The sequence below is a fragment of the Equus przewalskii genome, chromosome 1 (genome assembly GCF_037783145.1).
Source record: "Equus przewalskii isolate Varuska chromosome 1, EquPr2, whole genome shotgun sequence".
In the NCBI taxonomy this organism is placed as follows: Eukaryota; Metazoa; Chordata; class Mammalia; order Perissodactyla; family Equidae; genus Equus; species Equus przewalskii.
Genome location: NC_091831.1, coordinates 174,571,167 through 174,643,255, shown reverse-complemented (window position 1 = coordinate 174,643,255; position 72,089 = coordinate 174,571,167). Strand labels below are relative to the sequence as shown.

The following is a 72,089-nucleotide window of genomic DNA, read 5'->3' as shown; positions in this document are numbered from 1 at the left end:
TCTACAGAAGCCAGGTGCTATTATTCTTCAAGACAGGGCAAGAATAACACCACCACCACCACTAGCCCACTGCCAAGGTAATTCAGAGATCAAGGCTGCCATTGTCACCACAGGCACAGAGTGCAAGAGCCTGGGGAGGGGGTGGGCAGAATGGTTTCAAAGGATGAGGCCGCCTCTCTGGTTCAGGTGGGACAGGATGCCCTTGCGCAGTGCCTCAGTGGCAGGGCCCTGACAGAGAGCCGCAGCATGGGCAGGGCCACTACATGGAGCCAAGATGTGGGCAGCACACCACTGAGCCATGGGGATGATGTTACCACCCCAGTGGGTCTGGAAGGCAAAGCATCAGACCAAAGATGATTCTTCTCAAGGCTTATGGTCTGATGGAATTTGCCCTGTTAGGTATTAGACTTACTTGGAAACCGTCAATCCCCTCTTCTTTCCTACTTCTCCCTTTTGGAATGGGAATGTCTATACTTTGCCTGGCCCACCGTTGTATTGTGGAAGCACATAACTTGTTTGGTCTCACAGGTTCACAGCTGGAGATGAATTTTGCCCCTGGATAAATCATACCTCAAGTCTTATTCAAACCTAATTTAGATGATATTTACAGAGGCTCTGGACTTTACACTTTAGAGGTGATGCTGAAACAAGCTCAGACTTTCGGAGCTGTTGGAGTGGATGAATGTATTTTGCATGTGAGAAGAATATGAATTTTGAGGGTTCAGGGGCAGAATGTTATGGACTGAATGTTTGTGTCCCTCCAAAATTCAATATGCTGAAATCCTAATCCCCAATGTGATGTTATTAAGAGGTGGGGCCTTTGGGAGGTGATTAGGTCATGAGGGTGGAGCCCTAAAGAATGAGATTAGTGGGGGCCGCTCCGTGGCCAAGTGGTTAAGTTCGCACGCTCCGCTGCAGCAGCCCGGGGTTCAGATCCTGGGCGCGGACATGGTACCGCTCATCAGGCCACGTTGAGGCGGCGTCCCATATCCCACAACTACAAGAACCTGCAACTAGGATATACAACTATGTACAGGGGGAGTTTGGGGAGATAAAGCCGGGAAAAAAAAGATTAGCTACAGTTGTTAGCCCAGGTGCCAATCTTTAAAAAAAAAAAAAAAAAAGAATGGGATTAGTGCCCTTATAAAAGAAACCCCAGAGAGCTCTCTTGCGTCTTCCACCATGTGAGGATACAACGAGAAGACAGCCTTCTATGAACCCGGAAGTGGGCTCTCAACAGACACAGAATCTGCAGGTGCCTTGATCTCAGACTTCTTAGCTTCCAAAACTGTGAGAAACAAATTTTTGTTGTTTAAGCTCCCCACTCAGTCTACGATATTTTTGTTATAGTAACCTGACCTAAGACAGTATGAAATCTTACTTCACTAAATGAGAAATTTTACATATTAATATACTCATGGTTTTACAGACATTTCCACAAAGCAAACTATAACAAATATTTCAAAGTAATTATATTACAGGCCACAGTCACTGATCATAGTTCAATAATATTAGAAATAATTTTTAATGTTTGAGACATCTTAATGACAAAAATTGTTGATCTAAGAGAAAAATCACAAACTCTCTAGAAATTAATGAAAGATAAATACATAAAAATTTACAGAAGACAGCAAAAGCTATATTTTCAAAAAAAATAAAAATTGATGTGCCTAAATCCTTTCATTATGAAGACAAACTACTAAAACTGTGGGAATATTCCGTTTATCTTAAGGGATTTTTTTTAAAAAAAAAAGCACAAAATTATCCAAAAGAAAATTCGAAGAGCAAATGAAGATAAGAGATATAATTGGTAATATAGAAAAATAGTAGTAGAATTGATAAAGACTTCCAAAAGATGTTTTTTTAAAAATTAACAAGATACACACAATTAAGAATGTAAGACAAAACAAATATTAGCAAGACTAGGAATAGGAGAAATGTATGATTTCCTAGAAAATATATATAACCCAAATTATACCAAGTAGAAAACCCAAATTGGCTAATTATCAAAAAAGAGATTGGAAAGGTGACTATTATTTTAAATAATAATACACAAAAAGAACCTTTAAATCTGAGTTCTACCTAACTTTTAAACAACAAATAATTACTTAAGTTATTCCATACCAAATAAAAAGATGAAATGTTTTGCAATTCATTTCATGAAGCCAGCATAACTTTATTACCAAAACTTAATTTAAAAAAAAAAAAACAAAAATTATAAACCTAATTATTTCAGTTACTATGGCTACACTGAAAAAAATTACCCTAATACTTAGTGACCTAAAACAATATTTAGTTTGCTCATGAATCTGCAATTTGGACAGGTCTCAGAGGGGATAGATCATCTCTGCCCCACTCAGCATCTGGTGGGGTGGCTTGAAGGCTGGGGACTAAAATTATAAAACGACTCATTCACTAACATATCTGGTGGTTGATGCTGTCAGATGAAACCTTGGTTGGTGCCAGAATACCTACACATGGCTTCTGTATGTGGCCCAGGCTTCCTCATACCAGCGTGGCTAGGTTCGAAAGGTAAGCATCCTGAAAGCCAAGCAGAAGCAGTACCACCTTTTATGACCCATCCTTGGAAGTCATACAGTATCACTTCCTCCACATTCTATTAATCAATGTAAAGTCCAGCCCAGTTTCAAGGGGTGGGCGAGAATAAATTCAGTCTCTTGACGGGAAGTGGTAAGGTTCTAGAAGAGCATGTGGGACCAGAAATATTGTTGAGACCAGTTTTTGAAAATACAACATACCACAGTGTACCTTCTAGCCACAGCAGTTCATATCTCTCCCACATGCAAAATATACTCATTCCTCAATACCCACAATGTCGGGCTGAGGCTTCAGGACCAGGTACAAATGAACTTCTTAGGTACAGTTCCTTAAATACAGCCCCTTGAGTACAGTTCCTCTTGATCTGAAGAGCTGTAAACAAAAAAGATAAGTTGTCTGCCTCCACAAACACAAGTATACAACGGTGGAACAGGCATAGGATAACTGCTATAGATACTCCCACCCAAAAAGGCAGAGAGGAGACAGCAGTCTTTGATCCATTAAAATTCTGAAACCCAGCCGGGCATATGCTGCTAGTTCCAAGATTAAGGCTCAGCTGTACTGCTTGGGAATGAGTCACTGTGGCTCACAGCTTGCTACTCTGGGCTGTTGGGTCCATGCTAAGAAGGCATGCTGTTAGTATCCTTCCTGTCTATAGAAGTTTGGGGTCCAAAGGCCTATTTTCATTTTGTACTCTCTGTGCCTTTCAGTCCAAGCTGAAATAATCCTCTTAAAAACTATGGGGATCAGGAAAATGAGGAGACAAGCCAAACTGGGAGAAAACATTTGCAAAAAAACATATAAAAGATTGTTATCTAAAATATACAAAGAATTCTTAAAATTCAACAGTAAGAAAATGAACAACACAACTGAAAAATGGGCAAAAGATCTGAACAGACACCTACCAAAGAAGATGGCAAATAAGTATATGAAAAGATGTTCAACATCATATGTTATTTAGGGAAATGCAAATTAAAACAAGATACCACTCCACACTTAGTAGAATGGCCAAAATCCAGAAAACCACCACCACCAGATGCTGGTGAAGATGTGGGGTAACAGAAGCTCTCATTCATTGCCGGTGGGAATGCAAAATGGTGCAGACACTTTGGAAGGCAACTAGGCATTTGCTTACAAACCAAACATGCTCATACAATATGACCCAAACATCACACTCCTTAGTATTTACCCAAAGGAGCTGAAAACTTATGTCTGCACAAAGAGCTGCAAAAAGATGTTTACGGCAGCTTTATTCACAATTGCCAAACCTTAGGAACAACCAAGATGTCCTTCAGTAAGTGAATGGATAAATAAACCATCCAGACAATGGAATATTATTCAGCACTAGAAAGAAATGAGCTATGGAGGCTTGAAAAGGCATGGAGGAAGCTCAAATGCACATTACTAAGTGAAAGAAGCCAATCTGAAAAGGCTACATACTGTATGACTCCAACTGCATGATATTCTGAAAAGGCAAAACTACAGAGAGCGTAAAAAGATTAGTGGTTGCCAGGGTTGGGGGGAGGGATGGATGAATAGGCAGATTATAGAAGATTTTTAGGGCATTTTTAGGACTAGTCTGTATAATGGTGGATACATGTCATTACACATTTGTCCAAACCCATAGAATATACAGCAAGAGTGAACCCTAATGTAAACTATAGACTAGGAGTAATAATGATGTGTCAATGTAGGTTCATCAATTTTAACAAATGTACCATTCTGGTGTACAAGAGGGACAGGGAGTATATGGGAACTCTCTGTGCTTTCTGCTCAATTTTGGCGTGAACCTAAAACTACTCTAAAAAATAAAGTCTATTTTTTTTAAACTATGGAATTCTTGTGAATCAATTTATAATCCACACCATTAGACAAAAGCCATACCCATAAATTTCAAGATAAGTCTTTGAGCTTCCTGTAAGGATCCTGAGGGGCAGTGCTCTGAAAATTCTTAGCGGAGGGTCCAGCCCCGTGGCCGAGTGGTTAAGTCTGCATGCTCCGCTGCAGCGGCCCAGGGTTTCCCAGTTTGAATCCTGGGCTCGGACATGGCACCACTCATCGGGCCATGCTGAGGCGGCATCCCATGTGCCACAGCTAGAAAGACCCACGACTAAGAATATGCAACTATGTACCAGGGAGCTTTGGAGAGAAAAAGGAAAAAGATGAAATTTACAAAAAAAAAAAAAGAAATCCTTAGAGGACCTTTTGTTTAATAAAGATCTGTGAGGCATGGCATGCCTTCAAGATCCTTAGAGGGACTATTGTCTTTGTGAAGCATAATATTAAATTTCCTGAGGGTTTAACTAAAGAGTTTTATAATCACTCCCTTGGCTTCATAGTTAAACCATGTTTTCTGACAATACCTAGATTTGATCTCTTTCCATAAGACTTTTCTTAATTTGAGAATTGTCTGCCATCTGAAGAAACTGGAAAAGACAGTTTTATTTTCAAACTTAGTAAGTCCTGGTTCCTTTATATTGAATTCTTTCCTTAGCTTCTCTCTCTCAGCCCAATCTGACTGCTATAACAAAATGCCAGAGACTGGGTGGCTTATAAATGACAAAAATTTACTTCTCACAGTTCTGGAGGCTGGAAATCCAACATCAGGATGCCAGCATGGCTGGATTCTGGTGAAGATCCTCTTCTGGGTTGTAGACTGCCAACTTCTTGCTGTGTTCTCTTATTGTGGAAGGGGTAAGAAACTCTGTGGGGGTCTCTTTTATAAAGGCACTAATCTCATTCATGAGGGCTCCACCCTCATGACCTAATAAGCACCTCCCTAAGGCTTGATCTCCTAATACCATTACACTGGACAGTAGGATTTAACATATGAAGTTTAGAAGCCACAAACATTCATACCATAGCACTCTCTCCTATCACATTTTACTATAAGCAGCAAGAAATAGTCAGATGACACCTTCAAATATCCCTGGAAATATCTTTATCATCCAATTCATCATAACCATTTTCTATTTTCCACATTACCATAGTGACAATATTGTTAAACTTTCTGCTGTTACATAGCAAGGATCTTTTCTCCAGCTCCCAATGATATTTTTTCACTTTCCTTTAAACCTTTGCCGACATCCTCCTTGAGGGCCATCAGACTTCCACTAACAATCTGATTAAAAAGTGGGCAGAGGACTTGAATATACAAAGAAGACATACAGATGGCCAACAGGAACATGAAAAGAGGCTCAACATCACTAATCATCAGGGAAATGAAAATCAAAGCCACAATGAGATATCACCTCACACCTGTTAGAATGGCTGTTATCAAAAAGAGATAGCAAGTGCTGGCAAGGATGTGGAAAAGAGGGTACCCTTGTGCACGCTGATGGGAACGTAAACTGGTGGAAAACAGTATGGAGGTTCCTCAAAAAGTCAAAATAGACAAGCAATGATCCAGCAATACCACTTCCAGGTATACATCCAAAGGAAATAAAATCAAGAACTCAAAGAGATACCTGCACTCTCAAGTTCACTGCAGCATTATTCATAATTAGCCAAGATATGGAGACAACCAAAGTGTCCACTGCCAGATGAACAGATAATGAAAATATGAAATCCTGCCATTTGCAACAACATGGATGGACCTTGAGGGCATTATGCTAAGTGATATAAGTCAGAGAGAGAAAGACAAATACTGTATGATCTCACTTACATGGAGAATCTTTTAAAAAAGCCAAACTAGTAGAAACAGAATAGAATGGTGGTTGTCAGGGGCTGCGAGGTGGGGGAAATGGGAAGACAGTCAAAAAGTACAAACTTCCAGTTGTAAGATGAATAAGTTTGGGGATCTAATGTACCGCATAGTGACTATAGTTAACAATACTGTATTATGTATTTGAAAGTTGCTAAAAGAGTAGATCTTAAATGTTTTCACCACAAAAAAATAATAATTCACAATACATGAGTGTATCAGATAATCACGTTGTACACCTTTACCTTTCACAATGTTATATGTCAACTGTATCTCAATAAACCTGGAAAAAAAGGGAAGGAACATTAAAAAAAGGTGTCTATAACACACAAATAATGAGGAATTAAAAATGTCTACTAACTTTACAAATTTATAAATCTGTGTTAAAGCTGCTTGCCTATATTGACTAAATATCAATTTAGGAGAATATCATCTTGACTGTAGGTCTTTAAATGTATAAATTCAAAAACATGCCATATTAAAAAGTGCCTGGCTATCCCCTACGTTTATACATTTCTGAAGTGTCAACACCATCTAATAGCATTTCCTTGTAGGCTATGGTTAAGAATTGTGATCTTCATCTTAAGAGCCACACAAAGTTACTGACGCTTTTTAAGCAGAAGAGGATGTGATCAGATTTGCATTATAAAAGGAAGATTCCAGTTGTAGTACAGAGAATGAATTTCTGGTTGGGGGGAGGGGAGAGTTTGAAGTGGTGGATGGATGATGCTATTTTAAAAGACTGGATAAAATATTATTGCAGCGGCACATACGAATAGAATCTTAGATAATAATCTATACCCATTTTATGGACTAGTGTGGTAGCAGCAGAAAGAAGAAAGGATGAATTGCAGGGATATCTAGGAAGTAAAATGGACAGGACTCGGCTTTGCACAGCACATGGGGAGTGAGAGTGAGGGACCTCTCAAAGATAGGTAGTTGGTTTCTGGTTAGAAAAATAAAATGGATGGTGATTCCATTTATTAAGAAAAGGGACACTAGAACAGAATTGGGTTTTAGGAGCATAGACATGAAGCTGATTTGAGGTATACTGAGTTTGAGATGGAGCTCAAAGGAGTTTTGGGCACATATTAAAGTAGCAGATATTATCATTATTTGAACCACCCTCAATCTCCCACTTTTTGTCACATGTAGGGTCCTCTCATATCCAAGTACTCTCTTGCCACAGATCCAGCTGATGGAGATGCAGTGTGTCTACTCATCAAGTATGGGTCAGATACGGGGATCCCTGAATTTCCCGCCCTGGAGTGAGCTGAAGGAGTAGGGCTGTATCTCAAAGCATCACCTACCCAATGTTGGATATAACAGAATCCAAAACCCCTAGATGAGCACTTGGAATTTTTATAACAGTGCTCGCCACTCCACAGCTCCGAGACTTCAAAGTATAGCCTGCTTCTCACGGACTGTCCTTCCCAAAGTTGTTGCATCAAAAGTAGAGGATTATCTTTTATTTGCCAGTTCCTTCCCAAAACCCAGCCAGACAAGTAGAGAATCTGGTTACTATTCAACCTTACTAAGGGAGGAAAAGATGTTGGCAATATTTGAGAAATCAAAATGTTCTTCCAGGTAGGCCTCACTCAACATTTAGCAGATTATAGAAGATTAAATAAATTACAGAAGATTAAATAAATATTCTGAAACAAAAACATATTCACTATCTAAATTCTAAATATGATCTTTTTCTTCCCTTTTCCTGAAGGAAGACTATCATAATATTCGTAGGAAATTTTCTAACACATATGCTGTACACGTATTTTTCATTCCCTCATCAAATTGAAATCTTCAAAATCAGAATTTTAAGGAACTTCAAATATTGAGGAACTAACACAGTATTTTCAGTGTATACGTACCTACATATGTGGACAAAGACTCTCTCCTTGACCAAACTTTAGTCAACGTCCTCTGAACCCTCTTCTCAATTAGGCCTCGACCTTTGGGCTTCCATGTTCATCTCTGCATGACCCAATTTTAGCAAGAATCCTGCTAAGTCAGTTTAGCAAGAATCTCCCACCCTCGACATCTAACCACTCTGGCCTGCATTCAGCAGGAATCCTGTCAACTTGGTTTAACTAGACTTCCCCTACCCCTGATGTTTCCTCTTAGTATACTATTTTCCATCCACTGTCCCCCATTCTGCTCTTTAGCTATAAATCCCCCCCGTCCATGCTGTATTCAGAATTGAGCATAGTTCCTTACTGAGGCATCTTTTCCCCTATTGCAACAGTTCCCAAATAAAATCCATTTTTACCACTTTAACAACTGTCCAGCTCTGGTTTCTTTGACAATATGAAGCTATACAGTTTATATAGATACACACACACACAAATATAAAGAAAACTATAAAATTTTATTTTTAAAAGTAAAAGGATATTTAAATTAGTAGTGTAATATATCAATTCCCTAGAGAGGATTGCTAAACATAATTCTCTACCTCTCTTTGAATTAACACCCTTTGCAACATGACTTTGTAACTCTTCCCATCAAAAGGTGTAGTTTATTCCCCTATTCCTTGAATCTGGACTGGCTTTATGACTTGTTTTGGCCAAAAGTCCAACAGAAGTAACACTGTTAAGTTCTAAGTCAGTTCTAAGTCTGTACCTCAAAAGTCCTTGCAATTCTGCTGCCTCGTGCAGATCCCTCAACTGCCACGTGAACAAGTCTAGGTTAGCCTGCTACAGGATGAGCGACACAAGGCCCACTTGCCCCCACTGCCTCAGCCAAGAGTTCGTGACCCTCATAAACACAGCCATCAAGTTAACTTGAAGCTGATCACAAATACATGAGGGAGCTGAGCTGAGACCAGAAGCACCCAGTTTACCCCAGCCTAAACTGCTGCTGATCCACAAGATTGTGAGTTAAATCAATGTGTGTTGTTTCAAGCCACTAAGCTTGGCCAAACTTTAGGGAAAGTTTGCTATACAACAAAAGACAACCAATAAATCTCCCTAAGCTGCTTTAGAAACAAACTAGCTAGCTAGCTTGACTGACTGATTAAGTGTGTGATAACAACCAGAATGAAGTCAAACGGCAATGAGGAAACACCAGCTTATACATCCTAAACTAAACTACCAGTTGATATAACCTACTTACATCAACTGGGGCTCTCAGTCAGGCTCCCACTCGGAAAAGAAACCCATCAGAAGTAGACCTATTTATTCAATAACAGAGGAAACTCATGTCGGCTCTCAATAATCATCAATATATCCTTTATTCTTAAATAGAAAGCTTGAAGAATTTCCAAACATATGAGGAAAACTGGGAGCAGGGAAGAAAAAAAAAAACCAAGAAAAATAAACAAAACTAATTCTAGAGCTTATGCTACAGATTATCAGTCCCAAAGACTATTCAGGGAAAAGGCAATGTAAAAAAAAAAATTCTAACTAGTATCTCTACATAATTTGAAGATAATGTATCCATAAAACAAGAGCAGGATGCCACGGGAACAGAGAGTGCTAAAGGAACAATCAGAGTTCTTCAAAAATAAATAAGACTGCTGAAAGCGCTTTTCAAAAAAAGGACTGGAAAACAAAGAGGACAGTTCCCAGAACAAAAGGAAAAAAAGAGAAAAAAATACAGGAAAACAAAAGATGTAAGAAATGGAGAACAAAACTAAGAGATTTAACATCAGACTAACAGAAGTTCCAAAGAGAGAAAATATAGGGGAGGAAATAAATAATAGAAGAAAATTTCAAAAACTGAAGAAAAATATGTCTTCATATTGAAAGGCTATACCAAGCAGCGATCAGATGAACTAATATAAAATCCATATCTAGACACACTCTTGAGATTTTTGAGCATGAGCTGTATATGGAAAACATTTTAAAAGATCCAGAAAGGCAAGAAATAAGCAGGCATCAGACTTCTCAGTAACAACGCAAAATACTAGAAGGCAATGTGCCACGTCTTCAAAGTGCTGAGGTTTTTCCCTGTCTTGAATTGAACTTAGAATTCTATACCCATAGGTCCATGAACTATAAGAGTCAAACAAAAACATTTTGAGACACCTAAGAACCCTAAAATTTGTTATTAAGCAATATGCTGAAGACATTGAGGATGTTATTCAGCAAAATGAAGTGAGAGACAAAGAAAACACTGGATTTAAGAAACAGAAGCTCCATCCCAGGAACATAGTGAAGGAAAGATCCAGAATGACAACTATGCTGCAGACCTAGTAACAAACCCCAAGTGGATCAGAAAGACAAACGGCTCTAAAAGGACTGTCTTCAAGAACGTAGATTCTTATAACCCAGTGTAACAAACAAGCCAGATAACTGAGACTATAATGAAGGTATCTTCCCCCCACCGCGCCGCCCCGAGGAAAATTAGCCCTGAGCTAACATCTGCTGCCAATCCTCCTTTTTGTTGAGGAAGACTGGCCCTGAGCTAACTAACATCCGTGCCCATCTTCCTCTACTTTATATGCGGGACACCTGCAAAAGCATGGCTTACCAAGTGATGCCATGTCTGCACCCAGGATCCGAACCAGCGAACCTCGGGCCACAGAAGCGGAACATGCAAACTTAACTGCTGTGCCACCAGGCTGGCCCCCTAATAAAGGTATCTTATTCTTTTGTCAGTCAGAAGAAAAAACAGTAATTCAAAACTCTAGAGGGAAGAAAGCAATAAAAGAAAATCAAGGTTCAATTACAAAGAAAATTAAACTATTACATAATTTTGAGAAATTTATGTAGTAGAAGAAAAAAATAATCCATTTGACCTTGATCCTAGAAATGTTCTCCTTAGGGTGATGACTTTGAATGCAGACAGAGAAATGTAATCATAGTATATACTATTTGGTTCTGTATTATAGAATCATAATAAGTTAGTTAAATGTTGTTTATTGGGGTTTTTTATTTAAATGAACTTTTTTAGAATAGTCCAGATTTATAAAACAGTTGCCAAGATAATACAGAGAGTTCCTGTATCTCATCCAGTTTCCCCTATTATTAACATCCTACATTATATAGAACATTTGTCACAACTAGGGAATGAACGCTAGTACTTTACTATTAACTAAACCACACACTTTACTTGGATTTCACTAGTTTTCCCTCATGTCCTTTTGCTGTTCCAGGATCCCTTCAAGATTCCACATCGCATTTAGTCATGTTTTCTGATCCTCTTCTGGTGACAGTTTCTCAGACCTTATTTTTGATGACCTTAACAGTTCTCAGGAGTACTGGTCAGTTATTTTGTACATTCTAGCCCTCCCCCACCCCGTGCTTATCTCCAACCTCCCTTTCCCAAAGTGAGAAACCTGGCCGCTAGCAGCCTGCACACATTCACATACTTGTTCATTCCCTGTATACATGTACAGCAGTCTCAGAGTGGCTAACCTACACCCGGTGAGAAACAACTTCATCAATTAGAGTACAGTGTTCACGTACACTACTGTCTTTAGCCTTACAGTTTCCAGTCAAAACACTCTTTTCCAAAGTTATTTAGGGCAAGCACCTTTCTCCCCATCCTTCAGCGAGGTTATGTCACATTTTAATACATTTGTTGGGTTCTTCGGTCACAGTTTGCATTCCTCAAATTCCTGGTTGATTTTTTTTTTTTAATTTGTGTTCATTAACCTTTTTATGTTGTAAAATATTACGGATTTTGACAAATCTATAGCATCACTTGTCCACCACAACAGTTTAATTCATCACCCTAAAAACTCCCACGTGCTTCCCCTAGTCACACACTCCCCGTTCCTCAAATCCCTGGCAACCACTGACTTGCTTTCCATTCCTACAGTTTGGCCCTTTCTGGAATGCCAGACGAATGGAGTCATTCAGTATGAAGCCTTTTCAGTCAGGTTTCTTTAACTTAGCAAAATGCATTTAAGATGAAGCCATGCTGTGTCATTAACAGCTCATTCCTGCTTTTCCCACTGTATGGCTGTACAATAGTTTGTTTATCCATTCATCTATTGAAGGACTTCTTGCTTGCTTCCAGTTTTTGATGATTATGAAAAAAGCTGGCGAATGTGACTAAAGCATATGTAGGTTTTTGTGTGAACATTTCAAATCAATTTGGTAAATACCTAGGAGAGCAACTACTGGATCATGTTTATGACCATGTAAAGTCTGTGTTTAAAAGAAAACTGCTAAACTGTCTTAAAAAGTGGCTACGCCATCTTGCATTCCCACCAGCAAGTATGAGCTCACTAGCTTTGGGAATTGTCAGTTTTTTTAATCTTAACCATTCCAAAAGGTGTATAGTCGCTTCTCACTGTTTTAATTTTCATTTCCCTAATAACAAACAATACTGAGTATCCTTTCATATGGTTATTTGCCATCTGTAAATTTTCTTTGAAGTGTCTATTCAGATCTTTCATCCATTTTTTTAAATTGGTTGGTTGTTTTCTTCTTGTTGAGCTCTAAAAATTCATTATATATTCTGAACAGACATTATCAGAGATGTGATTTGCAGACATTTCTCCCAGGTATAAACTGTCTTTTCATTGTCTTAACAGTATCTTTTGTAGAGTAAAAGTTTTTGATTTTGATAAAGTCCAACTTATTTTTCTTTCATAGATTGTAAAAGGACTGTCTCCAAGAAGAAAGTGAGTTCTTATAACCAAGTATAACAGAGAAGCCAGATAATTTTGAGAATATAATGAAAGTATCTTATTTTTGTCAATAAGAAAAAAAGTAATTCCAAACTCGGGGGCGGGGGGGTGGTTACAAGAAAGTCATTGTTCAATTATAAATCAAATTAAAACATACAATTTTGAAAAAATATGGAATAGAAGGAAAGATAACCCATTTGACCTTGACCTTAAAAACCTTACTGCTAAGGTCACGACTTTGGACCCAGAGACAAAGAAATGTAATCACAGCGTACTATTTGGTTCAGCATTGTGTTGTTTATTGGTTTTAACTTTCAGAATAAATTGAAAGCATAGAAGAATTAATTATGATTACAGAATAATTATGACAACACTAACAGCAACCATTCATGTACTGCATATTATACACCAGGCCCTGTTTTAAACGCTTTACATATATTGAGTTACTTAATCATCATTATAATCCTGTGGAGTAAGTACCATTATTATCCTCATTTTACAGTTGAAGAAAGTGAGGCACAGAGAGATTAAGTAACTTGCCAAGTACACAGCACTAGGATGTGGTAGAGTGTAGATTTGAACCCAGGCAGCCTGGTTCCAATGTCTGCATTCTTAACCACAATGTGATACTGCTTTCTTTCAATAGAACACAAATATTATCAACTTTGATAATTTTAAAGTAAATAGATATTTGACAGAAGTTAAAAAGCAGAAAGGAGGTAAAAGAGTTGAAGTAAAGGGCATGCGTGATAACATCCTCACTTTATAAAAGATAAGATACCGGCGAAAAGTGAAAAGAACACGAAACTGAGGTTTAGGTGTATTGGAGTTGCAAAGACAGGGTATATAACTTCAATAATATACAACTATATAAAATGTGAAGGAAGGTAGAGTAGCACAAGAGTAGCGTAAATGAACTAAATCCTCCTCTTTAATAGAAAGTCATCAATAGCTATTGCCTTAGTTAATGAATCAAATAAGTACATTATTTAAAATTATAAAGGTACCCATTAGAAGACAAAGAAATAATTAAAATTGGCTTGCAGCATTTCAGATAGACTAGTATAGTACAGCAATTAAAAATATAAGCTCCAGGGGCTGGCCCAGTCAAAAAGTGGTGAAGTTTGTGCGTTCCACTTCAGCAGCCTGGGGTTCACAGATTCAGATGCCAGGCACAGACCTAGCACTGATTGTCAAGCCACGCTGTGGCAGCATCCCACATAAAATAGAGGAAGATCAGCACAGATGTTAGCTCTGCAACAATCTTCCTTAAGCAAAAAGAGGAAGATTGGGGGCCAACCTGGTGGCATAGTGGTTAAGTTCCCATGCTCCACTTTGGTGGCCCGGATTCACAGGTTTGGATCCCAGTCACGGACCTAGCACCGCTTGTCAAGCCATGCTGCGGCAGCATCCCACATAAAATAGAGGAAGACTGGTAACATGTTAGTTCAGCGACAATCTTGCTCAAGCAAAAAGAGGATGCTTGGCAACAGATGTTAGCTCAGAGCCAATCTTCCTCACACAAAAAACAGAGGAAGAGTGGCAACAGATATTTGCTCAGGGCCAATCTTCCTCACCAAAAAAAAAAATCACTCTGAATCACAACTTCCTGGGATCAAACCCCATTCCTCCATTTAGTATTAATAGCACTATTAAAGAAAGTTACTTGATCTTCTCTTCCTCAATCTCCTTATCTGAAAATGGCTATTTGCTTAAAATGGCTAATTCACATGGGTGTTATGAGGATTAAGAGTTAACACATGTGGAACATTAGAACTGGTCCATAGTAAGCCCTAAATAAACATTAGCTATCAGCTATGAATTAGAAGGAAGAAAACACACACACACACACAGAGTTTACATTTAGTTCCTGACTTACTTAGCCAAGGATCCAAAATCTTACCAGCAGTGAGGCAGTCACTCAGGGCAGGAACAGATGCAGTATATCTCAGCAGCTTCCATTCGCCTCTAGAGTCATGCAATATCAGCAAGAGGACAACGTAGGGTCTTGCAATATCTGACAAGCTCAATTGTGATGGTTCCACTTCTCTGTTACGCTCAGGGCTTACATCACCACTTTGGGAAGAACAAGCCCTAACAAGCTATGCCCTTTAATGGGGAGAAATTAAAAACATCTGGGTTCCTGCTGGTTCTTGAGACAAACCCAGTGCCAATAAGGCCACAGCTTTATCTAAGGAGAGAAGGCAGAATCAAAGCCCAGATGTTCCTGAACAGCCTTGCTTCCTCCAGGTGTCTAGTGTTTAGAAAGACTGTTTCTCCAGAGATCGCCTGTGAGGAATAGAATTGGGCTTCTAAGCACTGTGGAAAACATTAAAAACCATGGCCCCTTTTGGGGCTGGCCTGGTGGTCAAGTTGTTAAGTTCGCCTGCCTGGCTTCAGTGGCCTGGGGTTCGCAGGTTCAGATCCGGAGCGCAGACGCAGCACCACTCGTCAAGCCACACTGTGGTGGCATCCCACATAAAATAGAGGAGGACTGCCACTGATGTCAGCTCAGCAATAATCTTCCTCGAGCAAAAAGAGGAGGACTGGCCATGGATGTTAGCTCAGGGCCAATCTTCCTCAACAAAGACAAAAAAGAAGAATACTTCTCCCACCCTCCCAAGGGATGTGGGAATGGGGAACAACAACAACAAAAATCATGGTCTCTGCCACAGATCTCATTAGCTCATTAGGAAAAAGGACAAATATAAAAACAAGATGAACTTTACAATACAGGCAAGGTAAGAGGGAGTGTAGAATAAAGACGAAGCATTTTGCAAAATGAAATAGAACAACTGGTGTTTGAAAAAGAAACAGATCATTCTGCGGTAACAAGATAAAGATGCTTAGAGAAAACTGGATTTAAGGTGGGTAGAAAGAGTGAAACAGCATTCTAAGTAAAAGGAATAGAATGGGCAAAAAGAGGAAGGCAGCAATACAAAGGAGAGCTTAAGCAACAGAAGAACTCCAGTTTGACTGAGTGAGGGATGTCTATGAAACCACACTGTGAAAGGCCTAGAGAACCCGGGGCCTTTAGGGGTGTGCACTAAGCAGAGAGATGAAGGAGTAAGTACCTCAAAAAGTTTACTCTCTTCTCTTTCTACACTTATTCTCTAGATGACTCAATCGGTCTCACAGTTTCAAACATTCTCTCCACACTGAGGACGCCCAGACGTCCTTCCTGAACTTCAGTCTAGAACACCCACGTGAACCTAGACAGCCTCGCGCCGCCTGCATGTCAAGCAGGCATCACAAACAGCACGTCCAAAGCTTCACTCCTGAAAAGCCCCCGCCAGGCCTGCTCCTCTCAGAGCCACCCGCCACCCCCATGTCAGTTAACGGCACTCCATCCCTCAGCCGCTCAGGCCGAACCTTCAAATAATCGCTGCCTCCTCTTCTCCCCTCACAGCTCACATCCAATCCATGAGAAAATGCTGTTGGCTCTACATCAAATATATCCCAAACCAGAATACCTCCTACTACTCCACTACTATTGCTGACGTCACAGCCACCATTACCTCTGACCCAGACTTGTGTCAAGCCTCCTAACTGATCTCCCTGCCTCCCCCATCTTAACATAGCTGCCAGAATGATGCTGCTAACATGTAGGTCACATCACGACACTTGGATGTTCAAACCCTCCGAAGGCTAGACATTTCATTCAGGGTAAAACCACACTCCTAATTGTGACCTCAAGGCCCTGCTTAGTCTGTATCTTCCCATTCAATACCTCTCCCCCCAACACACACCCGACCCTTCTTACTACTACTCATCTTCCAACTCACTCTGCTGCTCCCCAATATCCAAACATGACAGGCACACTGGCACCTGAGGTTCTTTGAACCTGCTGTTCCCTTTGCCTGGAATCTTCTTCCTCCAGATATTCACTGCCTTCCCTACTCACTTCCTCCAATCTTTACTCAAATGCCACCTTTACAGAAGGGCCTTTCTGGCCACCCTATCCAAAATGTCAGCCTTTTACTCTTGACACTCCCTGTCTCCCTTTTTTTTTTTTTTTTTTTTGCCGAGGAAGATTGGCCCTGAGCTAACATCTGTGCCAATCTTCCTCTACTTTGTGTGTGAGTTGCCACCAGAGCATGCCTTTGAGGAGTGGCGTAGGTCCACACCTGGGATCTGAACCCGTGAACCCCAGGCTGCTGAAGCAGAGTGTGCTGGACTTAACCTCTATGCCACCAGGCCGGCCTCCATTTATTTTTTCTCCTTTCAGTTATCACCATCTAACACTATATATTTTGCTAATTTGTCATTCCTCTACCTCACTAGGATATAAACCACCAGAAGCCCTAAGGTTTTGTTTGTTGATTACTATAGCGTTAGCACCTAAAAGAGTCCTTGGCACATAATAAGCATTCAATAAGTATTTGTTAAATGAATGAAAAAACATGGCAGTGCTGTATAAAATGCATTAGCAAAAGAAGAAATTATAGTTAGAATACCATGTTCTCAAAAACATTTGTGGAGTACCAACTATGATGCAAGGTTTCTGGGGGATACAAAGATGAAAAAGACAATGGTGAGAGAGAGACACAATTAACTATAATCCAAAATAGATGTTCACAACTTTCATGGGAGAGTTACAAAGAAAGTGGTATAAGGACTCGAGAAAAGATCCTATTGGTAGGGGACTACTGCAGTAACCTAGGCGTCAGGTGATTGGGTGCTGTACTGGATAGACTGCAATAAAAGTGGAAAGAGTCAGATGTCATGATGATCATAATAATGGACAGAAATAGCTAGTAGGATCTGATGACTAGTTGAACAGGGAAGGAAAGACCAAAGACCACTAAGTGTCAAGCTTAGGTAATGACGAGAATGGTAGTGCCATCTAAAAAACAAGAAAAAAAAAAGAGGAGGAGGTTTAAAGTGGATGGAAAAATAAGTCCAACAATAGACATGTCTTGTTTGCGGTACTAACAGATCATAGAAGAAAATTTCTGGACACAGTTCTAGATTCAGAACTGTGACTCGAGGTTAAGAAATATAGACTTAGCAGTTATTTTCCCATAGAGAGATAAGTGAACTGAAAAAGGTGAGATTTCTAAGCAAAAGACTAAAGGCAAAAGCCATGGGAAATAGGTAAATGTCCAGGGCAGAGGAAGGAAGAGGTTCAAGAGAACATGACAGAAAAAGAAGTCAGAGAGGAAGAAATATCTATATATCTATAATAGAATTATCCAGGCTTTAAAAAAGTAACCAAGCTACCATCCACTTTCATATTTAATAATTTTGCAAATATGTTCATTTAGGTACTCAAAATCTCAGATGAAATCAAAGCAGTATTTCAGTTCAATCCTGAATTAGAATTGTCAGACTGGTGTAATTAGACACTTTCCTGGTAACCTCTGAAACAAAAATACAGCTTGTGTACTTTTGCACATTTAACGGATTGGAGTGTGGATCTAAGAGAAAGAATATGATACAAGACTCTGTCACCCAGGAAACCACCTAATATCAAGGCAAATTGCTCAGCCTTCTTAATAAAGGTAATTCAACCCTGCTCAGCATTTGGCCTGGTTCCATACATATAAGGAGTAGTCAATATATATTCTTATATAATGATAGCAAATAGGACCAGTAAGAAAACACAAAGCAGGTAAATTTAAAATAATTAGTTCAGGAGAGAGAGGGGAAATGGGGAGTTATTGTTTAACAGGTATAAAGTTTCCGTTTGGAAAGATGAAAAAGTTCTGGAGACAGATAGTGGTGACAGTTGCACAACAATGTGAACGTAGTGAATGCCACTGAACTGTAAGCTTAAAATGGTAAATTTTATGTTAATGTTTATTTTACCACAATAAAAAAATAGTTCAGCTCATATTTCGTGCTATAAGCTAAATGTTAATTCTCTAGATGTAATGGTTATATCAATAGTCTTTTTAATCCCAGGTCCCTGAATTTATATGATGGTAATTCAGTAATGAGGAGGAAAAACTGATTCAAGATGAAACTGATAAAGGAAAATAGAGGATATGATGAAAGCAAGTTTTTAATTTGAAATAATTTTTATCAATTATTCTTTATCATAGTTTACTTATTTAACTTTATATTAAAGCTAGAATAAATTTAGCAACAACCTATCAATAAGCCAACCACCTAATTTTTTAAAGACTAAATTAAAAAGAAGTGTTTCAAATAGACAAAATTTAAAATGTACTCATTACTACTAGTCTCATGGAAAACCAGCAACAGACATATGGGAATGCAAGGTCTTCATCATGCAATAGCTCAAGCAGCAACCAAATAAACAGGAAATGCTCCTGTTATCTCATATCTGGTCAGCCCTCTCTGGATTGGTATTTAACTCTATCAGGACTCCTCTCCCTGGTCACCAGAGAACATATTACCACACCTCTCCTCCATTTGTAGTCCAAAACCTAGTTATCCCTGCTGGAAACATTCCAGAGCTTTACAACCATCCAAATCCTGTTCACCCTTCAAGAAGAGGTCTCATCTCTTTCATGCAATCTTCTACTAGTGCAAAAGACACCGACCTCTTCATCACTAAATTCTCATATTCTTTGTAGTCTAAACTAGTGCTTCTTGAACTGTCTGTGGTGGGATGCCATTTTTAAAATTTTCTAATCCATTGTGGACTGATACTTTTATGAAATTAAATTTAAATGAATTATCAGAATGTTTTTTAAACACCCAAAATAGAAATCAAATTTTTTTATTATAAATTCAACAGACATAAAATTACTGTCAAATTTCTATAAAAATTTCTAAAGCTTACTCTCAATTTCTGTATTTACATTCCAGCACAATAGTAACAGTTTGCACCCTGGCATCAGTCTGCAGACTGCACTTTGAGCAGCACAGATCTACAGAATTCAGGGCTTCGGTCAATGAATATTTATTACATACTTAGCATGAACTCTGCACTCTACTAGACACTGCAGGGTAAACAAAGAGGTACACAGTAGAGGCTTCTCTTTTTAAGGAGTCTATATTTTGCAGGAAAGAACACTAAAAAGTGTGAATCAACAATAAATAATATGGATAAAGAAGCTTTATTGTTGATCAGAGGAAAACGATCACTGAAGTGTGGAGTAGTGAGGACAGGCCACTTGAAAAGAAAAGTGAAATCTGAATTTAGTACTTGTATTTAAGAAGGACTCAGACATGAAAGGATAACAACTCCAGAGAGTAGCGACCACACATACAAATGCACAAAGATGAGAACGAACATGGCATGTTGATGACACAATCAACCAAACAGCTCTCACCAAAGGGGCAAGTACTGATGGGCAGGGAACTGAAAGCCAGGCAGAGTTTACACAGAGAAAGATGAGCAAAGAAAAAGGATCAGAAGTTTCTAAGGAACCATGACAGAATCAGTGTTCTAGAAAGGTAAGCCAATAGTGGTATCAAGCTGGAACAGAGTGGGTGGGGCTTCTTCACTTGCAGGGATTACATAGTACACCTGTTTACATATCCTTCAGAACCGAGAGAAGTGCTCCGCCCACGACAGAGAGTAAATGCATCTTCCTTAAGTGTTGGGAAAACCGGATAGCCACATGCAAAAGAACGAAAGTAGACCTCTATCTTATACCATACACAAAAATTAACTCCAAATGGATTAAAGACTTGAATGCAAGACCTGAAACCATACAACTCCTAGAAGAAAACATAGGCAGTACACTCTTTGACATAGGTCTTAGCAGTACCTTTTGGAATATCATGTTTCCTCAGGCAAGAAAAACTAAAGAAAAAATAAACAAATAGGACCACATCAAACTGAAAAAGCCTCTGCAAGGCAAAGGAAAACATCAACAAAACAAAAAGACAACCCATCAACTGGGGGAAAATATTTGCAAATCATACATCCAATAAGGGGTTAATATCCAAAATATTTAAAGAACTCATACAACTCAACAACAAAAAATGAACAACCCGATGAAAAAATGGGCAGAGAACATGAACAGACATTTTTGCAAAGAAGATACACAGATGGCCAATGGCACATGAAAAGATGTTCTACATCATTAATTATTAGCGAAATGCAAATCAAAGCTACAATGAGATATCACCTCTCACTCGTCAGAATGGCTATTATTAAAAGGACAAGAAATAATAAGTGTTGGAGAAGACATGGAGAAAAGGGAACCCTCATACACTGCTGGTGGGAATTCAAACTGGTGCAGCCACTACGGAAAACAGTATGGAGATTCCTCAGAAAATTAAGAATAGATCTACTATATGATACAGCTATTCCACTGCTGGGTATTTATCCAAAGAACATGAAAAACACTAATTTGTAAAGATATATGCACCCCTATGTTCACTGCAGCAATATTCACAATAGCCAAGACTTGGAAGCAACCGAAGTGCCCATCAACAGATGAATGGATAAAGAGGATGTGGTATATACATATATACAATAGAATACTACTCAACCATAAGAAAGATAAAACCGTGCCATTTGCAACAGCATGGATGGACCTTGAGGGTATCATGCTAAGCAAAATAAGTCAGATGGAGAAAGACAATTACACTAAGACTTCACTCATATGTAGAAGATAAACAAACAAATAGATATGGAGAACAGATATGAGGAAGGTGGTAGTGGGAAGGTGAAAGGGGTAAAGAGGCACATATGTATGGTGACGGGGGGCAACTAGACTTTTGATGAGGAACACGACATAGTCTCTACAGAAGTCGAATTATAATGTACACTTGAAATTTACATAATGTTACAAACCAATGTGACCTCAATAAAATAAAAAAAACAAGAAACAAAGAAAGAATTTCAACAGGAAACAAAGAACAAATTTGCAGATGAAAGTGGATATTTGAGCTAGAAGATCATGTAGACAAGCAAGGGCCAGCAGTATGAGGCCCTACTCAAAACGAAAAAGCAGAGGAAGCCCTCTGAGAAAACTCTGAGAGATGAAGAGAGTAACCTTAGTTCCTATTTTTAGTTCCCCATTCCAGTCCCTGTGAGGGTCAGGTATGCTCTGATGCACATGTATGAATGTCCTCAAAACTCCCTATAGCAGCTATAAAAAAAGAAAAAGAAAAAAAGATCCCCTCATTACTCAAGTTAGTTGAGCAACCAAAGGAACCCAATTAAAATGATTACTTTGAGATAGTGCCCCTTGAGTAATAATTCTGTCAGCCCCATTGTGGGATACTGCCTATAATGTAAGCTGTGCAACTCCAAGATAATTAAAATCAGCCAATTACTGACTTTAACTAGAATTCAAGGAATCCTATTGGTTGACTCAAGTGCACTAAAAATAGCAATACGTACTTTTTAATATATTTTTAGCAACAAAAGGTACCTCTAAAAACATCCATCCTCTTGAATAAAAGGCAAGAAATCAGTAATGCTATAAATAGACATTCAAGGTAAACCTTTTTTTCCTCTTTCTTTTTTCTTTCAACTCTTGAAAGAGATGGATGAAAAAAATAGCTCTGGGAGTGGACTTGAAATGGAATTAGCTAGCAGGCCTCCCTACCAGAACACAAAGAAGCTCCAGCCCAGACGTAGGAGATCTCTTTGTAAAGAAGTTGTAACCCGGTGTCCTGCAGACAAAATCTGGCTTCATTTAGCCCACAGAAAATTTCTAATGCGAATGAGCCGGTAATCAGGATATTTCATCTTGAAAAAAATTAGTATTTTAGTTTCTCTTGAAAAACTATGAAATCTGGAAACACAGAGCCCACTTTCCCATTAAGGAAAGCATCCTCTGATAAGCCACAGTCCTCCCACTCCCTACCACACTGCTTAGGACCCAATTCTTCTCTCATCGCTCCTGTATCCTTTAGGATATAAGCTATCAATCCCTGCTTTACTGATAAAGATCTTCCGATACACACACTTGCGCAACTAACTTGTGAGTGGCTTGGTTAGGATCAGTTCTGGTATCAGCAATATGGTGCACCTAGAAGAAACCATGACTTGGTCTTTTGCCCTGCATCCAGCTCACCAGTGCAGACTCTCCCTACCCTAAAGACAAATTCCCTTCAATCCTTCATTTCTCTTTCTGTAATACGACTTCGACTTCACTAGGAACTATTCCAATCCATCAGACAAGGATGGACAGAAGGGAAGCAGGTTCCCAGTTCTCTTCTCCCAGGAGATTCCTGTGCCTCTAGGTAAATTTATGGATGCATGCTAACAGATAACTGGAAGGAAGTTATGTCATCTCTACCTGCCAACAGTGTCTGAAACCCACATCTTGCTCAGAGAAAAAATATTTGCTCAAGAAATGTCTGAAGTTAGGCAATGTGCTTGTTTACTCGTAGCCTTGAACATCTTTTCAGGATGTAGCTAACATTAAACTCATCATGGGTTTTTTTCCTGTTATAAAATTCTAAGTGATTCAGCATAATAAAAGTTTTATTTTTATAACTGAACTTGCCAAACAATAATGAAGAGAAACCTACAATAAAAATACATTTAATATCCTAATAACCTAACTGGAAAAAGCATTGAGCTTAGTACATTAGAAAAGGAAGAATATAAGAACACTGAATGTTTAATTTCTCTCCAGAAAAATACATTAACAAGAATTAAAACATACCTATAAAAGAATCAGTCACAATACATAACAAGGAAAACGAAACAAACCCTTGGCCATGAATAGGCACACATACCAACCCACCAGAGCACAAGTCTAATGTTATAGGCTTATCCACCATTCGTTGCCTGGGTTTCAAATCCAAATAAGCATGGGTAGTTGCTATAGTGACAATACGCCACTTTTGGAATAAGGAGCTTAGTACTACTGAGTACTTATGAGCTTCATAACGTCAGTACTTCCTCCCACACTTTGACTCATAGTTCAGACATTATAACTTTATAAAGAGTAATTTCATTCTGTCCCTTAGAAGTCTATTTTATTTTCTCAAAAATAGTTTATACTTTATCGAGTATAATACATAAATGTCAAGAGAAACAATCTAACTCATTAACAATATACATATTCAATAAATATTTAATTGATTAATATTAAAGATGTTGGCTTAATAAAATAAATTGTATGCCATCATTGGAAATTGTTTTATTATTGTAACCGGGCAAGATCATATCTTATTATTTCATGTCTTAGCTCATTGTCATTAATAACAGTATTCCTACCATCCTTCATTTAATATAAAAGTGAAAAGTTCAAAAACAACACTAAGAAGCTGAGTTTTGTTTCAGAGCAGATTGATATATTTTATTTCCTTCATAATTAAATTAATTACAGAATTAAATTAATAAAGAACTAAACTAATAACAAGACTATTAATGCCATCTAAGGAGAAGAGAGTTTGCTGCTAGTAAAACACTAAGAATAAGAAAAACTATTAATCTCAAATCAATCAGAGAAAATCTTCAGATTATCAAAAAGTCAGACACCTGAGAACCTTCTTACATTGCTGGTGGGAATGGAAAATATATAACCACTTTGGAAAACATTTTGGCAGTTCTCAAAAAGTTACACATAAATGGGGCTGGCCCCGTGGCCGAGTGGTTAAGTTCGCGCGCTCCGCTGCAGGCGGCCCAGTGTTTCGTCGGTTCGAATCCTGGGCGCGGACATGGCACTGCTCGTCAGACCACGCTGAGGCAGCGTCCCACATGCCACAACTAGAGGAACCCACAACGAAGAATACACAACTATGTACCGGGGGGCTTTGGGGAGAAAAAGGAAAAAATAAAATCTTTAAAAAAAAAAAAAAAAAAAAAAAAAAGTTACACATAAAACTACCATACAATCAATCACTTTCATGCTTAGGTATCTACCTAAGTGAAATGAAAACATATGTCCACAAAAGACTTACTCATGAATGTTCAGAGAAACATTCTTCATTATAGCCAAAAACTGGAAAACTAGCTGCCCATCAACAGGTGAACTACAACAACAAAAACCCACAAAATGGAGTACTATTCAGCAATAAAAAAGGAATGGATTAATGACACTTGCTACATCATGGATGAACCTCAAAAACATTATGCTAAGTGAAAGAAGCCAGCCACAAGAGACAACATATGGTATGACTCCATTTATATGAAATGTTCAGAAAAGACTATTTTTTTTTTTAGTAAGATTAGCCCTGAGCTAACATCTGCTGCCAATCTTCCTCTTTTTGCTGAGGAAGACTGGCCCTGAGCTAACATCCAGGCCCATCTTCCTCCACTTTATACGTGGGATGCCTACCACAGCATGGCTTGTCAAGCGGTATCTCGTCTGCACCCGGGATCAGGGCCGGTGAACCCGGGGCCCCTGAGAAGCAGAATGTGCGGACTTCACTGCGCCACCCGGCCGGCCCCATGAAAAAGACAAATTTTATAGAGACAGAGAGTACATTTGTGATTGCCGAAGGGCAGGAGTGAGGATTAGCTGTAAAAGGGTATGTGGAATCTTATTAAAGAGATGAAAATATTCTAAAACTGATATACAGTGATGGCTATACCATTTGGTAAAATTACTGAAAATCATTGACTTGTATACTTGAAATGGGTGAATTTTATGATATTCAAAATATATCTCAATAAAACGTTTTAAGTCAGAGAACCTTAGAGCTGCAGGGAACCTTGCCAAAACTGTGTACTTTTATAGATGAAGAAAGTGAGGCTCAGAAAGGTTAAGCAGCTTGTTTAAAAGTCGCCCAGCTAGATCATGGCAAAAACAAAAAAGATCAAAATCCAGTCTCAATGTTACATCTACAAAAATGCTCAAGGAATTTTTTAAAATTATAATAATAATTACATAGAATCCTTTGAGAGGTGTTCTAGAAGCAACAAAATTTGAGAATCAAAAAGAACGATTAAAAAGTACCAAAAATCCATGAGTACATAAGGATATCCAGAAAAAATAAAAGCTAGAAAAACTCAGGTGTCACTCTTTGAGGCCATATAACTTACTTCCAAAATAGCTAATAAAAGAAAAAGAACTAAGCACTTTTTTCTGCCTTTCCATTATGAGCTGTATTTCGGGTTAATAAATGTCACGAGTTTATGAAAGGAAGCTTCCACTCTACAGAAGAATGCAAATTAATAAATGTAGACGGAATGAAAGAGTTAGAAATTATTTTGCAACCCCTAATAAAATTATGATTCAAGCAAGGCTCATCAACTATGGTTAAGGCCATTAAGTGAATGGAGGAGTTGGACATTTGTAGGAAACCAAAATAACACCTCACAGATGACTTTGTTTTTAAGGAGAAAAACAACAAAACACACAAGTTTACGCGGACGAAAATCAAGATGTCATCAACCTAACCAACCTTTAGCGTTATCGTTCAGGGTTATTAGAAACCCAGGGACTAGAGGAGTAAGCTAAACACCAAGAGAAAATAAACAACTACAGAAGGGAAGACATTCTACAGGACAACAAGCGTCCTCTCTTTAATCAGAGAGGAAAAAAACGTGACTATTTTAGGGGGTGACGCTTCTAGATTGAGAGAGACTTGAAATACATAAAAACAAGCGTGGTCCCCAATTGGATCCTGGTTTGGACAAAACAGCTGTAAGGGACATTCGGGAGATATGTAACTGGATAAATTTGAAGACAGAATATTCGATAGCATCAAAAAGTTACTTAAGCGCGATAGTACTATTTTTTAATATAATAATATGCTTTCATACAGACGCATCCTGGGAAACTTAGAAGCGGAAGATCTAGATGTCGATGGTTCACGTCAAAACGTTTCAATGAGTTTCAGATGCAAAGAATTAACATCCAAAGCCCAACTTCCCAATTCACTGCCGTTTCCATAAACGCTAATTTATTCATAAGATAAAATAACCATTAAACACAGACGAAGTCTTGCAGGCAGGGGTGCAGAGGCGGGACCTACGATGGAGGCTGGCTTTCTTCTCCCAGGCCCTGCGCTGGACACCGCCGCGGGGGCCCCCAGCCGCCAGCCGCCCGCCGCCCGGGACCGCGCAGGCCGAGCTCCGGCCTCGGGGAGGACGGCTCCCGGCGTGCACCGCGGGGACCGGGGCGCCCAGGAGCGCTGCGCGGGCTCCCAAGCGGCGGCCTCACCACAGCGGTCCTCGATTATTACATAAAACCTCCTCTTTTCTGACTTCACCGCCCCTTGCAACCACCTAATTACTTCCCAGGCTGGGATCCAGCTGGGGGACACGGTCTCGAAATCCCCTCTCTCAAGTCACGACGCCAAGCTAAAGGAAGCCACACCGCGGCCACCAGGTCCTCAACCAGGGCCTGAGCCTCCGCGCCCAGAGAGAGGCGGCGCGCCGGCCGGCAGGGCGCACGCGATCGCCTTCCTGCCCCTCTCCCTCTCCTCCAGGGGGTGGCGCTGTCCTCCCAATGTCCCACACCACGGGTGCGCCGAGGTCCATCCGCGTGTTCCGACGGGGGAGCTCCCCTCGCCGCCCCTGTAGCTTCTCGCCTGCCCCGCCCCGCCCCGCAGTCCGGGCCGCCCTCTCAGAAACGCTTAGCAACCCCCGGGGCAGCTGGGCCACCGAGAGGGACCCTGTGTGCGGGCACTCGGCCCCGAGTCCTCAGACGACACCTGAGAGACGCCCGAGGACCAGCGTCACGATCCTCGCACTACCCCGAGTCCCGCCACCTCCGCCGCCTGAGCGCCCGACTTAACCGACTTCAGACCTGGAGGCCCGGCGGCCGCGGGGAGACGGGAGGGGCCGCCCTGCGCGGAAACCCCGCGCGCCCCGCCCCGCCGGCCTCCCGACCTGCGTCACGGGTCACGTGCCGCGGCGCCCTTCCCTACCGGCAACCGGGCGCTCCCCTCTTCCGGAAGTCGCGCCCGTCGCGCCGGGCTCCTCCCACCGCCGGCGACGTCAAGCTCAGCTCCTACCACTGCCCTGCCTCCGCCTCCAGGCGCGGGGAGGGCTGCGGGCTCCGGACAGTCCGTCCGGCCGCTTCCGGGCCCCTCGACGGCACCGACGAGACTGTCGGAGTTCCTGGGCGTGCGGGCCTCGGCCGCGCCCGAGCCGAGCTGGGGAGGCCAGAGGCCGGCTCTCCGGAGGCCGCCCCCACAGAGGCCTTTCCCCCTCTCCGCACCTCGGGCGGCACTTGGTTCCGCCGAGACCCACGACGGTTCCGCCCCCGTCTTCCTTGTCATTGATGTTGTTGTTCTTGTCAGCGCCGCAGCCCCGACCGCCGGGAGCTCGAAGCCGAGCCGGGGCCGCCCGGGTGGCGCGGTGGCGGCGGCAGCGGCTCCGGCTGCAGCAGCTGCGACGGCTGCGGGGGCTGCTCCGGGGGCTGCGGGGGCGGCCGGGGGCCGGCGGCCGGCGACGGGGCCGGATGGCTCTGTGCGGGCAGGCGGCGGGCGCCGCGTCGCTGCCCAGCGAGCTGATCGTGCACATCTTCTCCTTCCTGCCCGCGCCCGACCGCCTGCGGGCCTCGGCCTCCTGCTCGCACTGGCGCGAGTGCCTCTTCTACCCGGCGCTGTGGCCCCAGCTGCGCATCTGCCTGCGCGTCTCGCCCGCCGAGCAGCCCCGGCTCGAGTTCCTCATGCGCAAGTGCGGCTGGTTCGTGCGGGAGCTGCGCGTTGAGTTCGCCGCCGAGAACTACCTGAGCGGCGGCGGCGGCCCCGGCGACGCCGGCGACGCGGACGGTGGCCCCGGCGGGGAGGACGTCGAGGCCCTGCAGCTGTCGACCCGGTGGCTGGAAGTGCTGCGCACCTACTTGGAGCTGGTGCTGTGCGTGCTGGTCAGCATCCGGAACAACAGGTAGGCTCGCCCGGGACCCCCAGTGCCTCCCCGCGCCCTCCCCCAGAGATAGCTCCCGTGCGGGCGCACCCGGCCGCGTCGGCGTCGCTGTCTTCGAGGGCTGGCGGTGTCGCTTCTAAGCTGGCGATTTCCTGGAGGCCGGGAGGGCATAGCGGGACTCGTCATCATACTTTATGAACAGTGAGGTACTTGGTGTTGGTGGGACGCCGCGCCTGCTCCTTGCAGGCACCGCTCAGTCGTGCTCTCGGTGGCCGTGGGATGGAGCTGACAGGCGCCGTCGCTCTGCATTTTGCAGATGGGAGAGCTGAAGCTTGCAGGAGGAGGCCTGCGAGGGCGTCTTGGGAGAAACAAAACTTAACCAGATTTTTCTGACTCGGCACCTGTCCATTCAAAATAGATCGTTCGTGGTGGGGGAAGGAGTCGGTCTGCCCCTGCTGTCTCGTAGTTACAAGACTGCCCCTAAAAGAAATCTTTGACAGCCATTTTCTTACCGGGAAGAGTTTTGGTTAACTGGGCCAGGCACAATGAGTAGGAGGAGGGTTTCTGAAAAGGACTGGGGATGAGCCTGACCGTCAGGGTTGGAAGTCCCTCTCCTTGCCCCACCAGGCTCAGCTCGTCCCCACTGATTCACCTAGAGGTAGCACGGTGCAGCTTGGTGTGTGTGTGTGTTGGGGGAACTGGCCGTTGTCTGCAGAGGGCAAGCAGGTAACTGTCCTGGTTTTGCGTCAGGACTTTATTGTAATTCTCGGGCTAACTTCCTATGTTCTGATTCCTTATGCTGATCAGTATCTTCCTCTATTTTTCTATCACTGTCTTCATAATCCTTTTAATTTAGATTTTCTGTGTCTGGATATTCTAACTAACCTTAAAAATTGAACTATGAGTTGGAAGAAAGTTCAAAAAAGGAACAACTTATATAGTAATAATCATTTAGCTGTTTACAGGTACTTTCACGTTCACTATCTTGTTTGATCCTTTCAATGATCCTGTGAGTTAGGCAAGACAGCTATTATTAGCCCTATTTTATAGAAAGGAAACAAATGCTTAACAGGGTCAAATGATGCGCACATTGTCATACAGCACCTTTTTTTTCCTAACAACAGTGTTCCCCTTTTGCAGTAAATATATCACGTTGAACATCATGCATTATGTAGAACAGGGTTGAAAAAAGGTCCTGGTTTAATGCCAGGCCATATATATATATCCTTAATTCTATGTCTGAATCAAAAGGGCAGGAGATAAGCATATAGCTCCAAGTAGTATCTGGCCTGTATATTTCCCCAGCTTTTCAGACCAAGCCAGTCCATTTCTGTACTTTGATTTTATGTGGTAACAGAGGCTGTTTGAGGCTATAAATTGGTCTTGATCAGGTTGGAGACTCTGTCAGGGTTGAATATATGGCTAGAGGACCAGCTGACCCAGAAGTTGAAAAGACTCAGTGTCAGTGAGCACGTACTGCTGATGAGACCAAGAGTGAGGGTGAATTCAGAGAGTACCAATTAGGTTTGTCTGTTCCAAGATCAGATGGCACTTCTGAGCAACCATACAAAAAACATGTGCCTTTGGTCCAAGTAGGAACAAGCCTTGCACAGTGCCTAATTCCTTTCAAGTGATTTAATAACTGGTTGGTTGGATGGATGATGTTACATAGACAAAATAGTGGTATAGCACATCTTTGTTGTTGTTTGATTCTTTTCTCCCTCCCTTCCTCACCCCTACCACTGTTTTTTTTTTTTTTTCAGGTTTTTTGAGGTAAAAATGACAAATAAAGTGGATCTCCTACTTTTATTAGCATCCCAGTTACCTTTCTGTAAGGCCACCCTGTGCCTGCCCTTCTGGGTCAGCTATCACTTCTCTCCAAATACATCACAGTCGTCCCTGATTTTAAGATTTCCTTGTCGTTTCCTGTAGGGGTGGTGCTGCATGTTGTGCTGCTTCGGTGGCTTAGTCATAGTGTGTGTCTGAAATTAAAGTGTGGTGTCTTTACATGTATTATTTGTACTAATGACGTTTCAAAGGGTTTTTTAAAATACATGTTTGGAAATAAATTAATCTCACTCTTATTTTTTAAAACATCTTGAGATGCTCTAGTAATATTAGAAGCAGTAATGTGAATGTTAAAAACGTAAACGGGACTAGTTTTCTTTAAATCATAACAAATTTGAAAGTGTTTTAAGCCAAGTTGTTTACCCGGCAAAGCCTATTCTTATTTCCTTCCGTAATCGCTTAAACTACCGACTCAGGTTCAATGAGGACCCCAAACAACTTCATTTAGTGGGGGTTTTTTTGTTTTCTAAAACCGTAAAATTTAACAACTAATGAGAAGAATGAATATTTGACATTGTTCTTTACATTTCCAAGTTAAATTTACAGTGGTTGTGCTTTATGATTTCTGCCGTTTCATGAGTAGAAAAGGAAGGCTATAAGACCTAGTAGGTCACAAGCTCTATGCTTCCAGGCTTTATGCTGAAATCCTTTATGTAATTTATGCAATTCAGGCTGTTATTTTGTTATGTTCCAGTTATTTTCGTGTTCCTAAGGGAAGGAACTAAAACTATAACCCTGAATAGTGGGAACTTTTCTAGGTTACTCTTCTGAGAGGATAATTGGCATTTTGTTTTGCCTGTTTCCTGGGTTTCACAGAGTACTCTCAGAGTGACTTTAGCCCCCTCACTGCGATCTTAGGTGTTAGGAACAACTGATGGGAATCGAGGAGGTGCGGAAACGCCTCACACAGTCCTCCAGGTTTCAGAGTTCCCTTCTCTCAGGCGGCCAGCACACCTGCCTTCTTGCTGAACAGTAAGAACAGAAATACAGTAAGTGCTCAGTCAGCTGTATTAGAGGTTAAACAGGCTGAATTTCTTCTGCAGTTGTTCTTCAAGAAATTGTACTAGAAATTCAAAATAAAAATTTAGATATGCTTTTTTTAAGATTTAATCTGGTAGTCAGGTCTAATACTGCCTATTGAAACGTTGTATTTTAGATCCTTAGGAAAAATGAGAGTTTATGGACAATAAGATTCATAAAAGCTAATAGAATCAGTTACTAAAAATATTTATTTTTAAACAGGAGGCGTACTTACATTGTCTTCATCTGGTTGTATACTTTTCTAGACGATATAAATATTTTCTGTAAGCTTTGTTTGGATGAAATGCTAAATTGGGGGCCGTGCTCTTTTAAAAGATGAATATTGCAACAGGCCAGGGAGATTTTGTGTGCGTGATTTTCTTGTTAAAATTCTGAGTTACAGCTCTAACTACATGTATGTAGATTGACCATTTCATGGCTGTGCCTGCTTATATGCCCTGTTAGTAGTAGAAGTTGTATTAATAATTCTTAGAGTTGGTCTTGCTGATTTGGCATGCACAGTGAAGGAGAGTCTTATCTTTGTGTTGTTCTCTCAACATCAGTCTGCCAAGACCCAATAACTGATAAGGCTATTTAAAAATACATTTTAATAGGTTAAAAATTCTTTGAACATTTTCATATTACTAAGATGGTAGGAAATGCCTTGAAGGTGTTATCTCCAACAACTCTCAGCCTTATTTTCCTTGAAACGTTTTTCCCCATTATACTGTTATAAATACATGTCATAACAGCATGTCACTTTTGAGAGCTTACTTACTTTTCTTATTTGCTTGAAGAAGCTCATTTACAGAATAAATATATTAAAATACATTGGAACTCTGACCAGTCTACAGGACCCAAGAGGTAGTTGCCCATAGAGATGAGGAGTGAAAGACGCATACCCAGCAGACTCCTTACCTTAAACTGACAAATTTAAGTGGTTCCGTGAGGATATCCTCAGGGTCAGTGAGAGGGAGGAGAGTGGAACCTGCTAAAGAAACTAACGTCCGGGAGGGCTGCTGAGAGGAATCAGGGCCACCGGCATGTTCTTACAGTGATTGAGAACTGGTAGGTGGAGGATAGGACGGAAAACTCAACAAAAGATTGTCGAAGTAAAATATTATTTTTTCTGTGTTAAATGAAGTTATCAGGCAGCTTTTGAATGAGGTAATTAAATTATTTCTGTTTTAATGTGTTATCTCTGAGGCAGCCTTGGAAGAGTTCACCCAGCTTGATGAATTTATATAGGACGTAAGATGATAGTTATTAAAAATCTAGTTTTTTCCCTCCAAATATTGAGAGCCTGCTATGTGCCCAGCAGTGAAGACAAGCTCGTTCCCATGGAATCAGCATTCTAGAGGGGAAAGGCTGACAGAAACAAGTAAACAAGTGAAAGAAAGATTATTTCAGTTGTGAAAATAAAAGAAGACTATGTAACAGTGGCTAGGTGACAACATTAGGTAGAATAGTGAGGGAAAACCTTCTGAAAAGGACAGTGAGCTGCAACATGAATGACAAGAGTGACCCTTCTGAAGATCTGAGCAAATAGGATAACAAGCAGAAAAAACAGTAAGCACGAAGGCCTCAGGCCAGACAAATTTGGGGCCTTTTGGAGCAGTAGGAAGGAAAGTATGGCAGGACCATGCGATTGAGAGTGAGAGTGGTGTCATGATAAGCTCTGAGATGCAAAGGGAGGAAGGAAAGGGGTTGGTTCTGTGGGCTTGTGGAATGCGGTTTGGACTATATGCTTTTGTTTTTTTTTCCTCCCCGAAGCCCCCCGTACATAGTTGTACTTTCTTAGTTGTGGGTCCTTCCAGTTGTGGCATGTGGGACGCTGCCTCAGCATGGTTTGATGAGCAGTGCCATGTCCACGCCCAGGATCCAAACCAACGAAACACTGGGCCGCCTGCAGCGGAGCACGCAAACTTAACCACTCGGCCACGGGGCCAGCCCCATGGACTATATTCTAAGAGTAAAAGAAGTCATTGAAAAATTATTAAGGACAATAGTAATGTGATCTAATTTACATTTTAAGACAATCTCTCTGGTTGTTGTGTAGTGAATGAATTATGAGAAGGAGCAAGAGAGGAAGCAGGGAGACTGCTTGGGAAGCTGTTGGCAATAACCTAGGCAAGAGATGATGGTATCTTGGAGTATAGTGGAGACAGCAGAGATGAAGAAAAGTAGATAGATTTGCAATGCATTTTGGAAGTAGAGCCAAGAGAACTTGCTGCTTGGATGTAGATAGAGAAAAGGAATAATCAAATGTTTTTCATCATTTTTCTATAGGACTCACTCAGTTTTCTTGTTCTTAATAGTGTTAAAATTATCTTTTAAGAGCATGTTAAATAGCAATTTTAAATATCAATCTTATGTAAATAAGACTTTTTTGTGTAACCTCTGTGTAATTAAGTGAATTTGTAAAGCAAATTCTGGGAAATTGCTTTTAGTTAAAGGATCCTAATAAAGCTAATAAGGAATACTATTATAGGACTGTGACTTACTTCTGGTCTCTAACGCTGTGCTGTCCAGCATGGCAGCCACTAGCCACATATAGCTGTATAAATTTTAATTAAATAAAATTAAAGATTCAGTTAGTCGCACTAGCCGTATTTCAGGTGCTCCATAGCCGTATGTGGCTGGGACTCCCATATTGTGCAGCATAGAACAGAGCATTTCCATCATGGCAGAAACTTCTATTGGACAACATTTCTCTAAAGTGTGTGTTTGTTTGATTTGCTGTGGTCGTTCATTAGCATTTGTGAGAGTAAGAAACATGTTATCAAAAAGTGTTATGTGGATGTAAACACACTTGATACTGAACATAGACTAAAAAGAATAGAATTGACCTCAAAGAATTTCATGCAATGACATAGATTATTTTAGCTGTTATCAGTTTAGAAAAGGAAAAAGTTGCTTTTTGTGAGCTCCTTTACAGCATTAGGAAAGGCTTTAACCTTTCTAAGAGCATCTTTTTAAAGTACCAAGTTCTTATGTATTCCCTTTTTCTGTAGTTAATTAAACTTAACTGTATTTAATTTAAGGTGGCTGCGTTTTGCATTTTTCCACTGATACTACTTAGTACATTAAAGAATAACTTAGGATCCTCTGAAATGAAACATACTGAAGTTACTGCTGCAAAGTTCCCCAATTCTGAACCATGGAAGAGAAAACAAGGTCATCATGACCAAGAGATCAGAAGCCTTGGGTCTTAGTTGTTCTGGATAGTCCAACAAAAATCCCAGCAAAGTGGGAGGGGTTTTCAGCCTTCTGCAGGTAGACTTGAGGAATATGTCTTAGGCTCATAGGTGGTTGATGTTGTTTTCAAAGAATTGCCCAAACCCACTGAATCAGTGTGTGTAGGTATTTTTAAAAGGCTATCAAAAATTGTGATGTTTAGTTCATAGGGCAATTTTTATGCTAAGCAGAAAACAAGATATCTTTTTTCAGTGCAACTTTAATTATATGTATTTAAGATGTATGTTTTTCATACAACGTAAATGTGTGTATTGAAACCATGGGTGAAAAGATAAGTGCAAATCACAGGTTGTTAGAAAAGAATTTGCACTTTTCTGAGCAAAAATGTTATTTTGGAGGTATTCCTAGTGTATAATATACCAGAAAACTGATCTACACCCTAAATTTGTGATGTGTGAAATGTAGCGAAATAGACTGTACAGTTTTTGCCGTGAACTAAGGTAAATATACTATTCAACAAATATTTATTGAATGCCAGGCCCTGTTCTAGTGACTGGGAATAGAGTAGTAATCAGAAAGCCCTGCCAGGGAATACTACTCAGCCATAAAAAATGACAAAATCGTCCCATTCACAACAACATGGATGGACCTTGAGGGTATTATGTTAAGCGAAATAAGCCAGATAGAGAAAGACAAACACTGTATGGTATTGCTCATATGTAGAAAATAAAATAAACACTTGGACAAAGAAAACTATTTAGTGATTACTAGGGGAAAGGGAGGTGGGGTGTGGGCACAGAGGGTGAAGGGGTGCACCTATAAGATGACTGACAAATAATAATGTACAACTGAAATTTCGCAGTGTTGTAAAGTATCATAACCTCAATAAAAAAAAATTTTTTTAAAAAAGAAAAGCCCTGGGGCTGGCCCTGTGGCCGAGTGGTTAAGTTTGCGCGCTCCGCTGCAGGCGGCCCAGTGTTTCGTTGGTTCGAATCCTGGGCGCGGACATGGCACTGCTCATCAAACCACGCTGAGGCAGCGTCCCACATGCCACAACTAGAAGGACCCACAACTAAGAAGATACAACTATGTACTGGGGGGCTTTGGGGAGAAAAAGGAAAATAAAATAAAATCTTTAAAAAAAAAAAAAAGAAAAGCCCTGCCAGGGGCCGGCATGGTGGTTAAGTTAGCATGCTCCACTTTGGTGCCCCAGGGTTTGCAGGTTCAGGTCCCAGATGCAGACCTACACACCACTCATCAAATCATGCTGTGGCGGCCTCCTACATATAAAATAGAGGAAGATTGGCACAGATGTTAGCTCAGGGACAATCTTCCTCACCGGAAAAAAAAAAAAAACCTGCTCTTCCGTATTGTTTTGCAAATGGCACAGTTTTGAGGGTATTAGCTACATGAAAGAAGTCAGACAGAGAAAGATAAATACCGTATGATTTCACTCATATGAAGAAGATAATAAACACATGGATAAGGAGAACGGATTGGTGGTTACCAGAGGGGAAGGGGACTGGGAGAAATGCAGGAGGGGTACAGGGGCACACGTGTATGGTGATGGACAAAAACTAGACTACTAGTGGTGAACATGATGCAGTCTCCACAGAAACTGAAATATAATGATGTACACCTGAAATTTGCACAGTTGTTATAAGCCAATATTACCTCAATAAAATAATTTTAAAAAACAGTAGCCCTGCCATCATAGAGCTTATTCTAGTGGGACAAGAAAACCAAAAAGAAGTAAAATATGTAGTGTCACAGTGTGTGATGCATGCATGAAGCAAAATGAAGCAGTGAAGAGAGCTGGGAATGGTGGAGGTGAAAAGGAGTGTTGCTGTGGAGAACAGGGAATTTAAGAAGGTCTCAAGTGCTGCAGTAGTATGTGAAGGCAGGGAGGGAGCAAGCCCTGTGGTTCTCTCTGGGAAGTGATTGCTGGGGGAAGTAGGAGTAAGTAGACGAGTCGCTCTGCAGTGGGACTCTGACTGGCGAGCTTAAGACAGACAGCACAGGAAAGCAGTGAGATGTAGAAGAGGTCAGCCAGGTAAGGGGGAAGCTGACGTGGGCTCAGTAGGCCCTTCCTAGGCTCTTGTAAGGACCTTGACTTTCACTGTGAATGACATGCGGAGCCATGAAAGGATTTTGAGCTGAGGAGTGACATGATCTAATATTTCAAAAGGAACATTCTAGCTGCTGTGTTGGGGATAGTTTGTGACAGGACAAAGGTAGAAGCAACGGGCTGGGTTAGGAGGCTGTTGCAGTAGTCTAGGCAAGAGATGATGGTGGCGTGGACCAGGGTGGGAGCAGTGGAAGTGATGAGTAGTCTCAGTCTATTTATTTTTATCTGGAGACCTTCTAGAAGTGAAATGTAAGTATAAAAATTTACATATAATTGTTCAGCTCACCTTGCAATGCCCTTTTAATTACTACTCCCTAAATATGTCTAAAAATATTTTTCCTTTGGCTGTTTTTATTCATTTTGTTTTCCTTTTGTGTTAATAATTTGCACTCTCTTTAAAAAAAAAAAAGTACCTGGGGTTTGGACACAGTTTATTTTCTTATAATATCACTTATCTTTGGTATTCAGTTCCTGTACCAGCAAGTCCTTTCAAGCAGTGCCCTGTTCGTTTAGGCCTTACGTAAATCTGAATCAGTCTGCTGGACTGCCCCAGGAGCGTCCTGGTCTGTCTGATTGCAGTCCCTTGGAATTTTCCTTTCCCTCTTCTCTCCTCCCTCACCTTCCTGCTTCGTGTAAACCCGTTGCCCCTTGGAATTTGCCTAAGTCTGGTCCTCATGAGCTCTAAGTTCAAGGTGGTAGGACTAAGTGGAAAGGAAGAAGCAGGTGCTACTCTGCGTAAGGAGTCTTTCTTCCCTGAGCCCCCGAATCACTCGTCTCACCCCCTGTAACACTAGGTCCAGATAAATCTGTTTTTCTACCCACTCTTCACATGTACTCTTCTTCTGTTACATCTCTTAAGTGGACAGGGAAAAGGGAGGAAATGGGGGCCAGAGTCAAGCTGACTTTTAACCTGGTTTGTTATTCAGGAGGTTACTACGAACTTTAAAAAAGAATCTCACTCTTAGACTAAACCTCAAAAGGACAGTTTTGCTTCAAGGCAAAGAAGAAAGGTAGTCACCTGAGGCAAGAGACTGTGATGTCTGTATCTTAGACCTACCTTCTCAAGCCACACCCCTCTCCATGTAAAAGCTCTGTTAGAGTCACCGCCAGGGTCCTGGGGCTGGGTAAGGCCCAGTCGTACTGCCAGCACTGCAGAGAGCAGAGGAGACATGTTTTCTCGAAAGCCCTTAATATCCTAAACTAGTTTTCCCAGAGAGACAGCAGCATTCAGCAACCATATGAGGTAGGCACCATTATTATCCCTATTTTACAGATGGTGAAACTGAGGCACAGAGTAGTTAAGTGAACTTCCAATTACGCAATTAGAGAAATGACTGCCTTGTTTTCTAATTTTTTTAGTGAAATTTTCAAACACACACAAAAACTAGACCCAATGAACCTATCACCCAGAATCAGTAAGTTAAGGATTTTGCCACGTTTGTTTTTTTATCTTTACTGAGTATTTTAAAGCAAATCCAAGATATCGATGTCATTTTACACTATACACTTCTCTGTAAAGTTCTGAAAATTATGGACATTTTTATATATAATCACAGTGCCATTAATACACTTAACAAAGTGATCAATAATTCCTTAGTCTCACTTGATTTTTTAAAAAATGAGTCTTTTTAAAACCTCTCTTTTCATTCAAGAGTCTAAATAAACTCATGGACACTGGAAACCTAACTGCCGTAATTTTTCACATCATTGGCAGGCAATGTATATTTTAATAATTGAATGAGCAAAAGTACAAGAGCAGTCTGTAGACTAAGTTTCTAGGTTGTAAGTACTCAATGATCTGATTTAGCTTTGGATCTGGAACTGATGACTTTTTAAAATAGGATTAAAGAAGAATGCAGTTAAGTTGAAAATTCATTCTCTTTTGGCAGCATTATGGCCTTTTTGCATATTTTAGAAAGATTGATTATCAAACTATTTATAATTTTGTGATCTTTCACAAACATCTTAGGATTTACAAAGGGACTAGTAAGTAGGTTGTATCCTATTAATATTACCATAGGAACAGAGCTAAATTAATTTGAAGAATTAAAATGAAAGAAAAACTTTCTAACCAACTGTAATATTTTCCCGGTATGTTTTTGTTACATGCCCTTTGAGCAATTGTGTGTTGTAGACTTTGTGCAGGAAAGAATCCTGTTTGACCTGCTTTAGTTCACTTGCTAACTTAACAATAAATAAATGAATAAATAAACTAAGTAAATAAAACTCAGGTCACAGATTTCATATTTAACTAAAAGGATTATGTGGCCCAATTCCCTTGTTCTAATATAGTCTTCTGGCCTCAAAATAAGGCGTCTATTTATTGCCATGGTTCGGTAGGTTTCACTCTAATGTTGCTGCCCAGATGTTGTTTTCAGTCCCTTTTTTACCATCTGAAACAGTAATGAGCCACCTGGAGGCTATACGCAGTTTCCATGGCTTCACCATATGATCTGTAATCTAATTTCAATGTGATATATTTGAAAGCTGCCCTTGAGTTGCCAGTGTTTTTTTCTGTTTTTCTAAATTTTAAAGTGAATTATTGTTTTCTATATCACTTAATAAAAAATTTTCATTTTGAATGGGAAAAATAAGTACCTAAAAACTTTTTTCCACAGATGTCCATCATATACTACTCTTAAAATACGTCGTTTAGAATTTCTTCTTAACTTTCCGTAAGACCACAGTACTCAAGGACGTGGTTTAATTGTAAGAAACAACATGAACTAAGTAGGAGTCAGAACCTGGGTTCTCCACCTAGCTGTGCCCTAACTAGTATTGCTGTCTTAGATAAGTTACTTCAGTTGCCTCATCTGTAGAGAGGGATGATTGAATTGGATGATCCCACACATCTTTTCCAGCTTCAAAATATGTCAGTGATTACATCCGAAAGGAAAGTTTGTGCATGTGTTATTGATTCCACTGTAACAAGATGATTACCATTTCATTGCTACAAATATAAAGGATTTTTGTTAAATTGCCCTTGAGTGGCATGTTTCTAACATTGCTGAGACATTTAAAAATATTTTATAGCTACAACTAAAACAGAAATTTTCCCATGAATCTCCTTATATTAATTTGTTGAATTTTAGCAACATGCAGGTTGTTAATTTTTTAAATGATTTTAACATCAATTAAGTTTTTATAAAGGTGAAAGCTATGTAAAGCTAATTTAAATTTCTTTTCTAAATTCCCTAGTAATACACATTTGTAAAAATAGAATATTTGAAAAATACAGAAAAAAATAAAATAAAAAATTCACCAGAGATCATTACTGGTAAAATGTGATGCATCCTTTTGCAAAATTGGAATAATAATCTATGTGTGATTTTGTACCTTTTTCCTTTAATGTTTTGTGCATTTTTTCACATCATCAAAAATCCTATCATGCACTACACATCTATTAGAAGGATCAAAATCCAGAACCCTGGCAACACCAAATGCTGCCAAAGATGTGAAGCCACAGAAACTTGCGTTCATTTCTGTAGGGAATGCAAAATGATGCAGCCACTATGGAAGATAATTTGGCAGTTTCTTCCAAAACTAAACATACTTTTACCATATGATCCAGCCATCGTGCTCCTTGGTATCTATCCAAAGAAGTTGAAAACACGTGTTCACACAAAAACCTGCACACAGACTTTTATCGCAGCTTTATTCATAATTACCAAAACTTGGAAACAACCAGGATGTCCTTCAGTAGGTGAATGGATAAATAAACTTTGGTACATCCAGGCAGTGGAATTCTTATTCAGCACTAAAAAGAAATGAGCTATCAAGCCATGAAAAGACATGGAGAGAGCTTAAATGCTTATTACTGAGTGAAAGAAGCCAATCTGAAAAGGCTACACATTCTGGAAAAGAGAAGCTATGGAGATAATGAAAAGATCAGTGACTTCCAGTGGTGGGGAGGGGAGAGAGATGAATAGGCAGAGCACAGAGGATTTTTAGGGCGGTGAAAAAGTCGGTATGATATTATAGTGATGGATATATGTCATTATACATTGGTCTGAACCCACAGAAGGTACAACTCTAAGAGTGAACCGTAAGGTAAACTCTGGACTTTGGGTGATTATGATGTGTCACTGTAGGATCATCTTTGGTAAAAAGTATGACATTGTGGTGAGTGATGTTGTTAATGGGGGAGGTTATGCATGTGTAGGGGTAGAGAATATATGGGAAACTTCTGTACCTTCCTTTCAATTTTGTTCTAAACCTAAAACTGCTCTAAAAAAAAGACTTTTTAAAAATCCTGTCATGATAACATATATTGGCTATACAGTATTTAAAGTTAATGTTGATTTTTTTACACTCTTTTTTAGACATCCAGTTATATTAAACATTTTAAATTTCCTACAAACCCAATCATACGTAATTTACTTATTTTTTAAAATATCATTGCCATCAAGGGTAACTACACATGGAATTTGCATAAATAATCTATCAATTCCCCATCTCTTTTATTGTTGTTTTTGTTGTTTTCAAGTGTGTGTTTTTATTGAGGTATAATTGACATACAACATTATATTAGTTTCAGATGTACTACATAATGATTTGAGAATTACATACATTGTGAAATAATCACCACAATAAAGTCTAATTAACTCCCCCTCATCTTAAACCCAGTGCATTAAGTGTTTCCTTTCTATGGTCCCTCTAAGGCAGTAAATGTCAATTGAGAAGCACATCTTCCCCGCCCCCCCCAACTTCTGCTGAAAATCGTTTGTAAAGAGAAATGTTACTGATAGAAATAGGTTGTGCATGTAAACACAGTAAAGGATAGTTTTTTAAAGGATATGTGTATATACACTGTATACATACATATATGTGTATATATCACAGTTGCTTCTAAAGTTTGTAAAGAGAAACAAAAGACCCAGAGTAGCCAACACAATACTGAAGGAGAAGAACAAAGTCAGAGGACTAACACTACCTTGACTTCAAGACTTACAGTAAAGCTACAGTAATCAAGACAGTGTGATATTGGTGAAAGAATAACAAGTGGGTGGAACAGAATAGACAGCCCAGAAATAGACCCACATAAATACAATCTACTGATCTTTGACGAAGGAACAAAGGCAATACAATGGAGAAATGATAGTCTTTTTCAGCAAATAGTGTTGGAACGACTGAACATCCACTTGGGAAAAGAAATGAATCTAGAGACAGATCTTACACCCTTCACAAAAATTAACGCAAATTGGATCACAGAACTGAATGTAAAACACAAAACTATAAAACTCCTAAAAGATACCATAGGAGAAAATCTAGATGATCAAGGGTTTGGTGATGACTTTTTAGATATAACACCAAAAACATAATGGATGAAAAGAAGTAGTGATAAGCTGGACTTCATTAAAATTTAAAACTTCAGCTCTATGAACGATACTGTCAAGAGAATAAAAAGAGAAGCCACAGACTGGGAGAAAATATTTGCAAAAGATATATATGATAAAGAGCTGTTATTCAGAATATACAAAGAACTCTTAAAATTGAACAATAAGAAAGCAAACAACTATATTAAAAAGTAGGTCAAAGACCTTAACAGACACTTCATCGAAGAAGATATATAGATGAGAAATATGCATATGAAAAGATGCTCCACATCATATGTCATTAGAGAAATGCAAATTAAAACCGCAATGAGACACCACTGCACACCTTCAGAATGGCCAAAATCCACAACACTAACAACGCCAAATGCTGGTGAGAATGTGGAAGAACAGGAACTCTCATTCATTGCTGATGGGAATTCAAAATGGTCCAGCCACTTTGAAAGACAATCTGGCAGTTTTTTACAAAACTAAACCTACTAGTACCATATGACCCAAAAATCAGGCTTCTTGGTATTTGCCCAAAGGAGTTGAAAACTTTTTTTGTCCACACAAAACCCTACACACAGATGTTTATAGTAGCTTTATTCATAATTGCCAAAACTTTGACACATCCGAGATGTTCTTTAGTAGGTCAATGAATAATCTGTGGTACGTCCAGACAATGGAACATTATTCAGTACCAGGAAAAAATGAGCTATCAAGCCCTGAAAAGACAGAGAGAAAACTTAAATGCATATTACTAAGTGAAAGAAGCCAGTCTGAAAAAGCTATATACTGAATGATTCCAACTATATCACATTCTGGAAAAGGCGAAACTATGGAGAAAGTGAAAACATCAGTGGTTGCCAAGGGTTAGATGGGAAGGAAGGATGAATATGTGGATCACGGAGGATTTTTTAGGGTAGTGAAAACTATTCTGTATGATACTGTAATGGTGGATACATGTCATTGTGCATTTGTCCAAACCCATAGAATGTATAGCACAAAGAGTAAACCTTAATGTAAACTATGGACTTTGAATGATATTGATGTGTCACTGTAAATTCATCAGTTATAGTAAACATACCACTCTAGTGGAGGATGTTAATAATGAGGGGGTTTATGCATGTATGGGAGTAGGGGATATATCAGAAATCTACTTAGTTCTTTCGATTTTGCTATGAATCTAAAATTGCTCTAAAAATAAAAAAAGATACGTATATATATTTAAAATTCTGCTCTAACAATGATTAAATCAATAAAGCATCTTCTGACAATTTGTTTTCAGAGAAATAAACTACGTAACCCAAAGGATGATTAGCCCTGAAATGGTTTATATTGTCGTCAACATTGTGTCTGAGTCCATGACATGAGAATTAGTTATCTTGCTTTTACTCAAAGGAAAAATCTGATTTTAAAATGCCAGGATTTAATTAAACATGTATTCTTAAAAGACAAAAAAAAAAAAAACTTGTAAATTCCACATGCTTTTCACCCATTTCCCAACTTGAATCTGAAACAGATAACTCTCAACTTCAGCTGTACTTTTTGTTTATAAATATTTTCATATGCAAAGGGCTCCTAACTCAGAAGCAAAGAAGCCTCTTCATTAAAAATAGGAAATACTTAAAACTTCCATTATTAAATTAATCTTTACATACCAAATTATCTGTGAAAGAACCCAACATAGTAAATGAGATTTGCCCATTTGATTAGATTTTTACTAGGTATTTATGTAAGTTTTACAGAAAAATATAGCCTATAAATATAAAAGTAAATTGTCTTTTAAAAACCCTAAGTTGAATGACTCTGGGAGCTACCAAAAAAAAACACCTGCCTCAAGTGCCAAACTTCAGATGCTTTATTTTCTTTGAGGGATTAGTTGAAGAGACAGTAGACAATCCAGTGCTTTTTTGGAGAAAAGGTTGGGCTAGAATTTTTTGAGGATAGTTAAACACTATATATGAGACAAAGTCCTTTAAGAATTTCCAAAGTAAAAGCTTGTTTATTTTCACCAGAGACTGGGGAATTCCTTGTAACTTAGGTCTTATTTTTTAATTTTACCAATTCATAACAATACATGATGTTGTGTACACACTAAAATTTTAAAAATTGGTACATAGATAATGTTCCTCAGAAAATAGACACCATATATATGTATATAATATATATATATTACCCTCAGTACCTAAGTTACTTTTCATTCATTGCTTTTCTATCCTAATCCCAACTTTAATGTAAATCAGTCAATGGAATCTTCTCTTGGTAAAGATGGTGTGAAGATTGTTGAAATCACAGCAAAAGATTTAGAATATTACATAACCTTAGCTGATAAAGCAGCGGCAGGGTTTGAGAGGATTGACTCCAATTGTGAAAGAAGTTCTGCTGTGGGTAAAATGCTATCAAACAGCATTGAATGCTATAGAGCAATCAGTCATGAAAGGAAGAGTCAGTCGGTGCAGCAAACTTGATTGTTGTCTAATTCTAAGAATTTGCCACAGCCACCACCCTAATCAGTCAGCAGCTGTCAATATCAAGGCAAGACCCTCCACCAGCAAAAAGATTATTACTTGCTGAATGCTTAGATGATGGCTACCATTTTTTAGCAATAAAGTATTTTTAAATTAAGGTATATGCATTATTTTTTTAGACATAATGCTGTACACTTAATAGACTATAGTAAAGTGTAAACATAACTTTTATATGCACTGAGAAACCCAGAAATTCATGTGACTCACTTTATTACAATATTTGCTTTATTGTTGTGGTTCAGAACCGAACCCACAGTATCTCTGAGGTATGCCTGTAACTTAGAAATTATCTTATTCTGCAAATAAGAAAACTGCAATTTAGAGAATTTTTGCTTTTCAAACACCTGATTTCCCATTCAGTGCTCTTTCAACACTACCTTTATTTCTCCTGGGCTACCCTTATAATGTGGTTTATGTTGATTGTCTCAGTAAGCGACACTAAGTTCTTCCTTAAGGCCAGTGTGGTCAGTATATGAAAAAAAAAGAAAACAATTATAAATACCTAAATGATTTATTTGTGCCAAGCAAATGTAATATTTAATATTTTTTAATATTATTACTGATTTTGTCACCAAAAATTGACTTACACTTTGAGCCTAATGATTAGCTTTACTTGGTAAATAGATTCCAGCTAGTGAAAGCTGTTGGACTGGGGAGGGATAAATAAGTTTGATGTGCGAATTAAAATGAATGGACAAAATCTTTCATATACAATTTTCTAGTACTGGGGATTGTGAAATTCCTTTTTGGGTAATACTGTCTAGATTATTTGAGTACATACAGAAGCACAGAGTTGTGGTCTGAGTGATAAGGAATGTATGTTGTTGAGTAGCTGAGGAAATTCAGTGCTGCTTACCAGTAAAATTTAGGAAATATATCTTATATATAGATAATATATATATATTATAAATCTAGTATTATAAATAAAACCAGAATACATTAAATGAGCCTCCAATTCTACTTGTGGGACCTTGATGAGTAGGAATCTCTGATATTATTAATTAAGGAAATTTTTGGACTAAATGGATTGAAATAGTATAAAAAGGACAAATTGGAGCAGAGCAGAAGAGAAGATAGATATCTTGGGGAATGTGGATGATCTCTATCTACACTGTAGGGTAAATAGCCCAGTGGAGGGGGAGGAAAAAAGAAGGTGTACTCAGACTTTGATGCCAGTGATATAGAGTGAAATGATTGGGAACACTAAAACAATAAACACCAGCACAATCATCTTAAATTCTTTGGGCCTAATTATAGAAAATAAGTGGAGAAAACTTGCTGTTGTGAGGAGAAATATAATGCATGCTTAAATTTTATTTCCCCTGCCTACGTATCTTTCCATTCCTATTTCTCTCAAGAGAATCAGAAAATGAGGATTTCTCCCTCCAGTGGCAGGACTTGCTTTTGAATCACTGATAGCTGGCAGGCTGCATTTTTTTCAGGTCTGAGGTAGAGACAGCAGTGGAGACTAAATATGATGTCTTCAAGATAAATGAGTTACAGTCAATGGAAAGTCAGAAATGACATCACAGGTGAAGAAAGGTGAGCTCATTCATTTGCTCCATTTATGCAGGATCGTTGTCTTTTTGAGCTTTTGTACTTTTTTTCATGTTGATGGATTTGGGTTGTGTTTGAGTTAATGGGAGAGATGGGGGAACGACGGTGTGTTTTTTTATACATACTTTCTGATATCTGCAGCATACAGTAGCGGTATAGTCAAAATTATTTTGGATTGTAGGACCTTTTTTTTTAATTATAAATAATATTTTCTCAAGTCAACTCCTACTTTTTTATAATGAAAAACTAGTCGTTGGTCCCAGAGTTTATATTGCTACATATAGTGAGAAAGAAAGCTGAAAAATGATGTGGACCTTCTGCTGAATATTTTAACCATAAGACTAGTAGTCTTAGCCATATGCCTTTAGTTACATTTCCGCTGATGACAACATATTTTTAAATGAAGCTAACCAGAAAACTAGGATATGTATATTACAGTATCCTTTAGAGCAGCACTGTCCAATAAAAATATAATAGGGACCACATATGTAATTTAAAATTTTTTAGTAGCCACAAAAAAGAGTTTTTTAAAGGCAAATCTGATTTTAATATTTTTAACCCAATATATCCAATATTATCTTTTCAATATATGATCAGTATAAAAACTTTAATGAGATTTTATATTTTTGTACTAAGTCTTCTAATTCAATATATTTTATACTTAGAGCACATCTCAATTCTGACTAGCCTCATTTTAAGTATTCCATAGCTATATGCCACATACTGCACAGTGCTGATTAGAATATGATAGGCAGAGTATCATTAGTATAATAATAATAATTCAGGTTGGTTCCCATCTATCATAGGGCCCTCAAAAAGTCTTTTAACTTATTTCTGAGAAGATTTTTTATCAGTATCTCTTTTTATAAATAATAAAGAAATTCAAACACATATTGTGGGGGCATCTTGGTGGTAAATGTAATGAAATATTTTCTACTCACCTGGCATTGTGACCTTGCTATACTCATAGGAATAGATGAAGAATCATTTCTAAGCCTGAAAGAACTCCTGATGGGAAAAACAATCAAAGTAATGGAGGATATAATTATTTGGAATAGCTGTCAATCCTCATAAACTAATCTTTATTTCCCTTTACATAGAAGATCTGTCCAGAAGGAAGTTTGTCATTTATTTTTTTAAAAATTAATTGATAACATTACTCTTAAAATAATCCTCCATATGAAACCATTCATATGTGATTATCTTTCCAAAGTCTGCCCCACACCCACCTCCCCTTATGTATTTATTTCTCATTGTTCTCATTTATATTATGATCTTAATTACTTTCTATTTAGGTAACTCTTGAACTTACCTTTCCAAAGTAGTCATTTGTTTAACAAATACTCATTGAACACCAATATTATGCCAGAAATTATTGCTATGTACTGATAAGAGACAGGAGTTTATCCCGCTCATGAGAGAGTAAGCTAATCACAGTAAAGCAGATGATTTAATAAAGGCATTTTACAAAGTCTCGTGGAATGGCTAACTCTACATAGGCTGAGAGGGTGGCCTTGGGAAAGGCTTTAATAGAGTCGGTGACATTCAAGTATTGAAGGTGAGTAGAAGTTTACCAGGCAGACCAAGAGAGGGAATAATATTGCATTTAAAGACTAGTAAGTATCCTAGCACAGCTCTTTAGAACCACATTTTGAAGGATCTCATTGTACCAAGCTAGCCATTTGAGTCTTTTTCTTGTAGCCAATAAGGGTGCGATCCCTTAGGGATTTTTAATCAAGGCAGTACAAAATTCACGTTTGTGTCCAGCTGTGATATGGTCCAGGAGCAGTCCCACTTTCCCAGTGACCTGTTGGGAGACATGCCCATCTGTGCCCTGAGGTAAGCCTGCCAACATTGGTCCAACTGCAGATCCTGAAGCAGCCCTGTGACCCAACTTTATCCCCATTCAGCCATGGTCTCAGGGCACTTCTTCACACCTAGAAACCCTGCAAGAGGCACACCCATCAGTGCCCCTGGAGGCAGGCCTGAAGACCTTCAGGCTGTGGACCCTGAAGCAACCCTGGGACTCAGTTCCAGCCCCCTCAGCTGCAATCTTGGACACTCCTGCCTTCTTGGGAACCCAGCCAGTGGCACAGTGGGAACCTTCCCAGGGACCCAGCAGAAACCGCACCTGCCCATGCATCTGGTAGCGGGCCCACTCTCGGTGGACCCAAAAGCAGACCTTTGTTCCTGCACTAGACCTATTGGCCAAGGACCTAGAAGCAGTGCTGTCTACCAAGGGGCCAGACAAGATCCACACCTTCCCAAGTGTCTGGTAACAGGCCCACAAACTGTGGACCCCAATGAAGATCCAGCAACAGCCACGTAACCTGGCTTCAGCCCATCCTGACTGTGGTCTTAGAGGCAGTCTCATCAGCCTGGGAACCTGACAGAAGATCTTTACCTGCTGAAACCAGTCTGTAAAGACCAGAAGAGGTGTTTGCTCCCTAAAGTGCACAGTCATCAAACGCAAGGCTATATACATCCTGAAAAGATCAGGCAAATGTGGAAACATCAAAGGAAAGTAATAAAGCTTGAGTAACCAGCCCCAAGGAAATAGAGATCTATGAATTGCCTGACAAAGAATTCAAAATAATCGTCTGAAAGAAGATCAGTTGGATGCAAGAGAACACAGATAGACAACTAAATAAAATTAGGAAAACAATGCTTGAACACCGTGAGAAGTTTAATAAAGAAATAGAAACCATAAAAAAGAACCAAACAGAAATCCTGGAGTTGAAGAATACGACAGAACTGAAAAATTCAGTAAGAACCTAAAAAGTCGACTCAATCATGAGGAAGAAGCAGGAAAATCAAAGAAAGATCATTTGAGATTAGCCAGTTAAAGGAAGAAAAGACGGAAAAAAAAACAATGAAAATGTGGAGAAAGCATATGGGACCTATGTAACATCATCAAGAGAATGAATTTATGCATTATATTATGTATCTTCTCAGAAGGCAAAGAGAGAGAAAGGGTCAGAAAATTTATTCCAAGAAATAATGGCTGAAAATTTCCCAAATCTTGGAACAGATGTGGACATCAAGATACATGAAGCTTCAGAGGACCCCAAGCAAGATCAACTAAAAGAAGATTACCCCAAGACACGTTATAAGCAAATTGTCAAAACTCAAAGACAGAATTTTGAAAGCAGCAAGAGAAAAGCAACTCATCACATTCAAGGGACCTGTCATAAGACTATCAGTGGTTTTCTCAGCAGAAACCTTGTAGGCCAGAGGGAGTAGGATGATATATTCAAAGTACTGAAAGGAAAAAAAAAAACTGCTGACCAAGAATACTGTTCCTGGCAACACTGCCCTTCAAAGAGGAAAGAGAGATAAAGACATTCCCAAACAAAAGTTGAGGGAGTTCATCACCACTAGACCTGCCTTACAAAAATTGCTAAAAGGAGTTCTTCAAGTTCAAACAAAAGGACTCTATATATCAACATGAAAATATATGAAAGTATAAAGCTCACTGGTAAAGGTAAATATGTAGTCATATTCAGAGTATTCTAAAATGTAATGTGGTACATAAATAACTTTTTGACTCTAGTATAAAAGTTAAAAGATAAAGTATTAAAAGTAACTATACCTATAATAATTTGTTAGTGAATATACAATATAAAATGATGTAAAGCGTGACATCAGTACCCTAAAATGGTTGGGGGAAGGGAGAGTAAAATCATAGTTTTTGTATGCAATTGAAGTTAAGTTGTTATCAGCCTAAAATAAACCATTGTAACTATATGATGTTTTATGCAAGCCTCATAGTAACTACACGGAAAAAAAAATAGTAGATACACAAAAGATAAAAAGAAAGGAATTAAATCATAACACTAAATAAATCAACAAATCACAAAGAAAGACATCAAGAGAGGAAGAAAGGAACAAAAAAAGTGCAAAACTGTCAGGAAATGATGAACAAAATGGCAATAGGAAGTCCTTACCAATCAATAATTGCTTTAAATAAATGCATTCTCCAATAAAAAGAAACAGAGTGGCTGAATAGATATTTTTAAAAAGATCCAATAATATGCCGCCTACAAGAGGCTCACTTTGGCATTAAGGACACACATAGGCTGAAAGTGAAGGGATGGAAAAAGATATTCTGTGCAAATGGAAAACAGAAGAAAGCAGAGGTGGCTAGACTTACACATAAAATAGACTTTCAGTCAAATTCTGTCACAAGAGACAAGGTCACTATCTAGTCATAAAGGTGTCAATTCATCGAGAGGATATGACAGTTGCAAATATATATGGACCCAACATCAGAGCATCTTAGTAAATATGTTAAGCAAATATTAACATGTCTAAAGGCAGCAATAGACAGCAACAAAATAATAGTAGGGTGCTTCAGTACCCTGCTGTCAACAATGAATAGATCATACAGACAGAAAAACCAATAAGGAAATATTGAACTTAAACTACACTTTAGACCAAATGGAACTGACAGACACATGCAGAACATTCCATCCAATGGCAGAATACATGTTCTTCTCCAGCACACACAGAACATTCTCCAGGATAGATCATATATTGGGCCACAAAACAAGTTTTAACAAATTTAAGAAGATTAAAATCATGTCAAGTATCTTTTCCAACCATAGTGGCATGACTCAAGAAATTAGTAACAGGAGGAAAATGGGAGATTCACAAATATGTGGAAATTAAACAACACACTCCTGAAAAACCAGTAGGTTAAAGAAGAAATTAAAAGGGAAATCAAAAAACTAGCTTGAAACAAGTGAAAATGTAAATACAATATACCAAACTCATGGAATGCAGCAAAAGCAGGTCTAAGAGGGAAGTTTATAGCAATAAATATATACATTAAAAGAGAAAAGAAAGGGCTGGCCTGGTGGTATAGTGGTTAAGTTCACATGCTCCATTTCAGAGGCCCAGGATTTGCCAGTTCAGATCCTGGCACGGACCTACACACCACTCATCAAGCCATGCTGAGGTGGCGTCCCACATAGAAGAACTAGAAGGACCTACAACTATCTACTGGGGCTCTGGGGAGAAAAAAAAAATAGTGCATGATTTAAAAAAAAAAAAAAAAAGATCTCAAATAACCTAACTTGATGCCTCAAGGAACTAGAAAAAGAAGAACAAGCAGCTCAAGGTTAGCAAAGGAAGGAAATAATAAATATTAGAGCAGAAATAAATGAAATAGAGACTAGAAAGACAATAGAAAAGGTCAGCAGAACTCATAAAAGTTGGTTTTTTGAAAATATAAACAAAATTGACAAATCTTTAACCAAGAAAAAGGAGAGAAGACTCAAAATTATAAAGGAAAGATTTATATTGATGCCACAGAAATACAAAGGATCATAAGAAACCACTGTGAACAATTTTATGCCAACAAGTTGGATAACCTAGAAGAAATGGACAAATTCTTAGAAATATACAACCTACCAAGTGTGAATCATGAGCGAGAGAAAATCTGAATAGACTAATAATGAGTAAAGAGAGTGAAGTAGTAATCAAAAACCTCCCAGCAATTAGGACCAGATGGCTTCACAGGTGTTTTCTACCAAATATTTAAAGGAGAGCTAATGCCAGTCCTTCTCAAATTCTTACAAAAAATGGGAGAGAACACTTCCAAACTCATTTAATAGGCCAGCGTTACCCTCGTACCAAAGCCAATAAGGACACCTCAGGAAAAGAAACTATAAGCCAATATCCCTGATGAATATAGATTCAAAAATCCTCAACCAAATACTAAGAAACAGAATTCAACAGCACATTAAACGGACCATACACCATGACCAAGTGGGATTTATCCCTGAGATTCAAGGATGAGTCAACATATACAAATCAGTAAACTTGGTACACCACATTAACAAAGTGAAGATAAAAACCATGTAATCCTAACAGATACAGAAAAAGCATTTGACAATATTCAGCATCCTTTCGTGTTAAAAAAAAAAAAAAACCTCAACGAATTAGGTATAGAAGGAATGTACTAAACACCATATATGACATGCCCACAGCTAGCATCATAATCAACAGGGAGATGCTGAAAGCTTTGGTTCTAAAATTAGGAACACGATGTTGGTGCCCACTCTCACCATTTCTATTCAGTATAGTACCAAAAGTCCTAGCCAGAGCAGTTAGGCATGAAAAAGATATAAAAGGCATCCAAATCAGAAAGGAGGGAGAAAAATACTCTGTTTACAGGTGACATGATATTATGGATATTGTAAATCCTAAAGATTTCACCAAAAACTGTTAGAACTGATTAACAAATTCAGTAAAGTTGCAGGATACAAAGTCAACATACAAAAATCAATTGTATTTGTATATACTAACAAAGACCTATCAGAAAAGGAAATTAAGAAAGCAATCCCATTTACAATGGGTCAAAAAAATTAAAATATCTAGGAATAAATTTACCCAAGGAGGTGAAATATCTGTACACTGAAACCTATAAAACATTGATCTAAGGTATTGAAGAAGACAGAAATAGTTGGAAAGATATCCCATGTTCATGGGTTGGAGGAATTAATATTGTTAAAATGTCCATAATACCGAAAGTGATCTACAGATTCAATGCAATTCCTCTTCAAAATTCCAATGGCATGTTTCACAGAAATAGAAAAAAATCCTAAAATATCTATGGAACCACAAACGACTCCAAATAGCCACAGCAATATTGAGAAAGAACAAAGCTAGAGGCATCACACTTCCTGATTTTTAAACTATATTAAAAGCTGTAGTAATCAAAACAGTATGTTACTGGCATAAAAACAGACACATAGTCCAATGGAACAGAATAAAGAGCCCAGAAATAAAACCAAGCTTTATGTGGTCAACTAAGTTTTGAGAAGGGCACCAAGAATACACGATGGGGAAAGGATAGCCTATTCAGTAAATGTTGGGAAAACTGGATATCCACGTGCGCTAGAATGAAACTGGACCCTTTCTTACAGCATTTACAAAAATTGGCTCAAATAGATTAAAGTCCTATAAATAAGACCTGAAACTGAAAAATTCCTAGAAGAAAACATAGGGAAAAATTCCTTGACAGTGGTCTTGGCAGTGATTTTTTGGATTTGACACCAAAAGCTCAGGCAACAAAAGCAAAAATAAACAAATGGGACTATATCAAACTAAAATACTTCTGCCCAGCAGAAGAAACAATCAACAAGATGGAAAGGCAACCTACAAAATAAGGAGAGAGTGTTTATAAAACACATACAGTCATGTGCTCCCTAACAGTGTTTCAGTCGACGATGGACCACATATGAGATGGTGGTCCCATAAGTTAGTACCCTATAGCCTAGGTGTGTGGGTTTGTATAAATACACTCTATGATGTTCACACAATGACAAAGTTGCCTAACAGTGCATTTCTCAGAGTGTATCCACATCGTTGAGCGATACATAACTGTGTCTGATAAGGACTTAATATCCAGAATATATAAGTAGTTCTGTTAATTCAAAAGCAAAATACAAATAACCCAATTAAAAAATGGGCACATGTCCTGTATGGACAGTTTTCCAAAGAAGACATACAGATGGCCAACAGGTACATGAAAAGGTACTGACTAGATGTCAGGGAAATGTACATCAAAACAACAGTGAGATAACTTTTAGGAGGCTATTTTCAAAAAGACAAGAAATGACAAATGTTGAAGGTGTGAAGAAAAAGGAACCCTGATACACTGTTGGCAGGAATGTAAGTTGCTGCAGCTTGGTAAATATGGAGGTTCTTCAAAACATTAATATCAGAACTACCACATGATCCAGCAATCTCATTTCTGGGTATGTACCCAAAGGAAGTGAAATCACCATCTTGAAGAGATATCTGCACTCCCATGTGTATTGCAGATTATTCACAGTAGCCAAGATATAGAAACAATCTTAAGTGTCCGTTGACGAATGAGTGTATAGAGAAAATGTGGTGTATGAGCACAATGAAATATTATTCAGCCTGAAAGAGAAGGAAATTCTACCCTATGTGACAACATGGATGGACTTTATGTTAAGTGAAGTAGGCCAGAAAGACAAATACTGTGTTATCTCACTTATATGTGGAATCTGAAAATGTCAAACTCAGAGAGAGGAGAACAGTGATTGCTGGGGCAGTGGGGGCAGCTAAATGGGGAGGTGTTGGTCAAATGGCACAAACTTAGAGTTATAAGATGAATAAGTTTGGGGAATCTAATGTGTAACATGGTGAATATAATTAATAATACTGTATTGTATAGTTGCAATTTGCTAAGAGAATAGATCTTGTGTTCTCAACACACCAGAAAAAAGTAGCAACTATGTGAGGTAGTAAAGGAATTAATAAACTTGATTATAGTAATCGTTTCACAATGTGTAGATATATCAAATCATTATGTTGTACACTTTATACAGTTTTTGTCAATTATATCTCAATAAAGCTGGAAAAAATAGAAAGTATAACACTGATAAAGGGTAATTTTTGCTTTTTTTTTCTGGTAATTGATGCTTTTCTCGGTTACAGTTTACACACAATAGAATTCACCCATTTTTCAGAGTGCATTTCAAGGAGTTTTCACAAATGAATTCAGTTGTATAACTACCACTCCATTCAAAATATAGAACATTTTTCATCACTTCACCAAGTTTCCTCATGCTCCTTTCTAGTCAGTCCTCTCTTCTTTGCCTGGTCCTGGGGAACTACTGGTCTGTTTTCTATCACTGTGGTTTTATTTTTTCTAGAATTTCGTATAAATGGAATCATACAATAGGTATGATTGGCGTAATGCTTTTGCTATCAATCCATATTATAGCATGTATAAGTAGTCCATTCTTTTTAATTGCTGAACAGTGTTTCATTGTACAGATATACTGTGATTTGTTTGGTTGCCAATTGATGAATATTTGGACTGTTTCCAGTTTTTTTCTCTTATGAATAAAACTTTTACATAAAGGTGTTTATGTGGATATACGCTTTCATTTCTCTTGGGTAAATACCTAGAATTGGGATGGCTGGATCATATCATAAATGTATCTTTACTTATTTTAAAAATTCCCAAACTGGTTTCAAAGTGTCTTTACTATTTTGCATTCCCAGCAATGTGTATGAGAGTTCTAATTGTTCCACATCCTTTACAACACCAAATATTATCAGACTTTCTAATTTAGACATTCTGGTATGTGTGAATGGTGTCTCATTGAGCTTTTAGTTTGCATTTCCCTAATGAATAATCAGGATGAGCTGCTTTTCATGTGTAATTTGCCTTTTGTATATCTTCCTCTATATAGTGTCTTTTCAGATCTTTTGTCCATATTTTCACTGGCTGCTTTGTCTTACTAAGTTGTTGGAGTTTATTATATATTTTGAGTACAGGTTTTTTAAATTAAATATATGTCCTACAAATATTTTCTCTAGTCTGTTTCTTGCCTTTTCATTTTCTTAACTATCTTTTGAAAAGCAAAAGGTTTTAATTTTGATGAAAACCAGTTTATCATTTTTTTTCTTTAATGGTTGATGCTTTTTATGTATCATCTAAAAAATATTTGCCTAACCCAAAGTCACAAAGATTTTTATCTTGTATTTTCTTAAGCATTATTATAGTTTTAGCTATTAGGTTAAGCTGAATGATCCATTTCAGGTTCATTTTTCTATGCACAGTGAGCTAAGGATCCAGTTGTCCTAGCACCATTTTTTTAAAGACTGTCCTTTTTCCATGAAATTAACTGTCTAACTTTGTTAAAAATTCTGATTTTCATTTCATTTATTATCTTATACAAAATTAAACGTTATGTGGATACAACAACCATATATGTGTCGGTCTAGTCTGGATTCTGTGTTCAGTTCCATTGATCTCTGTGTCTGTGCTTAAGCCAATACCACCCTGTCTATAATCTGTGGCTTTATAGTAAGTCCTGAAGTCAGATAGTCTGAGTTATCCAACTTTGTTCTTTTCAAAATTGTTTTGGCTATTCTAATTCATTTGCTTTTTCTCATACATTTTAGAAACAGTCTGATGGGTTGTGAGAGGGATTGTGTCGAATCTGTTGATCAATTTCAGAAGTGACATGTTAATAATATTCAGTCTTCCAATAAACATACATAGTATATTTCTCCGTTTATTTAGGTCTTCTTCGATTTCTCTCAACAATATTTTATAGTTTTCGGTGTATGGGACCTGTACTTCTGTTAGATTTATTCCTATTTCATGTTTTTTATGCCACTGTAAATATTAACTTTTTTATTTCAATTTCCAAATGGTCACTGCTAGTGTATAGAAATACAGTTGATTTTTATATATTGACTGTATATCTTGTGACCTTACTAATAAACTCCCTTACTGGTTCTAGTAATCTTTTTAAGATTCCTTAGTATTATTTATGTGAATAATCATATAATTGGCAAATAAAGAGTTTTACTTTTTCCTTTCCAATCCATATGCCTTTTTATTGATGGACTATATTGTGGAGTGTATTTTTAATAGTTGGCTTAAGTTTCTTGTTTGCTAATTAGTTCATCTGTCATTTCTGGTGATTTATTTTTCTCCTAGTTGTGAGCATTTTTCCTTTTTCCTCATGGCTGATAATTTTGATTAGATGCCCGACATTGTTATTTTTACACTGTTGAGTCCCGGTTTGGTTTGGTTTGGTTTTATTCCTTTAAAGAGTGTTGGACTTGGATCTGACACATAGTTAATTTATGTGAAATCAGTTTGATCCTTTTGAACTTTGATTTTAAGCTTTGTTAGATTCTAAACACCCTTTACCCCGGGCTAATGAATCTCCACTGCTAAGGCGTGGCTTTGCGGAGAAGTCTCCCCAGTGCCCCTGTGTTACAAGTTCACGTCACTCCGGCTGCTGGGAACGTGAACCTTCCCACCACTGTGTGTGCCCTGCTGCTTGGCAGTGGCACTTGTACCCCACACATGTGCAGATCAGTACTCAGACAAAGACCCAGGAAATGTCTTTGCCAACCCCTCTACAAATCTGTGGGCTCTCTCTGCAGCCCCCTTGTCTGTGCTACTCTGCCCTGCAAACTCTGGCCACTTTGGGCTCCCCAAAATCTCTATCTCCTAAACTCAGGGTGACCGCTGGCCTCCGTTTCAGTTCCCCCACCCTGTGTCTCAGCCTGGAAAGTCTCTCCAGGTCACTCATTATCTGAGGCAATCATAGTGCTCATCTCATTTTTTTCCATTTTCAGGGATCAGAGTCCTATATGGTTTAGTGTCCAGTGTCTAAAAACAGTTGTTTCCTATGTTCTGTGCAGTTTTCTGGTTTACGGTAAGAGTGTAGTTTTCCTGGTTGTTTAATCGTTTGTAGAGGAAGTAAAAGTATCTCACATAATAGTTTTGATACCACAAGTACAGTGTTATGGATATACAGTAGTAATTAATGGAAGCTGGCTGAAAGGGAGACAAATATTGAGATTGTATGACTTGTATAGGACTCGCCTCTCTGTATACTACTAGCAATTGAATGTGATATCTTTTTTCTACTTTTGTAAAAACTCATTCTCTAAAAATAAATATTCTTTTAGAAGTCTTTAAATTTGTTTTTATTTCCAGAAGAAGGTATGAGAAGCAAATTAACTTCTTTATAATTCATGGATGCGGTGGCAACTTTAGAGTAAAGAAGCAGTAAAAGGGAAAATACTTTAAAAGCAATTGTAGTTATATATTATAGTAATGTGTCCTTGGAGTCTGATATGGTAGCCTTCCTCTCAAGAACAGTTTTACATCCTTTATTTTAAATGGGGAAAATGTTTGTTTGTTTTGTTTATTTTAGTTGATGTCTTCTTTGAAATGTTTTTAAGAATACAATTTTTCTGGCAGTCACATGGAAAGTTGATTAGATTCACTAGAGTAACTAAAAATTATTAGACGTCAATAAAAGGTATTAGATTATTTCCATTAGTAATCTTTCTAATATTTTCCTTGACATGTTGTATTTTGGCTATTTTATAAGCTTTTCCCACTATCATTGGATTCTTAATGTTTTTATTCTTGATTTATGTGGAATTCTTTTTAATTTTTTATTTATTTTTTGCTGAGGAAGATTATCTCTGAGCTAACATCTGTGCCAGACTTCCTCCACTTTATATGTGGGACGCTGCCACAGCATGGCTGATGAGTGGTGTAGGTCCATGCCCAGGATCCAAACCTGCAAACCTGGGCCTCCAAAATGGAATGCGCTGAACCCAACCACTAGGCCACAGGGCCGGCCCTTATGTGGGGTTCTTTTTATATGTAAAAAATAACTGTAGTATTTGTTAGAAATGTTTTTTCTTTTTTTTAATTGAGGTAACATTGGTTTATGGCATTATATAAATTTCAGGTGTACATTATTATATTTTGACTTCTGTATTCAATGCATTGTATTCATCAACCAGAAGTCTAGTTTCCATAGATAAGTGTACTAATGGTCCTCCTTTACCCCTTTTGCCCTCCCCTACTCGCCTTCACCTCTGGCAACCACTAGTCTGTTCTCTGTATCTATTTGTTTGTTTGTTGTTGTTGCTATCTTCTACATGAGTGAAATCATGTGGTATTTGCCTTTCTCTGTCTGACTTATTTTGCTTAGCATAATACTCTCAAGATTCATCCATGTTGTCACAGATGGCAAGATTTCATCATTTTTTATGGCTGAGTAGTATGCCATTGTATATATATACCACATCTTCTTTATCCATTCATCTGTTGAAGGGTACTTAGGTTGTTTCCAAATCTTGGCTATTGTGAATAATGCTACGATGAACATTGGGGTACATATATCTTTTAAAATTGCTGTTTTTGTGTTCTTTGGATAAATATCCAGAAGTGGAATTGCTGGATCATATGGTAGTTCTATTTTTAATTTTTGAGGAATCTCCATACTGTTTTCCATAGTCACTGTACCAATTTACATTCCTACCAGCAGTGTACGAGAGTCCCCTTTTCTTCACATCCTCTCCAACACTGCTGTTTCTTGTCTTCTAACATGGCCTTTGTTGTATTGAGCTACTTTCCTTCTATACCCATCTTACTCAGAGCTTTTATCATAAATGAATGCTGGGTCTTGTAGTATACTTTCTCTGCATCTATTGAGATGATCATATGATTTTTATTCTTCATTTTGTGAATGTGATGGATCATGTTGATTGGTTTTCACATGTTGAACCATCCTTGCATCCATGGAATGTATGATCTTTTAAATGTGTTGTTATGTTCAGTTTGCTAATATTTTGTTGAGGATTTTTGCACCTATGTTCATCAGCAGTAATGGCCTTAATTTTCCTTTTTTGTGTTTTCCTTGTCTGGTTTTGGTATAAGGGTAATGTTGGTCTCATAAAATGAGTTAGGAAATGTTCGCTTCTCTTCAGTTTTTTCTAAGAGTTTGAGAAGGATGGTATTAAATCTTTGAATATTTGGTAGAATTCGCCAGAGAAACTGTCTGGTCCTGGACTTTTGTTTTGGGGGAGGTTTTTGATTACTGTTTGAATTTTCTTACTAGTGATCAATCCATTCCAATTCTCTACTACTTCTTGATTCAGTTTTGGGAGGTTGACAGATTCTAAGAATATATCCGTTTCTTCTAGGTTATCCAGTTTGTCGGTGTATAGCTTTTCATAGTATTCTCCTAGTCCTTTGTATTTCTGTGGTGTCCATTGTAATTTTTCCTCTTTTACTTCTGATTTTATTTATTTGGGCCTTCCCTCTTTTTTCCTTAGTGAGTCTACCTGAAGGTTTGTCATTTTATCTTTTCAAAGAACCAGCTCTTAGTTTCATTGATCTTTTCTATTGTCCTTTTCGTCTCTATTTCATTTATTTCTGCTCTGATTTTTATTATTTTCTTTGTTCTACTGACTTTGGGCTTTTTCTTTTTCTAGTTCCTTCAGGTATAATGTGAGATTGTTTATTTGAGATTTTTCTTGTTTCTTGAGGTAGGCCTATATTGCCATAAACTTCCCCCTTAGTACTGCATTTACTGCATCCTGTAGATTTTGGTATGTTGTGTTTTCATTTTCATTTGTCTCCAGGTATTTTTTGATATCTCCTTTGATTTTTTTTTTTGTTGATCCAGTGTTTAGTCTCCACATATTTGTGACTTTTTAGCTTTCTCATTATAGTTGAATTCTAGTTTCATATCGTTGTCTTCAGAAAAGATGCTTGATATGATTTCAGTTTTCTTAAATTTATTGAAATTTGGTTTGTTTCCCCAGCATATAGTCTGTCTTTGAGAATGTTTCATGTGCACTTGAGAAGAATGTGTATTCTGATGCTTTTGGATGGAATGTTCTATATATATCTATTAAGACCATCTAGTCCAATGTTTTAAGGCCATGTTTCCTTGTTGACTTTCTGTCTGGATGATCTATCCATTGATATAAATGGGGTATTAAAGTCCCTTACTATTGTTGTGTTGCTATCAGTTTCTCCCTTTAGGTCTGTTATTAGTTGCTTTATATGTTTTGGTGCTCCTATGTAAGGTGCATATATATTAATAAATGTTACATATCTTTATTGATTTTCTCCTTTATCATTATAGAATGTCCATCTTTGTCTCCTATTATCTTTTTTGGTTTGAAGTCTATTTTGTCTGATATAAGCTACACCCACTTTCTTTTACTTGCCATTTGCTTGGAGTCTCATGTTCCATCCCTTCACTTTGAGTCTGTGTTTGTCTTTGGAGCTGAGATGGGTCTTCTGGAAGCAGCATATTTTTGAGTCTTGTTTTTTAATCCATCCAGCCACTCTGTGACTTTTGATTGGTGAATTTAAGCTGTTTACATTTACGGTGACCACTGACATGTGAGTAATCACTACTACCATTTTATCTTTTGTTTTCTGGTTGCTCTATATTCCTGTTGGGTTTTCTTTTCCTTGTGTTTCTGTCTGCCATTTCAGTTTGGTGGTTTTCTGTGATGTTTTTCTCAGTTTTCTATTTTTTTATGTTTCATGTCTCTGCTGTGAATTTTTCTTTTGTGGTTACCACAAGGTTTGTATGAAAGGCCTCACAGATAAGACAGTCCTTTTTCTGCTGATAGCATCTTTTCTTCATTTGCTTATGCAAGTTCCATCCTTTTCCTCTTCCCCTTGTATGTTATTGTTGTCACAAATAATCCCTTTTTATATTGTGTGTTCTTTACTGAACTGAAGTGTTTGTAGTTATTTTTAATGTTTCCTTTCCCTTTAACCTTTGTGTTAAAACTGTTGATTAATCTATTCTGATAGAGAGTTGTAATTTTCTGATTCTGTCTGTCTGTCATCTTGCTCAAAGATTTGTGTACATCTGCCTTTTTGTTTCAGGTAGGAGTGCTCCTTTCAACATTTTTTGTAAGGCAGGTCTAATGGCAATGACCTCCCTCAGCTTTTGTTTTTCTGAGAAAGCCTTTATTTCTCCTTCATTTCTGGAGGATAATTTTGCTGGATAATTTCTGGAGGATAAATTTTTGAACACTCTAGTGTTCTTGACAGTTTTTATCTTTCAAATTTTGAATATATCATTCCATTCTCCTGGCCTGTAGAGTTTCTGCTGAGAAATCTGCTAATACTAATGGGAGTTCCCTTGTAGGTTACTGGGGGTTTTTCCCTCTAGTTGCTTTTAATATACTTTCTTTGTCATTGACTTTTGATAGTTTTATTATCATGTGTCTTGGAGAAGGTCTTTTTGTATTGAGATAATTGGGTGTTCTATTAGCTTTGTGGATTTGTATATCCACTTCCTTCCCCAGGATAGGAAGTTCTTGGCTATTATTTCTTTAAATAAACTCTCTGCTCCCTTCCTTCTCTCTCCTTCTGAGATACCCATTACCCTTATATTGTCCTTTCTAGTGGAGTTGGATAATTCTCATAGAACTTCTACATTTTTTAAAATCTTAGTTCTCTCTTCTACCTCCATCATTTCTAGGTTTCTATATTCCAACTCACTAATTCCCTCTTTTGGATGGTCTGTTATATTTCCAATGCTTTCTAATGCATTCTTCATCTCATTTATTGAGTTCTGCAGTGCCAGAATTTGTTTGGTTCTTTTTGAGTTTTAATCTCTTTGGTAAAGTATTTCTTCTCTTCACTGATTTTATTCCTGAGCTCATTTAAGTGTCTTTCTGAATTTTCTTGTAGCTTACTGAGTTTCTTCATGACAGTTATTTTGAATTCTTTCTCAGTTATAATATACTCTTCCAGACTTTATGTTTGATTTCTGGAGAATTATTATTTTTTCTTTTTGTGATACTGTGTTACTCTGACCTTTCATCGTACTTGCTGAGTTATTCCTCTGCCAGTGCATTTGTCATGGCGAACACTTTTCTTATTTAGTCATAGCTTTGTTTTGATTCTAACTATTCAACCATCTGGAAATTAGAGGCCTTTCTTTTCTTTTTCAGTAGGTGGTGCTATAGCACTAGTTTTTGGTTTCTCTTACCCCAGCTGCCTCTGACTATATTTGAAGATGGGCATATTCCACCCTCCACTGCCTCTCTATTAGGGGTGTCACCAGTACTCTCATCATTGCCACCTGCACCTTCTGGGGTCACTGATGCCTTGCTGTTGCTGATGTTGCTGCAGTAGCTGGCTTCGCTGCCAGGGGCACAGGGATGGCTGACTCCTCTGCCCCATCCAGGATCACGTGGGTCAGAAACTCTGCCACAGTGGCAAAGGGAGGGAAAGGATGGGGAGGGAGCTGCATTTGCAGGGCTCTGCCTCCACTGTTGCCCACTTTCTTGTGGCCCAAGACGCTGCTGCAGTTGGGAGGTCGGAGTCATGTGAGCAACTCCACTCCTGCTCGCAGGCTCTGAGCTGCAGCCAGGGGCCCAGGATCATGGGGCCCCACCTCCACTGCTCCTCTGCTCCCCATGGGCACAGGTACCATCGTGGCTAGGAAGGTAGAATTACATTTGTGCCTCCCATGGGACCCACCGGGTTCTCTGGGGCTGGTGGTGGCTGACTCAGCTGCCCTGGCTAAGAGGCCAGGATCCTGCCCACCACTTCTCCTGGTCCCCCAGTTGGCCTCCCTTAATGTACTCCAGTCCACCCACCTTCGTATGCACAGATGTGTGGATCCTTCCAGCATCCTAGTGTGTTGGGCAATGTTGTCTTTGTTGGGTCGTGGGTGTTCTACTTGCTGTAGATTGAAGGGGAGAGACAAAGGGATCCTTTCATGCTGCCATGATGATCACAAATGTTTTTCTCACTATGTTGGTTTGCCCTTTTTAGTGAGATGTGCTATGGAGTATCAAGTGTTTCATTTTTATGTAGTCAAAAGTTTATCTCTTCCTTTCTGACTTATTCTGTTAAACTCTTATCCCTCAGAATTTAGATAAAAATTCATTGCACTTTCATACTAGTTTTACCTTGATTTGACTTTTTAGTATGTAATAATACCTCTGCAGATTATTTTGGTCTGTTGAGTCAGAATTGACTCTAATTTGATTTTTCTCTGAAACTGCTAATCACTTGTCCCAATGCCATTCATTAAATATGCCTTTCCCTTCTCTATTGATTTGTAATACCTTCTTCTTCATCATTTATTAAACTCTTTCATGTAAGAAGATCTATTTCTTGCTATCTGTTCTATTCCCTTGACTTGTCTTCCTGTTTTTCTACTAATACCATTACTGATTTTGATACTGTGGCTGCACAGTGTGCTCTGCTCTCTGTCTGGAAAGTCCTTCATCCTTCGCTGTCCTCCTAGTCAGCAGCCATTTCTGTTCTCCTGTATCTCTGCCTCTAAACTGAAGGCTTTTATGTATTCTCAAGTCCCTTTTATCTCTCCTTTCCGGAGCAAATTCTGTTAAAGATTTGTCTGTATCCACTCTCCCTCTTTCCTCGGATCCGATCTGACCTCTTCTCTTCACACCACACAAACGACTTCCATTCTGATCACCGTGTTGTTAAGCCTGATGGATGTGTTTAGTCCTTAAAGATCTCATGGCAGTATTTGATCCTGCTGTTGATCACTTTATTCTTTGTAAAACACTCCTCACTTGGTTTCTGTGATTTCCACACTCCTGGCTTTTCTCCAGCTTCTGACCTTTCCTTTGGAGCCTCATCCCTCTCTTACTGGAGTTCCTCACAACTTAACTTTTTGCCAGCTTTTCTTCTCATATATGCTCTTTCCCTAAGCCCCATTGCCCCCATCCATGACTTCAGTTATCATCCAGATAACCACTCAGCTCCAGACCTGGAATAACCGACTTGACATCTTAGCTCGACTATCTTAAAGGCACCTCAAGCTCAGCATGTGCAAAATAGAGCTCATAATCTAACTATTCTCCCACCTCACCTCCATGCCCTCACCAAGAAAAAACCCTAATTAATTTCTGGTTCATTTCTGAGAATCCCTGTCTCAATTAAAAGTTCTACCATCTATGCATTTCCACAACCCAGATAATTTAGGCGTTATTCTTGATACCCTTCCCCTCACCCCTTACAGAATCCCGCATCCCTTCCTGTCCATTTTAACTCCTAAATATAGCTTTGAGACTGTTTTCTTCACCTCTGTCACCAAAAGCCCAGTTCACGCTATCATTATCTCTCATCTCTATTACCAAAATACTCTCTTAACTAGTCTCCCCATTTTGCCTCCTTCCAGGCTGTTCTAATGCTACAGCAATATTTTCCAGACACAAATTTAGCTGTGTCATTCCCTACTTAAAACCAGCTTTTGACGTCTTATTGTTTTCAAGGCAAAAACCATAAGTTTTTATTTAACGTAGAACACCATCTGCCTCTGCAGCCTCATTTCGTTTTATATTCACTCTCTGTGTACTCTGGATTCTTTCCAGGGTCTCCAGCTCACTTTGCTCCCTTCAGCTTTAGGCTTCGGCACATGCTGTTCCTCTTCCCTGTGATACCCTCGCCGCATCCTCCTCCTCCTGGTTAACTCCCACGTATCCTTAAGGTCCCGGCTTGATTGATTGATGTAGCACAGCCTCCTCTGACTGACACGGTGTCAGATACGCCATGGTGTGTGGCGCCACGCGCTCGTCCTTCACTGTCCGTCTTCAGTAGAGCGCGCAGTGCCTTGCCTTGGTACACCCTCAGGGAATATTGTGTTGAACAAATAAAACAGTTAATGGTTATTCTTCAAGCTAAATTTTAGAATCATCAGACTTTTTAGTGAAACTAAGGTTATTAATTTGGGAAAATGTGACATACTATCAAGAAATGTTATTTTTCATTTACCTAAATCTTCTTTTATTACTCTTGTGGATTATACATTTCTTACTAAAGTTTCTTAGTAAAGTATTATTACTGATAAAGTTGTCCCTAAGTTTTGTATTATAAATGGAATCTCTAGTTGGTTATTACTGGCATTTAGGAGTTTTTATCTTTATCCAGTTACTCGTTTTCTCCTACTTTATTTAGAATTTTACTATTAGAAAAGTATGTTTTGTAGCTAAAATTATCTAGAACTGAAAGATTTTTATATAGTTTTTTACATAACTCTCTTAGTCTTAAACTATACATTTGATCATGAAATTGGGAAAGTTCTCTAGATTTTAGTCAAAGGATATTTCTTCCTGAGAGGATATCTTTAGGGCATTGCTCCACCCTCAAGCATTTAACACATTGACTGAGTTAACTGGTTTGGGAAATTTTTATATTATAATTAATGTCTATATAAAACTTAGAGCTTATATACTTCTTTCATATATTTTCATTAGTCATATTATTCATCCTTAAGCCTTTTAATGTAAGTATTATTATCTCTGATAAAGAATTGAGTTCCAGGGACATTAAGAAGACTTTTCCGTGGTTGTTAAGATTTTGAGTTCTTGAACTAATCATCATATCCCAGTGCTCACGCTTTAAAGCTTGTGCTGTTCCTCCTGTATCACACTGTGTGTAAAAGCAATCGGAAAGCACTTAGTTGGATTCTGAGTTATAAGGTAGAAGCTTTTCTAGAATATCCCTTCTGCATATTTTTATGTTTAATACTTATATTTTTGTATATTAATTACTTAGTCATTTTACTTTTCTTATAGGAACCTCCAGAAGTTTAGCCTTTTTGGAGACATAAGTATTCTACAACAGCAAGGAAGTTTGTCAAACACATACCTCAGCAAGGCGGACCCTGACGGCAAAACAATTAAACAGTGAGTTACACAGTCAGTGGAACGGGGCTTGTGTTAATAATAATTCTCATTTTGTCTGAGAAATTGTAAGATAGGATCAGAAGAGTAATGACATTTTTTCTATAAAGAATGTATGTCCTGGAAATGTCTTAACTGTAAAATATAGTAGCAGTATATGCCATTCTATCTCATAAATTTTTAAGGCAAATCAAAGAATTTGCTAGCTTATACTATTTAAGACTGTTATTTCTCTACTTTCCTTTGTTATAACATAAATTGTATATCATTAATCTTTTCTACCCTACTGGTGTAAAATGCTGCTTTCTTTGGATAAAGAACATATTGCTATATGTTTAATACATCTGTATATTAAATATATCTATATATTTAATACATCTTATTCTATTTTAACGTGAATTTTAGAGGTATTTGTGATAATAATACTTGTGGGTCAAATAGAAATTAACTAGTGAGAGAAAATGGATCTCAACATTACATGGCATTTCATTGCCTTTTTTCAAAAGTCAGTATTAAGATTAGAGCTAACTGGTAACAGGATTGTTGTGGTATGTGTTTTCCTTACAGAATTCAGCAGCTGTTTGAAGAAATACTGAGTAATAGTAGGCAACTGAAATGGCTGTCCTGTGGGTTTATGCTGGAAATAGTAACCCCAACATCACTGTCATCTCTCTCAAACTCTATTGCCAACACCATGGAGCACCTGAGTTTACTGGACAACAATATTCCTGGTAACAGCACCCTTATCACTGCAGTCGAACTGGAGCGATTTGTGAACCTGCGCTCACTTGCCCTGGATTTCTGTGACTTTACGGCTGAGATGGCAAGAGTCTTAACCGATAGCAACCATGTGCCTTTGCAGCGACTGTCTCTCCTAGTCCACAATGTTTCCGTGATGCACAAGTCTCTGGACAACATGCCAAATGACGAGCACTGGAAAGCCTTGTCACGAAAGAGCACCAGCCTTCGGGTCTATGTAATGGCCTTTGATGTCAAGAGTGAAGACATGTTAAAGATTCTGAAACCCAGCATACCACTAGAGAGGATTCATTTCGACAGCTACATCACTTGCGTTTCAGGGGCTATTGTTGATCTTATATCTAGGCAGTATGACAAGTTTCTCACTCATTTTATATTAATGAATGATGTGATTGACATGTCTGGTTTTCCAGATCTTAGTGACAACCGAAATGAAGACCCGTTGGTTTTGTTAGCATGGAGGTGCACAAAGCTCTCTCTTCTGGCAGTTCACGGTAGGTGATTTTCGTCCACTGCAATTTGATATTGATATTACACCTAAAACATTTTATACCAAAAAAAGATAGCACTGACATTTATAGTTTCAAGAAATCTTATAACAAGTTGACGTGCAGATTTTTTTTTGAGGAAGATTAGCCCTGAGCTAACATCTGCTGCCAATCCTCCTCTTTCTGCTGAGGAAGACTGGCCGTGAGCTAACATCCATGCCCATCTTCCTCTCCTTTATATGTGGGATGCCTGCCACAGCATGGCTTGACAAGCGGTGCCATGTCCGCAGCCAGGATCCAAACCGGTGAACCCCCAGCCGCCAAAGTGGAACGTGCACACGTAACTGCTGCACCACCGGGCCGGCCCCCAGATTTTTATACTTTTTACATTTATAAGATATATCACTTACAAGTGGAAAGTTTTATTTTTACCCTAAGTGTTCTGCTCTGGCTTTTGTGTCACTTTTTTATTCCACCATGTGATTGATGGTATTTCACAAACATGGCATTTGAAAATAATTTATCTGTCCAAGAAACATGCATATCCCGCTGCAGTAGATAGATTTCTTCTTCCAATCAGAAGATCTCTTAAAAACCTAATGCAGAAGGAAGAGAAAGTATGATTTCTTTCATGCTTGCTGCCTCATCTTCTAGATTCTAGGTATCAACATATTAATTTGTATGACCTTTTTTAAATGATGGTTCCATTGATTGAGTATATGCTTTTTTCTTATTGGCATCTTTCGTCTTAATGCGAACGACCCACATTTTGAGAGAACGTTGCTATTCTGACAAATTAGAGGAATGTTTTACTTCCTTTTCTGGAACTTATATTTACAGAATACAAAATAGAAAGTCTATATGAACATCTTAAACTCTCTTTATTAGCTCTGTTTCATTATTTTTGAAATTAATCTTTTAGCCTGCATTTGAGTGTGAGAAAGTATGTGTGCTTTTCAAGTTTGCTTTGTAATTTGACCGGACATCAGAGGTAGTAGCACTTAACCAACTTAACCTCTACGCCACCAGACTGGACCCAGGAGATGATTTTTTACTAATGAAAATTACCAGTTTACTGTGTATTGTTAATGGATTACATATATGTGAAATAAAAATTTGTTCTTTGATACATCACTACCCAAAACTATATAATTATACTTTTAATTTTAAATGTCTTCAATTTTACCAAATGCAGTGATATCAGAATAGGATTACAGCGCCTATCAATTCACCACCCACAGTGATGTTCTTAGAGTCAATATCAAACTTCTAATCTTTTTTTCCCCTTGGCTTAACAATCATCCTTCCTTTTCCAATCTCAATATATTTTTTAAGTTAAAGGACCAAAGTGGTAAGTAAGATGCAAATTTGTCGAAAAGACTAACTTATCAAATAGACAAAATAAAATGCAGGGAAATGACAGTGCTTGTCTTGTGCTTGTTTTTAAGGTTACACAGTGTGGGCGCACAACCTCATTGCCATTGCTCGTCTTCGTGGCTCTGATCTAAAAGTACTTGAAGTCACCGAAGAAAGCATCGATTTTGACCAAGGTGAACTGGCCGACCAGGACGTGGATCCAGTGCATAACCTTATTGAGCAGGTATCCCTGGGCCTGGGTCAGCCTTGGCATGCGGTCATGGACATCGAATCACTCAGTGTCTTCACTGAACCAAATCGTCATTTTTACAGAGAGATGCAAAGCTTCAGCGAAGACATTTAGGTTTTTTTAAATGTACAATTCCTGTGGTTACATATGCAAGTAGGGTCCTATTATGTTTTTTTCAGTAGTGTGAATTAATCCCTTTGTGCTGTGTTTAATCAGTATTAGCTTTATAGGATTATATATGTATATTCTACTTCTTGATCAAAGAACGTAGTCGGGTATTGGTTTAGAAGTTCAAAGTGACAATGTATAGGGCTTTCACGGTTAATGGACTTGTTACCAAACCTTAAGGATATACAACCGAAGATTGTCTGAGGTTGCTGGCTAACTTTATTTTTCACTGAGTTACCCTGCCTTTTTGATGTTTTTATTCTTTGTGTGTCAGAGTTCAGAGCTCAGGAGCCAAAATATTTTTATACATATATAGATATATATCCGTAGCCCGGTGAATTTGTATGCAATGCACTGCATTCATGCATTCTGATAGCATTTCAATAAACTTTATTTGAAATGGAAGAAGGGAGGATAATATGATCCCAAATGAATTACCTTTAACAGAAAAGCCAAGACTTTAATCATTACATATATAATAGTCCATATCACCAATTACCATTCTGAATTTTGTATAGTACTACGTTAGAGCATTGCTTAATCCTTTTTTCCAAATGCATTTACATAAACATGAATACTCAAATTGTTGGATTTTTTTAAACTATATCTGACATAATTTTATTTATCAATTACATTATACATTCAAGTTAGCTTTTTAGCCCAGATTTCAAATAGTGGAGGAAGCAAGAAACTATATTCCAGGGTAAAACCTCCTTTATAAAAGAAAATCAAAAAACAGAGTTGTAAACACACATGCTTGCAAACATTAGTCGTGAAATCCCTAGCAACAAGTCACTGGATTTTTCTCTGTCAGCGCGCGTGTCAGCTGCCAAAGAATAGACTTAACTGAAGAAGTGCCCACATGCTGGCAGGGGCCGGCCCGCTCTGGCCAGCCAGATACTGCTAGATTGTAATATTTAAGGTCGAATTTCGACCTGTGGTACACAGCTGTGCTGTGGCTCAGTCAGCAACCTCAGAACTCTGAAAAAACAAAACAAAAAAAGAAAAAAAAACCATGCACCTGTTTCACTGTGAATAGTGAATGTAAAGGAAAGAAAGGAGAAACTGAAAGCTTGTTCTATCACAGGTATGAGCTGCTATGATACATGAAGAACATTCCATGAAGTATGTTTTAAAACCTTGTTATATCTGAGAGGCTTTAAAAGCCGAGTTAACTGTTCAGGGCAACCGCGGTACAGACGTGGTCTCTGTGAGACTTCCACCTGACCCCAGTTTTAAGTGGTACGAATGTTGTGCATTTAATGTTAAAGGACAGTCTGCAATAATAAAGTAAGTAGCCAACGTGGGTGCCCAGCAGTGCTGAGACCTGGCTGCTCTATTGTAAGCTTTGGAAACACAATTTATGCAACAGATGTCCAGATATGATTCTATTTATGGAAAAAGTTTATATGTATTTTACAAATGGTTTTACCATCTTATATTAAAATGACCTTTTGACAGGTGTGCACTGTTTTGTCTCCAGTGAGCACATACCATGCGGATTTTATATGTACATCAGTAGTGTGAATCCACTGGCACAGTGTGTGTAAATGCCAGATGTGGTGAGATTTTATCTTATAAATGTGATCAGATAAAATAACTCCTGACAGAAACTGTAAGGAAACCAGCTGAATGTTTGACCTGATGACTGATGTTGTATGGTTTATGTTAAATGTGTATTCTTTTAATCAATGAATAAAGCATTAAAAAGTGATCATTGTAATCTATTTGATTGTATATGAAGCATGCAAACTTTTAGTGTTAAACTACAATAGTGCTTTTATTGTGTAGAATCATGTTAGCTCCTGTTGTAGTCTGGTGCAGCAAAGCTTAAATTTGGGAATATATCATAAAAAGTCTTAGGCTGAATAGTTTGGAGGGTATTAAATTTTTTTTTGAAATTCACTGGCAAAATACAAGCTTAAAAGCAAGCAATAGACTGGTTAGCACAAAATCCAGGTGTATTGTGCATTTAGAATACATTGTTGATACAGTGAAACTTAAGTTAGAGACTATAGGAACTTCTTATTTTTAAAAATTCCTATACTGGATGCAAAAATACTTCAACATGCCAGTATTAAATAGTTCTTAAACCCCTACATTGCTTTAGTTTGGCTTTGTAAGATCCATTCTTGGTTGTCGAGACAAACAGCTGTCATTTATGAGAAAGAAAATGGCTTCTTTCCTGTCTTCCATCTTGCCTTCCGTAGTCATTCCAGACATGCCTCATCTTGGAATAGTCTGATGGTCACAAAGCCCTCTCATTACACCTTCTGCTTCCTTATTTCCTGGACACATCTAACTCCTTTGAATGAAGAATGTGCTTATGTGTTTAAAATACCAAAATAGCCCCCAAAAAGTGTGAAAAAAGGAAGTCTTATTAATATATACGACTAGCACGCAAGTGAAGGGTGGTGTAGTAAAGCACGAACCCGGGCGCCCCGACAGCTGTTTGCTGCTCTGAGCTCTGACTCCAGGGCTGCAGGAGCACAGACTCTCCCTGGAGCTCCCCTTCCCTCCTCTGTGAAATGAGGGCTTGGGCGTGGTTATCGAAAATTCTGACTCTTCTTTGAAAGCTTCAGCTGCGGTTAGCCTAACAGCCTATAGAGATATACAGGATCATCTTTGAACAAATGTATTAAATGTTTTCAAACCATAGCTTACTAAACTGTGAAATTTACATATCTAAAATTACTTTCCCATTTCCCCGTCCACCGTAGGAATAGAGAAATTAGGGAGTCAGTGAGGCGAGGCTTGGGAAGGGCATTGTGCTTATGGTTGAACACGTAGTTTCAGAAACTAATTTGCTTTGGGCTTTTAGATGAATCAGACTGGATCTTTATGAAGCCAGTAACGCAAAATGGAGCTAACAGAGTAACACGCAGGTGTGAGTCATGCCCAGCGAGCACACCACATTGTCTCTACCGATGCTTCCCAGCCTTTTTCATGTCCTGACAC

The 72,089-nt window shown here is 38.6% G+C and overlaps 1 protein-coding gene across 1 annotated transcript; it reads left to right on the top strand.

The window, feature by feature from the left end:
• Positions 1–27,764: 27,764 nt before the first annotated feature.
• On the top strand, positions 27,765–70,845 carry FBXO33 (F-box protein 33). The gene is made up of 4 exons (XM_070629641.1): positions 27,765–28,515; positions 66,003–66,113; positions 66,678–67,363; positions 68,806–70,845. Exons 1-4 carry the CDS (start codon positions 27,908–27,910, stop codon positions 69,075–69,077), a joined length of 1,677 nt encoding a protein of 558 aa, XP_070485742.1. The 5' UTR covers positions 27,765–27,907; the 3' UTR covers positions 69,078–70,845.
• The last annotated feature ends 1,244 nt before the right edge of the window (positions 70,846–72,089 follow it).

Coding starts and splice junctions, on each gene's coding strand:
- FBXO33 (XM_070629641.1), top strand. CDS start 27,908: ATGTTGTTGTTCTTGTCAGCGCCGCAGCCCCGACCGCCGGGAGCTCGA. Junction 66,114..66,677: donor GACGGCAAAACAATTAAACA/GTGAGTTACACA, acceptor TTTTCCTTACAG/AATTCAGCAGCTGTTTGAAG. Junction 67,364..68,805: donor CTCTCTTCTGGCAGTTCACG/GTAGGTGATTTT, acceptor CTTGTTTTTAAG/GTTACACAGTGTGGGCGCAC.